This window comes from Alosa sapidissima, chromosome 13 (genome assembly GCF_018492685.1).
Source record: "Alosa sapidissima isolate fAloSap1 chromosome 13, fAloSap1.pri, whole genome shotgun sequence".
In the NCBI taxonomy this organism is placed as follows: domain Eukaryota; kingdom Metazoa; phylum Chordata; class Actinopteri; order Clupeiformes; family Clupeidae; genus Alosa; species Alosa sapidissima.
Window position 1 is genome coordinate 36,211,553 of NC_055969.1, and position 72,089 is coordinate 36,283,641.

The 72,089-nt window shown below is 44.3% G+C and overlaps 1 protein-coding gene across 1 annotated transcript; it reads right to left on the bottom strand.

The window, feature by feature from the left end:
- Window positions 1–5,087: 5,087 nt before the first annotated feature.
- znf618 (zinc finger protein 618) lies at window positions 5,088–53,758 on the bottom strand. The gene is made up of 15 exons (XM_042059507.1): window positions 53,421–53,758; window positions 50,110–50,216; window positions 35,543–35,831; window positions 25,409–25,486; window positions 23,692–23,736; window positions 22,601–22,690; window positions 21,818–21,889; window positions 21,314–21,451; window positions 21,103–21,192; window positions 20,092–20,166; window positions 17,480–17,524; window positions 14,079–14,156; window positions 8,345–8,458; window positions 6,479–7,702; window positions 5,088–6,376 (listed from the first exon to the last, which is right to left on the bottom strand). Exons 3-15 carry the CDS (start codon window positions 35,784–35,786, stop codon window positions 6,033–6,035), a joined length of 2,637 nt encoding a protein of 878 aa, XP_041915441.1. The 5' UTR covers window positions 35,787–35,831; window positions 50,110–50,216; window positions 53,421–53,758; the 3' UTR covers window positions 5,088–6,032.
- Between the last annotated feature and the right edge of the window lie 18,331 nt (window positions 53,759–72,089).

Here is a 72,089-nt window from a genome sequence, read left to right on the forward strand (position 1 = left end):
AAACGGTTCTCATAACGTCCTTTTGCCAGCTGTTGCTCACAAAGGATCAGGCTGATCTAGCCTTTTTTTTGCGCCACATTGACAGCACAAAATTAAGTTATTACAAGGAGTCTTCATTGTTAGGAAATGGAAACATGTAATGAGTTGTTGCTAGTGTGACATTTCTGTTTGCAGTTTGCCATTAAAAGTGCAGGATGAGCATGGTAGCCACCTAGCTATCTGAATGGAATAGGCTATGTTTCAATCGGCATATGCTTAGCAGACGCTAGTTAGTCACATGAATAGGTAAGATGAATAACATGAACATGAAACGTGTGCCTCCAAGCACAGACGTCACACTTTAAATCCTACCTGTTGCTTTTCACCATCCACTTATTTAACTACTGTCACATCCCTTGACATGCCATCTCATTTTCCCTCTTTCTTTTTCTATTTTAGCCCCCCGACAGCTTTTTTTTGCTGTATCCATCTTTTTCCAGACGGCAACTCACTACTCGTACCTGCTCACTCAGCGCTCATGGCGCCCCCACTCCCTCTTCTATGTCAACATTCTATGATGGAATCTTATGAGATAGGGCGCCTACTCTAGCCTGTTAGTCCTCTAAAATGTTATTTAACATTGAGGAAATGCAGACATGATTTAGAAACATACAACAGTAGCTACATACAGAATATACCAAATATATTATTATTATTATTATTATTATTATTTTTGTTTTTTTTACCATTGCTTTGGCGCCCCCATGGTGCTGCGCCGCATATAGCGCATACCCACTTTTTGTGCCACCGCACACACACACACACACACACACACACACACACACACACACACACACACACACAGTGTCCATTTCAGCAAGTGATTTATTGTTCTCACACAGCACGTACTACAAGGGTAAATAGATTCTAAGGATGTTGGCCGGCGCTGTGCTCTTCAGAAATGTTATCAGCGAATATATAAAAATAGTGTTGCTAAAAAAGTATAAATTAGGTCTACTGCTTATACCAACTCAAACACACAGAAGCATGAGAAACACCTGCCCAAGCTGGTAAGGAATTGGTGAGAAAAGTGGAAAAAGATTTTAAAATAAAGAAAATAAAACTTTCAAGAAAACGAATCATTTTAGTGACCATATACATAAACAAACATAATATGGTTCAAACACATGTTCATTTACAGCACAGTACTAATGAGTCATGTACTGACAAAAGCCAACATGGTGAAACATAAGGGCCATCCACCAAAACTATCAAACAAAAACCTGTCACCACAGTTCAGTCCCAGAATCACAAACTCTGGACTTCAAACTCAGCCAGCATGTCCTTGAAATACTCCTTTAGCCAAGAGTTCAGTCAGAATACATCTCTGTACCTCAGAAATGAGCTCAATTAGCCCATATTGAAACGTTTCAAATAGTCCGGTATAAAAAGAGGTATGGTGTCCAGACACTCCCTGTGGCGTCCTTCCGCCTCCACATCTCTGCACATTGCTACTCCACTCTGCCCCCTGGTGGCCACCGACAGACACAGCAGGCTGTCTTCACCCTTCCCATTCCTCACATGTTGAGCAGCTCTGTCCAGCCGTTAGCCAGGCGGCCAGTTGTGGCCTACTGCTTAGTGTGTGTGTGTGTGTAGCCGTGGCCTACTGCTTAGTGTGTGTGTGTGTGTGTGTAGCCGTGGCCTACTGCTTAGTGTGTGTGCGTGTGTGTGCAGCCGTGGCCTACTGCTTAGGGTGTGTGTGTGTGTGCAGCCGTGGCCTACTGCTTAGGGTGTGTGTGTGTATGCAGTCGTGGCCAACTGGTTAGGGTGTGTGTGTGTGTGTGCAGCCGTGGCCTACTGGTTAGGGTGTGTGTGTGTGCCATCGTGGCCTACTGGTTAGGGTGGGTGTGTGTGTGTGTGCAGCCGTGGCCTACTGGTTAGGGTTAGGGTGTGTGTGTGTGTGTGTGTGTGTGTGTGCAGTCGTGGCCTACTGGTTAGGGCTTCAGGGTTGTAACCGAAGGGTTGCCTGTTTGATCCCCGAGCAGTAGGAAAAATGTGGGTGGGAGAAGTGGTTGAGCACTGCTGTCCCATGCCCACATCCACGGCTGAAGTGCTTAAGCAAGGCACCTAACCCCTCACCATGCGCCAACTATATGTGTCTCCCTGCAGCAGCCTCAAGTGCTGGCAAATGGAATGAAAACCAATTCTGATGACCGCACAAAATAAATCACTGAAGCACAAATGATCTAGTAAAAGAACGGAAGAGATCTCGTAGTCCTGGGCCTTGTCCTTGTAGAAATGTTCCTGCCTAACTTTGTGGTCACATCCATAGTAATGCGGGAGATTGAGACAAACATGTGGACACAGATGACCACAGAGGGGGGACATCAGGCAGGAGGCATCCTGAAACGATGGAGGGGGATAGACATTTCTTATAGATATATATTTCTTATATAATTACCTATTTTCAAATCTTACAGCCCGGCCCACGCCTGAATTCTGGCAGAGGTGCCTGCTTGTGGGTTCATGTAGCCATGGAGACGGGGGTTTGATTCTAACTCCATCTTCCACGTAAAGTACCCCCCCCCCCCCCTCAAATAAACAACAACAAAAACAGATGTGGTGCTTGCAGACATCCAATCAATTCTGAAATAATGCCTGTAATACTTGACTGCAATCATTTTTTTTGTGATGGATGATGTAGTTTTGATTTCTACTTGCACAATCGCTGGGCTTTTTCACTTGAATTAACCCTCCTGTTGTGTTCGTTTCATGTTTACTAGTTTTGACTAGAAACGGTAACATCGAACTTTCTCAAAACACATCCGAATGACATGATTTGGATGTCAACTCAACGCATGTACTCCCAATCATCCGTAAATCGATCTAAAGTGCATTTTACTCCGGATAATTCCTTTAACAGGCATGAAGCCTCATGGTTGTCAAAATAAGTTAACAATATTTTTGAGAGAGAAGAAGTGTCAATCGGTCACATTTGACCGCGAACACAGCAGGAGGGTTAAAGAGGCATTTAGAGACTTTCCATCCACTGTAATATCAGAAGCATTGTTGACATGACGACACAGACAAAACTTTGAAGAAAAAAAAACTACATCTGCATTTGAAATGGGGAACTGCATCAAGTGAATTGAGCAAAGAGGCTGGCAGTTCCTTTTCTGCTGTAAGTAGGTCATATCGTGCTAAATAACTTGAACCCTTATTCAAGCCCAAACATTTCTGTGTTTACTATGAAAAAATGTAATATATGAAAGCTGCACAACAATAACTCTTTGACAAAGAGGGGTACATTTGAGAGTAGGGTAAGGCTGATGAGATCCCAAAACACACAAGCATAGTTCAGGAAGGACCAAGGCCTGTTACAGTTCAGGTGCATAAATACACGTCACACTGATGTGTGGTTGTGTGAAGCTGGACACTTCGTATAACCAGACAGGTATGCTGAACTCAAAAGTACCATCCCCTGCTTTCAAAACGGCAAAGAGGCCACATTAGTGCAATCCAGTGCATGTGCGTGGGAACACCAGGCCAGCCAACCATTTCAGCCCTCTTCTTTGGGCTACTTGTGTGTGAAAGATTTCACAATGATCAAGTTTCTTTCATTAGAGTACATTAGATTAGTACATTAGATTAGTAGGAGTGTTTTGGTAACACTACATTAGGCCCGGTAACACATGCCAATCAAAGGGAAGCATTTAAAACACTTACGTGAAAACAAAAATAACTTATAAGGCAGTAATGACATCTTATCAGCATTATTCAAGACAATACGTCAGTAAGACAATAGAGGACCATATAGAAATGGAGCCATTTCAAATAAATAGATCGTAATCGCAATGCAATTCTTAGCAGTGACACTTTGTCAATCAAGAGGCAGATCAACACTTGACGGACAAGGAAGACTTTGATTTCAGCTCAGCGATGGTAAACACACACACAAACACACACACACACACACACATATGCACACACTTAACAACTGTGAGGTGAAGGCAAAAACTGAAAGACTACAGTGGACTGAACCCATCCCATCTGAAACCTTCAAGTTGCGATGTAGCTAAAAACAGCATGGCGAAGTGACACCAAACACACAGACAGAGTGAGTGCAGCATGGCGAAGTGACACCAAACACACAGACAGAGTGAGTGGAGTGGAGTGAGACAGACATAACAGACGTCTGTGACCTCAGCAGGACTATGACTGGCTAACAGCACCCTGACCAGTTGATGTCTCTCAGTTTACGTACTGCATCGATAGCACCATCCAGGTCAGGATGCTGTACCCAAAAGGCAGAATAATCAATGAAGGGATGACCAACTGACCAATGAAGGGATGACCGACTGACCCTTCAGACGGACAGAGTATGCAGAGCTAACGGTAGTATCGGTAGGCCAGAGGGGACTTCAGTACGTTGTGACAAGCTCGTCGTAATGTGGAATCAGGGGGGGGGGTCTCCTTCCTTCCTGCCCCTTTTTCCTGCCCCCTCCCTTCATCAGAACACTTGGCATGGCCCCTCCCTTCATCAGAACACTTGGCATTGCCCCTCCCTTCATCAGAACGTTCGGCATTGCCCCTCCCTTCATCAGAACGTTCTCAGGAGAGAAGACCACCTTTATACCGTAGCTCATGTCAACCACATTTAGGCCACCTTTCAGAGTTGGACCACATCATTGACCGTCTGATGAGTTGCTAGCACCAAAGGCAGCTAAACCCACTGAAAACTGAGCCATTTCCCACAAAAGCTACGCTTTCTGTTGTCCATAGTGTTGAAACCAGGGACTTCAGTGTGATGTTGCCACTGGAACAATACAACTGTTTTATCGCTCATACGTGGCCGAAGATATAAGAACTAGGACTCATAGCCTACATACAGATACAGATATATTTATATAAATAAATATCATGCGACATTTATGTATAGTTCCTGATCTCTTCCCCCCACCATGTCCTGCTTTGCTTTGTGGTTTCAGTAGGTGCTAAATAATAGCCAAAAGGCTTCCATGTCCTGTACGGCTCTACCACTTATACAACTTGGCTTTGTTTTTCTTTTTGTTTCTTTTTAAATGTTCAAAACAAAAACACAACTCATCTACGTTCATAAGTGTATTTACAAGATTACAAACTCATAGATCATAGACCAGAAACAAGTTAAAGCTGTGAGGTATAGTTTAGTCATCCTCCTGAAACTACAGTGAGTGCCCCATAGAGAGGGCCCTGCCTGGAGAGCTCAGTGCCCCATAGAGAGGGCCCTGCCTGGAGAGCTCAGTGCCCCATAGAGGGCCCTGCCTGTAGAGCTCAGTGTTTGGGGCCTCTGTTGGGGACGCCCCAGGGCAAAGAGCTGGGGAACGTCTGCGGAGAGCCAGAAACACAAAACAACAAGCCCAGCGCGGGTTCTGCTCATAATAGTACACACATCATTTTTAAATTTAAACACTTAAACAGAGGATTCAAAAGGCTGGTCAAAGATAATAAGAGATTATGATACTCTAAGGGAACCAAAAAAGAGTTTTAAAAAGCATGTTTCATCTGTCAAAAGTGACTTAGGTCATGTACCATGAAGGGGCCCCTGTAGACAAGTCTTTAGGAAAACAGAGTTTGTGGAAATTTGGTGTTTGGTCAGCGGGCCCTGGGCTGATCCGAGACGACGGGTCTCTAGAGGTCTGGACCCCTCCTGGGCTGATCCAAGAGGTCTCTAGAGGTCTGGACCCCTCCTGGGCTGATCCAAGAGGTCTCTAGAGGTCTCTCAGCTCCTTCACTGAGTCTGGACCCTTCAGTTGTCACCCGTCTGGCACTGGAACAGTCGTGATTCCGAAAGACAGAGAGAGAGAAAGAGAGGGAGGGAAAGAGAAAGGAGGAGGAGTACAGAGAGAGACAGACAGACAAACAGAGAGAGAGAGTAGAGGAGGAGATGTTGTGCCATGCTATGTTGTGTTGCGTCGTGTGAGGTGCTTCAGGCCGTGTTGGCCTTGAGGAACACCAGCTTGTTCATCTCCTCAGGCCTGTTGACCTTGAGGAACACCAGCTTGTTCATCTCCTCAGGCCGTGTTGACCTTGAGGAACACCAGCTTGTTCATCTCCTCGGCCGTCACCTGCTTCTTCCTCTTAAGCGCCAGGCTCTGTTGGCACATGCTGACACACTCGCTGCGCACCCCGACCGCGGGCACAGCCAAGAGCCAGAGGGCCAAGCGCGCCAGGCGCGGGAACTTGTCCACGGCGGAGTTCCAGTACTGGAACAGGTCAGGTGTGGCGTGGAACAGCGGCTCGGCCAGGTACTGGAACAGCTCCTTCCTCACCTGGGCCTCCTCCGCACTGTCCGGTCCCGACCCGTCCACACGCCCGCGCTTCGCCAGCAGAGAGCCATCGCAGTCCCGGTCCTCACCTCCCCCACCTCCTCCTACACCAACACCTCCACCACCTCCTGGTGCTCCACCACCTCCTGGTCCTCCAGCTCCTCCACCACCACCTCCTCCTGCACCACCACCACCTCCTCCTCCTCCTCCTCCACCCCCGGACTCCTTCATGCCCAGAGCCATCTCGCAGACGCGCCCCATGATGTCGTCGTGCTGGTAGGCGAGCGCGGGGCGCAGCTTGAGCTGAGGGTCGAGCACCATGGCAACCTGGTGGGCACGCTCCACCTTGAACTGCTCCTTCAGCGCCTCCAGGAAGTAGTGGCACAGCTTGCTGCCGCCGGCACCCGCCTCGCCCGCCTTGGCAGTGAACAGCTTCTCCAGCCGCAGGTAGACGGGCAGCACCTGCTGCAGCGTGGGCCGGCGCTCGGAGCCCAGCTCCAGGGCCGCCTGGCGTAAGGGTGCCAGCAGGCATGCCAGCGTCCCCAGCATGTGCTTGTTCAGGCCCTGCAGCAGCGGCGCCGTCCACTTGGAGCGGCCGTACGCCTCGCAGATGGCCTCGAAGTGCTCGTGCACCTTCAGCAGCGCTTCGGCCGTGGGGTCCCAGCAGGGCGGGCTAGGGGCCGGCTCGTCGGCCGCTTTCCCCTCGCCCGCTCCGCCGCCGCTGCCGCTGAGGAAGTTGGTGGTGCTGGCGATGTCCCTGCAGGTGGCCAGCAGCTCGCCCAGTTCGTGGAGGCCGCGCGCTTGCAGGCTTCTCCTGCCCAACACCGCCTGGACCACGGCGCCCAGCGAGCAGCCCGCGCAGCGCAGACTGACCCCTCCCCCTCCACGGCCGCAGAAGGCCTGCGCCGACGCCCACACCCGGCCCTCCGTCACGTACACCGTGCGCATCTCCGACATGACGAACTCCGACAGCACGTTCTGCGCCCAGTGGTGCACCTGCTCTGGCCCCTCCCTCAGCCCCGCCTCCCGGATGCCCAGCACGTAGCGCCGCGGCCGCCCGCCCTCCACCTGGTAGGCCGTCAGCACGTAGCAGGCGTCTGGCCCCGCCGCCTGCGAGTGGCACGTCACGGCGATGCCGTGGGACGCGCTAGACCCCAGCGCACACGTGACCTTGACCTTCACCTGGTTGTACATGCGGGGCAGCTGGCGCAGCGCCAGCAGGCTGAGGTCCGAGCCCAGCGCCTCGCGCAGGTTGTAGGCACCGTGCCGCGAGCCCGTGTCCACCAGCGTCTGAGCCAGCTTCAGGAAGTCCTTGCTGTTGAGCGCGCTCAGTAGGCCCAGGTCAGCACACATCAGACGCAGCAGCCGCTCAGACACCTGCTGACGCTCTTTCTCAGGGAGCAGCCTGTTCTCCTCTGGAGAGAGAGAGGGGGAGAGAGGGGGGGAGAGAGGGAGGGAGAGAGAGAGGGAGGGGGAGAGAGAGAGGGGGGGAGAGAGAGAGAAAGACACAGAGAGGGGGAGAGAGGGAGGGGGGGGAGAGAAAGAGGGAGAGAGAGAGAGAGGGAGGGAGAGAGAGAGAGGGAGAGAGAGAGGGAGAGAGAGAGGGAGGGGGGGGGAGAAAGAGGGAGAGAGGGAGGGAGAGAGAGGGAGAGAGAGAGGGAGGGAGAGAGAGGGAGAGAGAGGGGGAGGGGGGGAGAGAAAGAGGGAGAGAGAGAGAGAGGGAGGGAGAGAGAGAGGGAGAGGGAGGGGGAGAGAGGGAGAGAGAGAGGGAGGGGGAGGGAGAGAGAGAGGGAGGGGGGGGGGAGAGAGAGAGAAAGAGAAAGAGAGAGACACAGACAGAGAGAGAGGGAGGGAGAGGGAGGAAGAGGAAGAGAGAGACAGACACAGAGAGAGAGGGAGGGAGAGAGGGAGAGAGAGAGAGAGAGAAAGAGAAAGGACAAAGGGAGAATGAAAGTTACCAAAGCTCAAATATCAATTATTCAATCAATTATCATATTTTTTTCAGTGATCTGAAGGGTGATGGGGGCGTGTGTGTGTGTGTGCGCGTGGACACTCACGATAGGTTGTGTGGTTACGCTGTGCAGGCTGAGGTGATTTCCACACCTGGTCCTGAGCCACTGCAGCAACGCAGCTTTTAGAAGACTCCACCTTAGAGTGGTTCTCATTGTCCGCTGTGTAGGGACGACAGAATAAGGAAACACACACATGAGAAACACACACACACACACACACACACACACACACACACACACACACAGCATGTGTAACGTAATGACAGAAACATAAAGAGAGACTTTTGAAATTTGAAGACAGAAAACAATAAAGGCAAATCATTTTATGAAAAAATAAAGCTGTTTTAACTTAAGATTTTTGTGCAAGATGTGAAAAATGACGCCAATCCCCTGTACACAGCAAGTACCTACACACTTCACAACTGACACAACAACAGACATTTCCAGAAATATCCAGAGACAGGATGCATGTGGAGTTTTGGGGTTTGCTAACTCGTGCTCACAGGGTGTGTCAGTGCCTACAGGGTATGTCAGTGCTCACAGGGTGTGTCAGTATGACAGAGCCTACAGGGTGCGTCACTGCCTACAGGGAATGCCAGTGCTTACAGGGTGTGTCAGTGCCTACAGGGTGTGTCAGTGCTCACAGGGTGTCAGTGCCTACTAGGGCTGTCACTTTTGTGAAAAAATCCTGTTCGATTTGAGACATAAGTGTTCATTAAATCGATTGTAACATCGATTTTTTAAAGACGTTTAAAGACCTTTTTCTAAACGTTTCCATTTTCAACGCTAAATATAGGCCAATCCACAAACAACTAACAGGCATTAGGACGAACGTAAGAGGGCGCTTGTAGACGCAAGCCAGCAATATTTCTGATGATTTATTGGCGTGAAGTTTCGTGCACAATGACAAACAGGAGTGCAACATTCTTGAAAACCAATAAGCAGAGTGGACTGCCATTACATCAGTGACAAACATGACTGCAGGCTTCAACGTAGCTGTGTCTGTGTTTACGATTAGAAATGTCAAACAAATTTCACCTACGTAGAACTCGATTGCAGTTTGCATAGCCTACCGCTTTGTTCTTCTCCATAGTTTTGTATACCAAAAATCCGAAGTACTTCCACATCGAACTCCTCAAGTTATTAGGGCCCATCACTCGTCTCTCTACACGTCGCACAGGTTGATCGCGTTGTCCATTTTTTGGCAAAACACGAGCAGCACAACAGCTGATTGAAACAGCTGTTGCCGGTGCGTAAAATTGGTGGGAATTTTCTTTTTAACTTTCGCAATACTTACTGCACTTTGGAATTCTTTTATATTCTTATGTGCTTGTTTGTGAATTTTGTTACATCTATCTTTTTTATTTGTTTAATTCGTTTAAAATTAATAGTGTACATATTTGGTTAAAATCGATTCCCTATTTTAGTTTTCGAAACTTGTTTGGTCCAATCGATTGTGCAATCGATTTTCGAACGTAAAGTGACAGCCATAGTGCCTACAGGGTGTGTCACTGCCTACAGGGTGTGTCAGTGTTCACAAGGTGCATCAGTGCTCACAAGGTGTGTCAGTGTTTCCCTGAAGTCTGAACAGCATTCTGTCTGATGTTTATGCAGCAATGAGGCTTTATGCAAACCGCAGAGAGTAGCATTCAGGCTTTATGCAAACCGCAGAGAGTAGCATTCAGGTTAAAACAAAACGTGTTCTCCAAGGTCACGCACACACACACACACACTAGCAGAGTAACTAGCAGAGAGAGGATAGCCCCCGGGTCAAACATACTAGACAGTTAAGAATGCCCTGACCTGGACAGGCCTCCACGGCATATAAGTGTCTATGAGCGTGTGTGTGTGTGTCTGCGTGCGTGCGTGTGTGAGTGCGTGTGCATTTGTCATTGTGCACCGTCATAGCCTACATCAGTGTTTCTCAACTGGGGTGCCGTCTGGCATCCTCAGGGGGGCTGCAGAAACGTGGCTAATAAATGACACTGGGCTAATAAATGAATGCATAAGTTTGGAATCTTTCGTCTAGCTTTATAGTTAGTATAGATAGTTTTATAGTTAGAATAGATAGCTTTATGCTTTATAGTTAGTATAGATTAGCATAGATAGCTTTATAGTTAGCATAGATAACTTTATAGTTAGCATAGATAGCTTTAAAGTTAGCATAGATAACTTTATAGTTAGCATAGATAGCTTTATAGTGAGTATAGATAGCTTTATATGAGTAAAGTATTTTTTGAGGAACGGCAACTTTCCATATTCTTTTTTCAAAACTGTTCTACTCGCACTCAAGTTCATTTTTTGGCAAGTAATCTACTCTTTACTCAATTGCCTTTCGTTATGAGTACAAGTTTATTATCGGAGGAGAAAGTATCTCGAGGGAGAAAAGCGCACCCCTCCGTCGGTGCACAATGGCCTGGCCTGGGAGAAAAGAAACAGGGCTTCAGAATGCTTCGTTATGTTGCCCCGCGTTTATAAAAGTAAATGACTGGCCTGACCATGTTGAAGCAGCCTACTAATCCACTACTTGTGTGTCCTTGAATAAAAAACAAACATTTCACAGGCTGTTGATTACAGTGCATGAAAATGCACTGTTCTGTTATCCGAAGTCGTCGTCGTCTTATTATTATTCTTCCCACCAAATTTCTGCATCTAATTCAGCTTTAACCGTTTAACGTAGAAACTTCATTCAAACTTTGTAACGTAGGTCTTGATAAGGACACATAGGGAATGTATTTTTCACTTTTCACTGCAAAAAATGAATTCTATAATCTTATTGTTCTTATATTAACCCTCTAGGCGCCACAGTCGACTATAGTCGACAAGATGCGGTACTGAATAAAACGGCCGATTTAGTCAAATAGGGGGTCATATTTCGTTCGACCTCCACTCCACTAGAAGGCAGACATGTCATACGTCATTCCCGAGTCGGAAAAGAGTCATGCTTTAAACAAAACTTTTGCGCTACAGCTGCAGTGAATCAGTGCGTGCAATACCGGAGCTAGTGTGAGCCACTTTGTCAGAGCGATATTGTCAACGTCAGCGAGTATTTGCATTAGATTATCATCTAATGGCATCAAAAAAGTTTACCCGAAATGAAGTGTTGGGTCTTCTATTCGCGGACCCTGATTCTGAAGGGGAATATCTGCCTTCAGAAAATGACGGTGATTCGTTTAGTGAGGCTTCAGATGAGTCCCTGCCTTGCAATGATGCAGCTGGACAAAGTGAGAGTTTACTCCATAGTTTAGCTTACACCAAGCACAAACGTTGAATCGTTTGCCCAATGTCACTGGTGGGAATAATGTTTCACGGGTTCGGAGTGTTCATCGGGAAGTTAGCAGGGTGTTAGTGGTGTGGCGAACGAGGCTGGAGGTAGCCTAATGTCCATAGCGCTAGCTTCTGTCTTCTGAACGTGTGCCTCTCCACAATCGCGGCGACAGTAACGTGGTGGAGCCTTTGTCTAATGCCACTGGGTATGTTAGACGAGGTCGAAGTGCTCATAGGACAGTTAGGGGGGAACGTAGTGGCAGTGTGGGGAGTCGCAATGAGAATGACAGTAGGCCTAGTCCGAGCTGCGCAAATTCTCTCCACTCGGCGCGCGCGAGGCAGATCTGGCTATGCTGCTCGCATGGTGGAGGTGGTGACGCTCTCTCTCTCTCCCTCTCCCACACACACACACACACACACACACACACACACTAGGTCATGCAAAGTCTATCACAAGATGATGGGAATGCCGGCCCTGTATGGATAGGGATAGGAAGTCGTTATCTCTACAGCAAAAGGCCTGCTACATAAAAAAAAAAAAAATGTCAGCCATTTATTAGTAATGATTTACACTGTTGATTTGCTATCTATTTCCCTGATCATTTAGGACATACACTATGTGTTCCTTTTTGTGTGTTCATGTCCTTGTGATGTGTGTGTCTTTGTCAGCTAAGAAAAAAAAAAAACATCAACAAAAACAACAAAAAGAAAAAAAACATTGTCTCTTGTCTTGTCTCGTCATCTCACTCCTGATCTGTGCCTTGCCGTGGCAAATTAGCTTTTGAACTAAACAGGTCTTGTCTACTTGTGTTTGTGTGTCATCTGAATAATATATATGTGCCCCATACATGGAATCAGAGTGCCTACTGTATGTAGTAAATGGAAAATCTCTACAGCAAAAGGCCAGTCTACCGCTACATGCATTTGGTTTGTTTCTGCCATTTATTAGTAATGATTTACACAGTTTGTTCACTACTTACTATTTACCTGAGCATTCAGTATTGTGCAATATAGCATACAGAAGGGACATTTTGGGGGGAAAGAAGTGGTGCATTTTATCATTCAAACATAATCCAAGATGGCCGCCAACATATGACGTCATAATATGCAAATAACATTTAATCTCTACATAAACTTTGGGTCATCCTTAATATTTCTCTAATTTACAGAAAGTCTTTTATCACTTTTAAGATATAGCCTTTTGAAATGAAGATGTCAAAATTGATCGTTTCGGAAAAAAACCTCTGGCGCCTAAAGGGTTAAGATTAAAAAATCTATTTGGTATTGTTTTTAGTATGAAAGACTTACCTAGCGCCCTCTCAAAAGATCATTTTGACTTAATTTAAGAAGACTTTAACTTATTTTAAGGAGTCTTATCAAGACAAAGTTGCTCAATGCACTGGCAGACAAATTTGCTTGTTTTTAGGACAAATTTGCTTAACGCACTGGCAGACAAATTTGCTTGTTTTCAGGATGAGAATTTTTTTTAATTAAGTCAAATGATTTCACAAGAAAGCGCTAGGTAAGTCTCTTTATACTGAAAACAATACCAACTAGTTTTTTTTTATCTTGATATAAGATTAATAACACTTGGTTAGCTTTTGTTAGATAAGCAGTTTTTGCAGTGTAAACTTTATAGCTTATTTTTCCCCATAGACTTAACATGGGCTGATGACATCACAATGGACTAATTAACTTGATTTGCACTTGTATCAACTTCCAGCTGCTCACTACTAGGGCCCATCAAAGGGCCAGTTAAACTGATTGCACTTGTATCAACTGCTTTCTGCTTAACTAGGCCAACTCTCTGTGTCTCTCCATTCTACAAGGATATAAGGCACATTCCATCCAACTTTCTATCCATTCATCCTCTTCAAACATTCACTCATCCACCCATTAAACTATACATCAACATCCATTAAACAATCTGCCTATCAACATCCATTCAACTTTCTGTCCATCAACATCCATTACACACTCTATATATTTAACTTTTAAACTATATACGCTGTCTCAGGCTTTAAACATACAATCTGGCTCTACAGATCCTGTTCAACTATTTCCTCTGCCCACAACTGTTTCAAAATAAATGTCCTCACTACAATAATTCACTATTAAAATTTTTAACTATTTAAACTACTCAACTATTTAACTGTTCAGCCATTTCAACTGTCAGTTGTTATCAACTATGACTTCTGCCAACTGTTATCAAATAAAAGTTTGTTTTGCATTTTATGTTAATATACAGTATGTTTATATTTTCATGCACTGGTAATTTCCTCGAAATTACATTTTCTAGTATTTAAGTTGTCGTGGTACCATATTGTAAATGTTGGCATGTTTAATATGTTAGTAAATCATTTAGCATATTTTCCACCGGACATTCTGTCTGTTTATATATATTTTTCTGTCGGACAACTACACATGGAACCGGCCAATTTAGGTCTGTAACTGTCTAATGTAAACCCTGGTGTGTGTGTGTGTGTATTTGGTTATCTCTGTCTAAACTCACCAGCGTGGGACTGCATGTGCTCCATCAGGTTGTTGTAGAACTGGAACTGGATTCCACAGGCTCCACATGTGTACGGTTCTAGACAAGAACACGTTCTCGCTCAGAACAGAACACAGCAACTCAAACACACAACAGCTATGCAGTAGCATCAGTCTAGCAGGCTAACAGGCTAGGCTAACAAGCTAGGCCATCTCTCTTGCTTCACTGTGAACCAAAAGCAAATGTAGGGCACTGTGACAGGCCATGTTTTCCCCTCCTATCCACTCAAAGCTTTTAAAGCAGATCAGAAGTCTCACAGGAAATAAAAGGGGGCGGCAGTCTGTCACAGAGACATGGAGTCGGGCTACGGCGTGTTTCCTTCCGCTTGTGTAGCACAGCTAAATGGTTCACGTGTTATCGCACAGCTAAATGGTTTGTTTAATTGAGCGGCAAAGCGGCTGCTATGGCTGACGTGTTCAGGAGTCCTTCAGCTCGTCTTAATCACATGGACTGTCCTCAGGTCTCCAGATATTAGTCCAACAGCACCACCCCACACTACCTAACCCCCTCCAACCGCACCACAGCACACTACCTAACCCCCTCCCCACACTACTTAACCCCCTCCACACACACACAGCATCACCCCACACTACCTAACCCCGTCCCCACACACACCCCACACTACCTAACCCCCTCCCCACACACACCCCACACTACCTAACCCCCTCCCCTCAATACCTAACCCCCTCCAACAGCACCACCCCACACTACCTAACCCCCTCCCCACACTACCTAACCCCCTCCCCACACACAGCATCACCCCACACTACCTAACCCCCTCCCTACACACAGCATCACCCCACACTACCTAACCCCCTCCCCTCACTACCTAACCCCCTCCAACAGCACCACCCACACTACCTAACCCCCTCCCCACACTACCTAACCCCCTCCCCACACACAGCATCACCCCACACTACCTAACCCCCTCCCCTCACTACCTAACCCCCTCCAACAGCACCACCCACACTACCTAACCCCCTCCCCACACACAGCATCACCCCACACTACCTAACCCCCTCCCTACACACAGAGTCACCCCACACTACCTAACCCCCTCCCCACACTACCTAAGCCCCTCCAACATCACCACCCCACATTACCTAACCCCCTCCCCACACACACCCCAAACTACCTAACCCCCTCCCCACACACACCCCACACTACCTAACCCCCTCCCCACACTACCTAACCCCCTCCCCACACACACAGCACCACCCCACATTACCTAACCCCCTCCCCACACACACCCCACACTACCTAACCCCCTCCCCACACACACACCCCACACTACCTAACCCCCTCCCCACATTACCTAACCCCCTCCCCACACACACCCCAACCTACCTAACCACCTCCCCACACACACCCCACACTACCTAACCACCTCCCCACACTACCTCACCCCCTCCCCACACACAGCATCACCCCACACTACCTAACCCCCTCCCTACACACAGCGTCACCCCACACTACCTAACCCCCTCCCTACACACAGCGTCACCCCACACTACCTAACCCCCTCCCCACACACACCCCACACTACCTAAACCCCTCCCCACACTACCTAACCCCCTCCCCACACACACACACACACACACACAGCACCACCCCACACTACCTAACCCCCTCCCCACACACACCCCCACACTACACACTACCTAACCCCCTCCCCACACACACCCCACACTACCTAACCCCCTCCCCACACACACCCCACACTACCTAATCCCCTCCCCACACACCCCCTCTCATTTAAGTCACAATGCAGCGAATGAAGACGTTACAAAAAGTAGAAATTAGCAAATTATTTGAATAATATGGAAAACAAGAGCAAACAATAAACATCAATGAATGGAGAGATAGAGTGTGTGTGTGTGCGTGTACAGTATGTGTATGTGTGTGTACAGTATGTGTATATGTGTGTGTGTGTGTGTGTACAGTATGTGTATATGTGTGTGCGTGTATGTGCGTGTGTGTCTATATACATAAGTTAAGACATCCATGCTAAAGTTGACTAAAAAGAGGAATACAAAATCATCTTTTGGAAATTGATCTTAATGTCTTAAAAATTAAAAAAATGAGGAAAAGTCCAACCTTTAAGGACACCAATTTTCTTTGTGAATGAATCATGTATCGTAAATAAATAAATGTTATTCCTTAAAGGAATTATCCGGAGTAAAATGCACTTTAGATCAATTTACGGATGATTGGGAGTACATACGTTGAGTTGACATCAAAATCATGTAATTCGGATGTGTTTTGAGAAAGTTCGATTTTACCGTTTTTAGTCAAAACTCGTTAGCCTGGAAGTGACCAGGGCATATAATTTCGCCGCTACAAAATGCTATTTACCTTTCCGGAAATGTTGCTGCTGCAGCTGGCATCTTTAGGGGAAAGTCCGTAGGAGTCGACATTTCCGGAAAGGTACTGGCTTGATGAAATTCATTATGGACTCTCTATCTGACCACATAAAGACCTCGGGATACTTCGGTTTGGCTTTAGGGACCCTCTACTCACTACCACGTAAGTGTAATGTTGTTTGGAACTGTAGAAGAGGTATAAAAATAGGGTTTTGTAGCGGCGAAATGACATGCCCTGGTCACTTCCAGGCTAACGAGTTTTGACTAAAAACGGTAAAATCGAACTTTCTCAAAACACATCCGAATGACATGATTTTGATGTCAACTCAACGCATGTACTCCTTTTTATTTTTATTTTATTTATTTAATTTTTTATTTTTAAAGCCCAGTTATTTCATGGATCCAGGATACAATGCATGCAAAGTTCCCTTGGCCTTTGGAATTAAAATAGCCCCACATCATCACATACCCTTCACCATACATAGAGATGGGCATGGTGTCATTTCAGTTAGCCTATTAGCTGGTTTGATTTGGAATTAAAATAGACCCACATCACATACCCTTCACCATACATAGAGATGGGCATGGTGTCATCTCAGTTAGCCTATTAGCTGGTTTGATTTGGAATTAAAATAGCCCCACATCATCACATACCCTTCACCATACATAGAGATGGGCATGGTGTCATTTCAGTTAGCCTATTAGCTGGTTTGATTTGGAATTAAAATAGCCCCACATCACATACCCTTCACCATACATAGAGATGGGCATGGTGTCATTTCAGTTAGCCTATTAGCAGTTAGCCTATTAGCAGTTAGCCTATTAGCTGGTTTGATTTGCATTGAGAGATGACCTTACGGAAAGTACCCCATGCCAATATCTAGATATGGTGAAGGGTATGTGATGACTATTTTAATTCCAAAGGCCAACTTATGCACAGCACTGGATGTGTGTGTGTGTGTTTGTGTGTGTGTGTTCAGGAGGGAGGGTCCTACTCACTCGGAGTTGTGCCAAAGGACCCGGTCATCAGTGGACTGCCAGCACCTGCGAGGACAGAGGATCGTTCCGCTTCAGAATCTTCTCTTACAGACATTTCATTTCATTTTATTTCTATTCCACAAGAAACTAACAACACAGGCAGCCTCTCCCCTGGGGGATATGAGCTATAAACACAGTTATTTCTGGATCACTACAGAGAGAGCATCGGAGTCCAACCGAAGGCCTTTTATTTGCCTGACCTGTGGTAGAGGCTGGTACCAGTCACTAGTGGCTCTGATCCGGCCAGTGGCCAAGATCCATGCAAGTCATGTCCAAACAATACTGGTTTGCCACCAAACAATACTGCCCATATATGCTTCAAATGGTTTTAAAAATGTGTCTTGGGGAATCTGATTACAAACACACAGCACTAAATAGAAAATAGGCACCAAGATACATTGGGATTCCATCAGTCAAATCACTTGCCGAGCTGGTCAGAGATGCATCTGAGCACAAATCTCTGGTAACATGTGTTAATGCATCATGAGGTAACGTATGTTAATGCATCATGAGGTAACGTGTGTTAATGCATCATGAGGTAACGTATGTTAATGCATCATGATGCGTCTCCAATAACGAGAGTTCTGATGGATGTTCTAATGTGATGGAGGCGGTAATGAAAAGAACTCACAAATATAAGTAGCACTGCATGTTGTAGCACTGCATGTTGTAGCACTGCATGTTGTAGCACTGCATGTTGTAGCACTGCATGTTGTTGTCTCTGCATGTTGTAGCACTGCATGTTGTGGCACTGCATGTTGTGGCACTGCATGTTGTTGTCACTGCATGTTGTTGTCACTGCATGTTGTAGCACTGCATGTTGTAGCACTGCATGTTGTTGGCACTGCATGTTGTTGGCACTGCATGTTGTGGCACTGCATGTTGTTGTCTCTGCATGTTGTTGTCTCTGCATGTTGTTGTCTCTGCATGTTGTTGTCACTGCATGTTGTAGCACTGCATGTTGTAGCACTGCATGTTGTCACTGCATGGTTCTCACAATGCCAAAGCTTGTTTGTGGTGTGCGCTGCGGATCCACATTAGAACCCTAGAGGCCTTGGAACATTCCAACTGCTGGAATTCTCCTGTACAAGGCCTGTTCTCACCTCCACATTTCATTTGCACTGACTACTGGTCTTATGACGCTTCATTTCTTTATAAAAACCTGGAGGAATAAATCCTTCAACTAGGGCCTTGTGTTTTCCTGTCAAGTAGAGCTGGAGTGAGTAGCAGAGGCCAAGTGGCAAACGTGTTGGAAACTGACCATTTCAGTCCACATCATTGGAAACTGACTATTTCAGTCCACATCATTGGAAACGCAAAAAGCACCAGCTCCTGTGATAAAGTGAAGTTGGTATGCATCTGTTTTACTCAACAGAGAGAAGTGGACACAAATAGATATATCCCTAGAAATAGATATATCCTCTCAGAGCCACTCAGAATATCCACCCAGAGCTGAAGTTCACCTCCAACAATAATTTTAGAATGTGAAATATTCTTCACTGGTGACACCACATCCATTACCAGTGCTGGAAAAATATGCTCCACACCACCACACATCATCGACCACAAATTATCCAACACATGGAGGAATATGCTCCACACCACCACACATCATCGACCACAAATTATCTAACACATGGAGGAATTTACAAAATGCTATTTGGACTCAAAATATGACCACCGCCCAGTCCAGCACATTTTTTCCACAAAAATAAATCACGCTGAAAGGCCTATATGATTCTAACTGTATCACTAAATTGCATTATCCACACTCAATTCTCACTGGTATCTGCTAGACAAAAAGTACCAAAACATGATTAGTTCATAGACTTCACATGTAAAATGCATTTTATACAACCCCACCCCCATCTTGCCTGTTCATAATTCTGAGAAATTCTTGAATTGTGTGCATGTGTGCGTGTACATGTTTATGTTTATGTGTGTGTGGGTGGGTGTGCGTGCTTGTGTGTTTGCCTGCGTATGTGTGTTTGTGCATGTGCATGCATGCGTACATATGTCTACTGTGTGAGTATGTGTCATACGTAGGGTTACTGTGAATGTATGTGTGTGCGTGTGTATCTGTTTATGCACATGTGTGCACATGGAATGGGTTAACATGACCCCTGGAGGCAAACATACGGAAAAAAATTGGTCATCCTAGGCCCTACGGTTCTGAAGATATTCACAGAAAACTGTGTCTGCCCTACCCTCCTTTCGGGGGGGTCCAGTACAGCGGGGGGGCTACAGATCAAAACAAAAAACGATGGTTCCATGCTATCCATGTTGGGTTACATGCCCACCAAGTTTCGTCTACCCCGGTCTTTCAGTGTCCCGGGAATCCTTGACGGAAATTTGGACATGCGAAAAAAAAAAAAAAAAAAAAAAAAGAATCTGACTAAACCTATATGCTTCGCTGCGCGGCGGTCATAAATAGTGAAACCAGAATAAAAAATAAAAAAACATATAAGAGCGATATGCAAGACAATATGAGAGACAGACTCAATCTGATAGACCTTTTTTTATAAACGGTAAACCTTCACTGTATCAAACTGAAGAGCTGAATAACAACTCACCAGTTGAGCTCTGGGAGTTGCCATCCACCGCCGAGGGATGCATTTTTCCCTCCATTTTTAGAACGAAGGAACTTTCTGGAACAGAGCGAGATTGAGGCAAAAGTGAGATGATTGGTCTCCAACAGACCCCAACAGACATTAACGGGTGTGAACCGATCAGAGATTGACACAACAGAAGGGTTATATAAGTGAGCTAGAAATATGAGGTAGTCTTTGGGCCGCGACAGAGACATGCGCCACTATGACCTACTTCAGTTCTGTCCCAATTTTATGAAGCTTGACATGTCGAACAGCAGCCAGAGAATTCTGAAACAACTGCATTTTAGCAGTTTAGCATTTCTCAGGAATGCTACCACAGCTGACGTCTGACTACCCATAACGTTAGCACTGGATTTAAACAATGAAAAATGCTTTTAACAGTGCAAAATACACATTTTGTGAAGGGTGCCAAGACTTTTCACCGTGCCAGTTTGACAGTATTCACTTCCCGCAGCATTTTGGTGGTATTTTGTGTTGAATTTGGGGAAACCAATTGTTGTTTCAGTTGTGTTGAGCTATTGAAATGGTCCTGCTTTGTTTGTTTTCTCAAAAAAAAACAAAAAAAAACAACAAAAAAAAAACTCCAAAAGTACTTAATTTTTTTTGCTTAAAAAACTAAATTTCTAAAGGGGTGACAAGACTTTTGTCAATGACTGAGCCCAGAAGACGTCTCTGGTCTTATACAGAGTTGTACCAGGAAATGTCCTCTATAAGACCACAGGAAATGTCCTCTATAAGACCACAGGAAATGTCCTCTATAACACCAGAGGCATCTTCTGTCCCCAGAGTTGTACCCGAAATTAGAGAAATTCTGAAACTGTTATCTATCTCTCTCTATATACAGTTTATGGAAAAGGAGTGGAAAAGCAGTATATAAATGCACTCCATCTACAATTTAACATATACACACACACACACACACACACACACACTGTATATACTGAAATACACCTGTACAGTACCATGCCTTACCTGAAGGTCCCCGATCAGACCGGCTTGAGGTGTATTTGTTGACATTCTTTTTCTGTTGTGAACGAGGTGACTGCATGTCAAAGGAATGACCTGTGAGAGGACAAACATTTCACACGATCCAATCAGACAGATGCAATATTCACACCAACCATTCAGAGAGAGAATAGAGATTCACATCAACCAATCAGAGAGAACAAAGATTCACACCAACCAATCTGAAGTGGCCATTTTGTCACAGGCGGTGGATTAGACCACCTACCTAGGGGCGTGTGCAGGGCCACATGCTCCTGGTAAGGGTTGAAGTACTTGTACTGCTTCCCACAAAACTCACAGGTGTAACTTCCTGTTTCTGCAAGAAAAGAGCAGAGAAGGCAGATGAGGCTTTAGTGTTACGAGCGACAAACCACTGCACCTCTTCTGGAGCAAAATAATGGATCAACCTGAGATCAGTGCAGTGAGAACATACAAACCACTGCACCTCTTCTGGAGCAAAATAATGGATCAACCTGAGATCAGTGCAGTGAGGACATTAGAGAGTGACATGGGACTTGGGCTGAGGCAAAGGACAGGCTATTTATATTGGGACAGGCTATTTCTTGATGAGAGTTGATGGAAATTGAGAAACACAAGAAAACAAACTCAAAAAATGAACTCAAATTGTATGTTGTCTATATTGGATAATGGTACAGTATGTAAACACAAAACATCAACATACTAGGTCCGATCTTCTGGTAGCCCTCGACCTCTTCCTTTGGCTCCTCCACTGGAATCACATGGTCGTACGGGTCTGATGAAACGCCAAAACAAGAGGAGGAGAGTCACCAAAGACACATGCTGTAATATCAATATCATAACAATCCCATGCTATAATATCAATATCATAACCATCCCATGCTGCAAGAGTGGTGCAAGACGCATTTTCTTTTGCTCAGACAGGATTCCGTTCAAACACTACGTTGCTCTGGTTTTCATCATTTAAACATGTAAGGTATGTCATTAGTCCAAACTGGATTTCCCCTGGGGATCAATAAAGTATCTATCTATCTATCTATCTATCTATCTATCTATCTATCTATTTGAAATAGCTGACGTCCTCTAAAGCAAAAGACAACGACAGCACCCAGTGTCATTATATCCTTGTTGGTTTGTTTGTTTATCTGTAATGTGTAAACTGTTGGTTTATCTGAAATGTGTAAACTGTTGCCAAATACAAATGTAATTGATTAAAATAAAATTTTATGAAACTTAAGGGAGTGACAGAACTGTATTTCAAATGGGTTTGCAATTAATTGGCAAACTGATATACACCCATGAATAAACAAACTGATATACACCCATGAATAAAGATGTAAGCAGTGGGCCACGTCCAGGTACACCACGACATCCTACCATGAACTGGTTTGTTTTCCAAGTGCACGGGGAAAGAGTGCCCTCATCATCCACCGTACACCATGGCATCCCAACATGAACTGGCTGGTTTGGGACAAGGTGTCCTTACCATCTACTGCATGCAGGTCGCGGTGCTCCTGGAAGCAGCTGTAGTACTTGTATTTTTTTCCACAGACATCACAAGTGTAGCGGAAGGAGTCTGTAAACAGACCAACAACATACTACATAACACACCTGTAAACAGACCAACGACTAACGAACAACACTCCACTCTTTAATAAAGACATGGTGCTCGTGCTGATGGCATACTAACCAGAGCCATATAAAATGGAGTTGTCGCAACTCTACCCTTATATGGCTCTGATACTAACTACGCTCCACTCTTTAATAAAGACATGGTACAAAATGTCCCCAATGTCTCATCTGCCAAATAGCAATCAATAACGCTCATTCATATTCCAATATGCAATAAGATTGTTCAGTAATATTCACAGGTAAAAGCAAGAGTGAATAGAATTCAGCAGACCGTTTTATCTAGTGTCGGTGACAGGCAATGTTCACCACACCCCGATATGTCGTTTATATCGCAAACTACAGACATATTCTAATTTGTACAGTCAGGTTAAACTGCTGAGGAATGCTGGGCCAGACTAATGCAACAACACTGGAATACAAACCACTCGGACTTCAAGGTGAATTCACTGTAGCTTTTTATAATTCCCAGCTACAACAGTTTTAGTCTCCTTTAAAAAAATAATAATTTCAAAGGCCCTAAATGGGCCATTTTAATGACATGTTTGAAGAAGGTTTCCTAGGAATACTAGATTAGAGATAAAAATAATTACTATATTTATATCTCTATAAATCTGGCGAGGGACAAATCTTAAACAAAGAAATTGACAAGGCAAGCATGAAGGTAACACACCAGCATAGGTTAACACACCAGGATAGGTTAACCCAGTGTGAAGGTATCACACCAGAATAGGTTAACCCAGTGTAAGGGGTATATAAGTAACTAACAGTGTAAGGGGTATATAAGTAACTAATAATGGAGACTTTTATGCCTTTGTTTTCTGAGGGAAATGAAGCCCTACAACTCTTCTATTAAGTTATTAATTAGAGTGGTACTGTGTGTTATTAATTAGGGCGGTACTGTGTGTCATTAAATAGAGCGGTACTGTGTGTGTGTCATATACTCACTGTTTACTACCGGGGAGGCACCGTCTCCTGAGACACCCTCAGACTCTACAAGGACAGAAATGGAGTTTATCATCATCATCATCATCATCATCATCATAACCTACAAGACATCATCATAATCTACATGACATCCTCATAACCTACATGACATCATCATATCATCATAACCTACAGAAAATAACCTACATGACGTCGTCATAACCTACATGACGTCATAACCTACATGACAAGCTACATGACAGAAAAGGAGTTTATTCATCATAACCTACATGACAAAGTGCATCTTCAGCAGTAACAGCAGTGGTAACATGGAAGATCACGGTCATATTGGCTTATAACTGATATTTAAATCACTGTATGAAATCTGACTAATGTATTTACAATAGAACATAACATACGATCAAATGTATAGTAGCCTGGGAGAACCCAGACAAACCAAATTTGAATTTGCTCTGCAGGTCAGTCTGGCAAAGAGGCCATTGACACCCATTTCCAAAGTTCCAAAACCCCAGGTACCGATCACAATCTTTTATCTGGCATGGGGCAGGCTTTACATGGTGACAAATAGAGCAGTGCAAAACCGGTGGTAGGTTTAAACAGTTATGGATGTGTAAAACAGGGTTAGAGTTATGGATGTGTAAAACAGATTTAGAGTTATGGATGTGTAAACCAGGGTTAGAGATATGGATGTGTATTTTCTTTGGAACGGAGTCAACAACTGCATTTAAAACCTTTGTTTACAAGAAAGATTTAATATGCACTTCTTCATAGCAGCACTCCCATTCAAATCCTAGCAGCACTCCCATTCAAATCATAGCAGCACAGCACTCCCATTCAAATCCTAGCAGCGCTCCCATTCAAATCCTAGCAGCACTCCCATTCAAATCCTAGCAGCACTCCCATTCAAATCCTAGCAGCACTCCCATTCAAATCATAGCAGCACTCCCATTCAAATCCTAGCAGCACTCGCATTCAAATCATAGCAGCACTCCCATTCAAAAGGCTATTTGGCCCGAAAGCGGAAATACGGTCAATCTTAAAGGGGAACATGATGTTATCTCTATTTAAAGGGGAACTTGATGTTATCTCTATTTAAATGGGAACATGATGTTATCTCTATTTAAAGGAGAACTTGATGTTATCTCTATTTAAAGGTGAACTTGGCAACTATTTCAAAGTAATAAACCCGTTTAGAAATCATTTGGATGGTTAAATGACCTGTTCTGGTGAAAATGGTGACTTTCCCCACTGCGCCTAGCGTCCCCAGGCGGAAAACCAACCTTGCAACATTGAGACTACCGTCCCGGAAAGAGAAGTGAGAAACAAGAAACTAGTTTTAAATCGTGTTTCTTACCTTGTAACATCCACATAGTTCTGCCAAACTTATGCTAACCGTTCGCTAGCTTGTAAACAAATCCATGTGCTTTATCGTTACCTTTTCCCACAGTTTGAAATAGCATAATGCACAATTTCTCCAGCAGAGGGGGAAATCCTGCCAAGTTGCCCTTTAAGTGGCGCTTACGTCGTAATTATGCTTTTAAACGAAAGTTTGACTCTGCGGCATTCACAAAAGACCCTAGGCCGCATTTTGGCGACAGTTACGCTTTAAGCACCTGCTGCAGCAGCTTGTGCAGGTTGTGAACACCTGTTCTTCCCTGTGGAAGGTGAACATGCCTCTGACAGATACTATGAGTGATGGTGTGTGTGTGTGTCTCACCTCTGTGTGCCCGAACATGAGTTTGAAAGCAGTTGTAGTACTTGTACTTCTTCCCACAAATTCCACACACATAAGAACCTGCAGAAGAGAACACACACATTCCACACACACATAAGAACCTGCAAAAGAGAACACACACATTCCACACACATAAGAACCTGCAGAAGAGAACACACACATTCCACACACGAGAACCTGCAGAAGAGAACACACACATTCCACACACACATAAGAACCAGCAGAAGAGAACACACACATTCCACACACACATAAGAACCTGCAGAAGAGAACACATTCCACACACAAGCAAGCCATAGTTTCTCTACAGGATTGTATGCTAGACGTATGTTTTTCAGACCACATAACTCCCTAAAAACCTTCACCATAAAACCTAGACTACATGCACCTCAACGTTTGCAGTTCTGCGCTACTTTACCTGAAGTTTCTCAGTTGCCAGTTATCAAATACAAGGGCTGTAGCCTAAAAGGTGGAGAAAGGTGGACACACACACACATATACTGTATATCTATATATATCTATATCTCTATATATCTATATCTCTATATATATATATATATATCTATATCTCTATATATCTATATATATATATATATATATATATATATATATATATATATATATATATATATATATATATACACACACACACACACACACTGTATATCTATATCTCATATGCTGAAGTATGGTATTTCTGAAGTATTAAAGATAAAAAAGGAAACATAACAACAAGAACTGTACAAAACCGAAAACCGTGATATGAACCGAACCTACCAATCACAGACATATGAGGAATGTGTACTTCCCCCAAATGGGAAAACCATCACCACCATCACCACCACCAGCATTTACACTGCAAAAACTGCTCATCTAACAAAATCTAACCAAGTGTTATTAATCTTATAGCAATATAAAAAAAACTAGTTGGTATTGTTTTCAGTATAAAAAGAGACTTACCTAGCGCTTTCTTGTGAAATCATTTGACTTAATTTAAAAAAAAAAAATTGACTTATTTTAAGACCTCTCATCTTGAAAACAAGCAAATTTGTCTGCCAGTGCGTTAAGCAAATTTGTCCTAAAAACAAGCAAATTTGTCTGCCAGTGCGTTGAGCAAATTTGTCTTGATAAGGCTCTTTAAAATAAGTTAAAGTCTTCTTAAATTAAGTCAAAATGATCTTTTGGGAGTGTGCTAGGTAAGTCTTTTCATACTAAAAACAATACCAAATAGATTTTTTTATCTTAATATAAGATCAATAACACTTGGTTAGAATTCATTTTTTGCAGTGTACACAATTCAGCTCGCCTGGGAATATCGTTTATAACTTCTGCAGCTGCAACTATAAGTCCAACTCTGTGAGAAACAGACGCAAAACCAAGACAGGAAGCCAGCGCAGATATTTTGGTTAAGTTCACTAAGGGGACTTTCTGTTTTACTGTACAATGATGTCATTTGCAAAAGCACTTCCTGTCGGCCATTTAAGGCCAGATCCTGCCCAGTGAAGCTGGCATACCGTTTAGCACTTCCTCTCCCTGCGTTGGCCAGCGTGCTGTTTCACCACCAGGCTACCCGCCCTCACGCTGGGTACTGTGAGTCTGCAAGCACCCGGTAGCAGGGTTCAGGATGCATTAATACACACGTACGCTGGGTAGCAGGGTTCAGGATGCATTAATACACACGTACGCTGGGTAGCAGGGTTCAGGATGCATTAATACACACGTACGCTGGGTAGCAGGGTTCAGGATGCATTAATGGACATGTCAACTGAAGTGATCCAATAAGGAAGAATATAGACAGACTACTTTCGCCATTTTCCCCTTCAGCAGTTTGTGTGTGAAATCGGCGCTTGGCAGGTAAATATTTAGGCGTCACAATTCAGCCAAAGAATTTAACATATGGCAGTTTTATCTTTCCTCATTTCAACATCAGTGACTTTCTTTCTGCAAGGTCTTGTTGAACTCTGGTAGCATACTGCATGCGCGAGCGCGCACACACACACACACACACACACACACACACACACAAATATGCCTGGAGATATGACTAAATACTAAATGGGGAAACAAATACAAATGATCTAGTTTGGTTTGTGAAGTAGTTGTTTTGTCAACAGTCCTGTGAAGTGTAAAATCTTTCATTTCAGGGATTTTAAAACACATTTGTTTATGATTGCATGACCCAGAAAAACATGTTAAGCCAACCCAAACCAATAAACAGCACATTTGGAAAAACTAAAATATGAACCGATAAACTAAATGCTAATTGACAGCAGTGCTACATGCTACACCTTTCAGTGCCATGCAGAGGTGAAGAGCTCTCCATCCATCGCTAATGTGCCAGGGCGACTCAAGCACAACAACCCCCGACAAGTAGGCTGCCCACTGAGCTACCTCACAACCACTACATTACACTCTATTACAGGCTCCAGAACAAAATCAAATATGCAGCTCCTACATGTGTGTGTAGGAGCAACTCCCATTTCCACAAATTCTTAATCGTTCACTATGAGCATCATCATTAAACTAGCACTACATGCTAATGTCTGCAGGTTCATCCCTTTAAACTAGCACTACATGCTAATGTCTGCAGGTTCATCCCTTTAAACTAGCACTATATGCTAATGTCTGCTAGCCTGGCGGGCCATCCTATATCATTGAAATGTATAGTCTGGAATCTACCCATTCACCTCGCTTAATCCAACGGGCGGGCAGAGAATTGTCTTTCAAACTGCCTAGGCATGCAATAGGCCAGTGCTACGACCAATCAGAACTGGCCTATTGCTTTCAAAGAAAAGTACAAGTCCACCTCCTCCAAAGTTGACGCCAACGCCGATTCAAACAACCGCTCTTCATTCGCCATGGCAACCTTCCTTGTTGTTCACCGTCGCAGGAGTTAAGCCCACTTTAAGACTATCTAACAAAATAGAGCGCTGTGATTGGATGACGTCCACGGCGTCAGCCAATAGAAATCCCTATGGTGTGCTACTAGACGTACAGGCTGAGCAAATTAATTTGCCGCCGCTAGGGTGCGTCTAGATTTCTAGGCTAAATGTCTGCAGGTTCATCCCTTTAAACTAGCACTACATGCTAATGTCTGCAGGTTCACCCCTTTAAACTAGCACTACAAGCTAATGTCTGCAGGTTCATCCCTTTTATGAATACATCTACACGCACGCACGCGCACACACATAGAAAGAGACACACAATTGCCAGTTTCTTAAGGAGTCCTGATTGGTTGAAAGTGTCACATGATGAGGAAAGTGTAGTAGCGGATAGCAGGAGGCCCAGAGGGATGCCATGCCAGTACATATCTGCTCATTAACACACACACACAGTAGCGGATAACAGTAGGCGCAGAGGGACATTTTCATGCCAGTACATATCTGCTCATTAACACACACACACACAGTAGCGGATAACAGTAGGCGCAGAGGGACATTTTCATGCCAGTACATATCTGCTCATTAAAGAATATGGCTTCAGCATACTCATTAAAGTACAAGAGAATCCTAGTAATAGACCCATGTAAAATTGTTTATCTAGATAAGTGGCATTTACTGCTAATTACGACCATCATGACAGTCAAAACCTCCCAATATGAGCATTACATTAAAGTTTCAGTCCAATATATCGGCCAATCAACCGCACCACTCTCTGGATCAGTCCAAAATATCGGCCAATCAACCACACCGCTCTCTGACTGTAGTGCTCTGGAGCAACAAAGTTGATTGTACGGTCCAAGACACTATCTCTGTTTTCTATTTACTGAGCCTGGGCTATGCAGGAACAATGGAGTCATTTGTGTGTGTGTGTGTGTGTGTAGACAGCAAGAGGAGAATTTCTGACCTCCATGGAAACTGGACTATGATCAGGGACTGCCGCTTCTATTCGGAGTAGACCAGTCAGCTAAAACAGTATATTTTGCATAGTTCAGACATCACGGCACATGGTAAGGAGCCTACAGTAAATATTTAGTCATCTCAACATGAGCCTTTTGTGTGTGCATGTGTGTGTGTGCGTGTGTGTCTGTAATCTCATCTGTGTGTATCTACTGTAGTGTAGGGCAGCAACAATTAATTGATTCATTGTTAATAGTTAACAATTTAATCAATTAATCACTACTTGATTAATCAGCTTGAGTAATTTCTGAGGAACCAAAGGCTCAGATTCCTGCTCCTCACAGCTTACGCTCCTCACAGCTTACGCTCCTCACACCTCACGCTCCTCACACCTTACGCTCCTCACAGCTTACGCTCCTCACAGCTTACGCTCCTCACACCTCACGCTCCTCACACCTTACGCTCCTCACAGCTTACGCTCCTCACACCTCACGCTCCTCACACCTTACGCTCCTCACAGCTTACGCTCCTCACACCTCACGCTCCTCACACCTTACGCTCCTCACGCCTCAAAGGTTACGCTCCTCACAGCTTACGCTCCTCACAGCTTACGCTCCTCACAGCTTACGCTCCTCACAACTCACACCTTACGCTCCTCACACCTCACGCTCCTCACAACTCACACCTTACGCTCCTCACAACTCACACCTTACGCTCCTCACAACTCACACCTTACGCTCCTCACACCTCACACTCCTCACACCTTACGCACCTCACACCTTACGCTCCTCACAACTCACACCTTACGCTCCTCACACCTTACACCTTACGCTCCTCACAACTCACACCTTACGCTCCTCACACCTTACGCTCCTCACACCTCACACTCCTCACACCTTACGCACCTCACACCTTACGCTCCTCACAACTCACACCTTACGCTCCTCACACCTTACACCTTACGCTCCTCACAACTCACACCTTACGCTCCTCACACCTTACGCACCTCACACCTTACGCTCCTCACAACTCACACCTTACGCTCCTCACACCTTACACCTTACGCTCCTCACAACTCACACCTTACGCTCCTCACACCTCACGCTCCTCACAACTCACACCTTACGCTCCTCACAACTCACACCTTACGCTCCTCACAACTCACACCTTACGCTCCTCACAACTCACACCTTACGCTCCTCACACCTCACACTCCTCACACCTTACGCACCTCACACCTTACGCTCCTCACAACTCACACCTTACGCTCCTCACACCTTACACCTTACGCTCCTCACAACTCACACCTTACGCTCCTCACATCTTACGCTCCTCACACCTCACACTCCTCACACCTTACGCACCTCACACCTTACGCTCCTCACAACTCACACCTTACGCTCCTCACACCTCACACCTTACGCTCCTCACACCTCACACCTTACGCTCCTCACAACTTACGCTCCTCACACCTTACGCTCCTCATACCTCACACCTTACGCTCCTCACACCTCACGCTCCTCACACCTTACGCTCCTCACACCTTACGCTCCTCACACCTTACGCTCCTCACGCTCCTCACACCTCACAGTTTACGCTCCTCACACCTTACGCTCCTCACACCTCACACCTCACGCTCCTCACACCTCACACCTCACGCTCCTCACAACTCACACCTTACGCTCCTCACAACTCACACCTTACGCTCCTCACAACTCACACCTTACGCTCCTCACACCTCACACTCCTCACACCTTACGCTCCTCACACCTTACGCTCCTCACACCTCACACCTTACGCTCCTCACACCTTACGCTCCTCACACCTCACACCTTACGCTCCTCACACCTCACACCTTACGCTCCTCACAACTTACGCTCCTCACACCTTACGCTCCTCATACCTCACACCTTACGCTCCTCACACCTCACGCTCCTCACACCTTACGCTCCTCACACCTTACGCTCCTCACACCTTACGCTCCTCACGCTCCTCACACCTCACAGTTTACGCTCCTCACACCTTACGCTCCTCACACCTCACACCTTACGCTCCTCACACCTCACACCTCACGCTCCTCACAACTCACACCTTACGCTCCTCACAACTCACACCTTACGCTCCTCACACCTCACACTCCTCACACCTTACGCTCCTCACACCTTACGCTCCTCACACCTCACAGTTTACGCTCCTCACACCTCACGCTCCTCACACCTTACGCTCCTCACACCTCACGCTCCTCACACCTTACGCTCCTCACACCTCACACCTTACGCTCCTCACACCTCACACCTTACGCTCCTCACACCTTACGCTCCTCACACCTCACGCTCCTCACACCTCACAGTTTACGCTCCTCACAGCTTACGCTCCTCACACCTTACGCTCCTCACATCTTACGCTCCTCACACCTTACGCTCCTCACAACTCACACCTTACGCTCCTCACACCTCACACCTTACGCTCCTCACACCTCACACCTTACGCTCCTCACAGCTTCCGCTCCTCACAGCTTACGCTCCTCATACCTCACACCTTACGCTCCTCACACCTTACGCTCCTCACGCTCCTCACACCTCACAGTTTACGCTCCTCACACCTTACGCTCCTCACACCTCACACCTCACACCTCACGCTCCTCACACCTTACGCTTCTCACACCTTACGCTCCTCACACCTCACGCTCCTCACACCTCACATCTTACGCTCCTCACACCTCACGCTCCTCACACCTTACGCTCCTCACACCTTACGCTCCTCACACCTCACACCTTACGCTCCTCACACCTCACACCTTACGCTCCTCACACCTCACGCTCCTCACACCTTACGCTCCTCACGCTCCTCACAGTTTACGCTCCTCACAGCTTACGCTCCTCACACCTCACGCTCCTCACACCTCACGCTCCTCACACCTTACGCTCCTCACACCTTACGCTCCTCACACCTTACGCTCCTCACGCTCCTCACAGTTTACGCTCCTCACACCTCACGCTCCTCACACCTTACGCTCCTCACACCTCACACCTTACGCTCCTCACACTCCTCACAGCTTACGCTCCTCACACCTTACGCTCCTCACACCTTACGCTCCTCACACCTCACACCTTACGCTCCTCACACCTTACGCTCCTCACGCTCCTCACACCTCACACCTTACGCTCCTCACACCTCACGCTCCTCACACCTTACGCTCCTCACACCTCACACCTTACGCTCCTCACACCTTACGCTCCTCACACCTCACGCTCCTCACAACTCACACCTTACGCTCCTCACACCTCACACCTTACGCTCCTCACACTCCTCACAGCTTACGCTCCTCACACCTTACGCTCCTCATACCTCACACCTTACGCTCCTCACACCTTACGCTCCTCACACCTCACGCTCCTCACACCTTACGCTCCTCACGCTCCTCACACCTCACAGTTTACGCTCCTCACACCTTACGCTCCTCACACCTCACACCTTACGCTCCTCACACCTCACACTCCTCACACCTCACTCTCCTCACACCTCACGCTCCTCACACCTCACACCTTACGCTCCTCACACCTCACGCTCCTCACACCTCACAGTTTACGCTCCTCACAGCTTACGCTCCTCACACCTTACGCTCCTCACATCTTACGCTCCTCACACCTCACACCTTACGCTCCTCACAACTCACACCTTACGCTCCTCACACCTCACACCTTACGCTCCTCACACCTCACGCTCCTCACACCTCACACTCCTCACAGCTTACGCTCCTCACACCTTACGCTCCTCACGCTCCTCACACCTCACAGTTTACGCTCCTCACACCTTACGCTCCTCACACCTCACGCTCCTCACACCTCACGCTCCTCACACCTTACGCTCCTCACACCTCACGCTCCTCACACCTCACGCTCCTCACACCTTACGCTCCTCACAACTCACACCTTACGCTCCTCACACCTCACGCTCCTCACAACTCACATCTTACGCTCCTCACACCTCACGCTCCTCACACCTTACGCTCCTCACACCTTACGCTCCTCACACCTCACACCTTACGCTCCTCACACCTCACGCTCCTCACACCTCACACCTTACGCTCCTCACACCTTACGCTCCTCACACCTCACGCTCCTCACACCTTACGCTCCTCACGCTCCTCACAGTTTACGCTCCTCACACCTCACGCTCCTCACACCTCACGCTCCTCACACCTCACGCTCCTCACAGCTCACGCTCCTCACAGCTTACGCTCCTCACAGCTTACGCTCCTCACACCTCACGCTCCTCACACCTCACACCTTACGCTCCTCACACTCCTCACAGCTTACGCTCCTCACACCTTACGCTCCTCATACCTCACACCTTACGCTCCTCACACCTTACGCTCCTCACACCTCACACCTTACGCTCCTCACGCTCCTCACACCTCACAGTTTACGCTCCTCACACCTTACGCTCCTCACACCTTACGCTCCTCACGCTCCTCACACCTCACAGTTTACGCTCCTCACACCTTACGCTCCTCACACCTCACGCTCCTCACAACTCACACCTTACGCTCCTCACACCTCACACCTTACGCTCCTCACACCTCACACCTTACGCTCCTCACACCTCACGCTCCTCACACCTCACGCTCCTCACACCTTACGCTCCTCACGCTCCTCACAGTTTACGCTCCTCACACCTCACGCTCCTCACACCTCACGCTCCTCACACCTCACGCTCCTCACAGCTCACGCTCCTCACAGCTTACGCTCCTCACAGCTTACGCTCCTCACACCTCACGCTCCTCACACCTCACACCTTACGCTCCTCACACTCCTCACAGCTTACGCTCCTCACACCTTACGCTCCTCATACCTCACACCTTATGCTCCTCACACCTTACGCTCCTCACACCTCACACCTTACGCTCCTCACACCTTACGCTCCTCACGCTCCTCACACCTCACAGTTTACGCTCCTCACACCTTACGCTCCTCACACCTTACGCTCCTCACGCTCCTCACACCTCACAGTTTACGCTCCTCACACCTTACGCTCCTCACACCTCACGCTCCTCACACCTCACGCTCCTCACACCTTACGCTCCTCACACCTCACGCTCCTCACAACTCACACCTTACGCTCCTCACACCTCACACCTTACGCTCCTCACACCTCACGCTCCTCACACCTCACGCTCCTCACGCTCCTCACACCTCACGCTCCTCACAACTCACGCTCCTCACAACTCACGCTCCTCACAACTCACACCTTACGCTCCTCACACCTTACGCTCCTCACACCTCACGCTCCTCACAACTCACACCTTACGCTCCTCACACCTCACACCTTACGCTCCTCACACCTCACGCTCCTCACAGCTTACGCTCCTCACACCCCTCACACCTCACGCTCCTCACACCTCACGCTCCTCACAGCTTACGCTCCTCACAGCTTATGCTCCTCACACCTCACACTCCTCACAGCTTACGCTCCTCACACCTCACGCTCCTCACACCTTACGCTCCTCACACCTTACAGCTTACGTTCCTCACACCTTACGCTCCTCACACCTCACGCTCCTCACACCTCACGCTCCTCACACCTTACGCTCCTCACACCTTACAGTTTACGTTCCTCACACCTCACGCTCCTCACACCTCACGCTCCTCACACCTCACGCTCCTCACACCTCACGCTCCTCACACCTTACGCTCCTCACACCTCACGCTCCTCACAGCTTACGCTCCTCACACCTCACGCTCCTCACACCTTACGCTCCTCATACCTCACAGCTTACGCTCCTCACACCTCACGCTCCTCACAGCTTACGCTCCTCACACCTTACGCTCCTCACACCTTACGCTCCTCACACCTCACGCTCCTCACACCTCACGCTCCTCACACCTTACGCTCCTCACACCTCACGCTCCTCACACCTCACGCTCCTCACAGCTTACGCTCCTCACACCTCACGCTCCTCACAGCTCACACCTCACGCTCCTCACACCTCACGCTCCTCACACCTCACGCTCCTCACACCTCACGCTCCTCACACTACGTGTTGCTCTGCTCAGCTGCATGACCTGCAGATCTCTGCCGTGTGGACAAAACCAGACATTTGAAGACGCCATCTCAACGTTTAGGAGACACTAGTCCACATTTGTTCACTATTTTATAGCCTTTTTGTGAAGTCGTATGGAGTATTTTATAGCCTTTTTGTGAAGTCGTGTGCAGTATTTTATAGCGTTTTTGTGAAGTCGTGTGGAGTATGTTATAGCGTTGACGCACGGCATACCCTGAGCCTGGGCGCTCCGCGAGCCGCCGATGACCACGCAGATCTCGGCCGGCGGGCCACTCTCGCTAGCCTTGCCGTTGCTGGCGGGCGTGGGCGTTGCCGTGGGAACAGGTGTGGGCGTGGCGGGGGTGGTGACCGGCTCAGTCTTGATGGCGGATGGGGACGGCGAGGGAGTGGGCGTGTCCTGTGTGCTGGCCGCCTCCCCCTGGTCCAGGCCCGGGTTGGGGACCTCCTGAGCACTCATGCTGCCCCCTCCACCACACTCACACAAGAGCCACTACTGGGCCAGCTGGAGGAGAGAGGGAGAGAGAGAGAGAGAGAGAAAGGCAAAAGACACAATATTCTGATCAAACCTTTGATGTGGGGACTGGACCCAGATGACCCAGCCAAATCAACACACATATCTGAAGAGGGGGGGGGGGGGGGGGGGGGGGGCACCAACACACATATTTGATGGGGGGGGGGGGGGGGCAAAGAACATTTACAACAAACTCATTATTCCAGTTTCTGAAAAGAATTTTGGAGAATTTGAAGGTTAGAGCAGGAGATGTGAACAGAGGGGGGAGAACACAGTACATACACAGTGCTGTGAGAACAGGATGGACACACACACACACACACACACACACACACACACAGTGCTTCAGGAAAGGTTTGATTTGAGGTCCTGCATGCACCATTTTGTTTGCAATATGGCTTCTCACACACACACACACCACACACAGACTGTGCATAGCCTACTGCAATATGGCGTCTCTTCATCATTCCACAGACTGTGTATAGTCTACTATTACAAGACTAAGGAAGAGGAGTTTGTATGTCAGGACCACCAATCATATCCAGACACCACACCAGAGCATGTGAGACTTTGAGTAATACCGCTCAACTCTCCTATAAAACCTACCAATCAGAGGATGAGGCAACACTCCTAAATATGGAGCAAGAGAACATGAACAAAAATGATACTGAGCTTTGGAAAAAGACCCATGGCAGTGACTAGGATTACTAAAACAAGACTCTATACCAGAGACCCCTGGCAGTGACTAGTATCACTAAAACAATAAAAGTTTAAAGCAGCTATATGCAATCGTGACTAGCTATTAGCAATGAGCCCATGCTCCAGACTGGGGGCAGATGAGACTGGGGACAGTGCATCACTACTAGAGATGAGACTGGGGGCAGTGCATCACTATTAGAAATGAGACTGGGGGCAGTGCATCACTACTAGAGATGAGACTGGGGGCAGTGCATTACTAGAGATAATAGATAGATAGATAAGATACTTTATTGATCCCTAGGGGAAATTCAAGATGAGACTGGGGGCAGTGTATCACTACTAGAGATGAGACTGGGGGCAGTGTATCACTACTAGAGATGCGTGTATCACTACTAGAGATGCATCACTGAGTGTAGCCGACGTCCATAATCACATAGTGGCAGTTGACTAATAGCTGCTCCTGTGCATTTAGGCTAACTGAAATAAAACCATGCCAATCTCTAGGTATGGTGAAGGGTATGTGATGATGTGGGGCTGTTTTAATTCCTAAGGCAAAGGGAACTTTATCAGGATGCATAGTATCATGGATCCATGAAATAACTGGCTTTTAAAAATAAAAATGTACCTGCCTCTATGGGAATTTAACAATACAAACAAACAATACTTACAACATGTATTTATTTATGATACATTATTCATTCACAAAGAAAACTGGTGGATATGTCCTCATTTATTTTACTTAAGGCATTGAGATCAATTTCCAAAAGATGATTTCATATTCCTCTTTTTAGTCAACTTTAGCAGAGGTGCCGATACTGTTGGAGGGTACTGTATAACGAATGTAAAATATATGAGTTTTGGGCCGAGTCCACGATATTCAAATTTTTTCAGATGCAAATTATTTTTTTATGTGAGTGTAGCATACAATAAAAAAGTTACTGTAATAGCAAAATAATAACAGTTTGTATAAATAACTGCATTGCATCAAAGGCTTGACTATTTTCTGACCAAAGCACTTTTTTGAAGTTCTGTCAAAAAAAGCAACAAAAAAGCAAAGCCTAGCCTAAAGCCCAAAGCTGTCTACAACAACCAGCATGAGTACAGCGTATTGAAACAACACGTTCTAATAGATCATCTACAACAACCAGCATGAGTACAGAGTACTGAAACAACACATTCTAATATACCATCTACAACAACCACCATGAGTATTGAGTACTGAAACACACGTTCTAATAGATCATCTACAACAACCAGCATGAGTACAGAGTACTGAAACAACACATTCTAATATACCATCTACAACAACCACCATGAGTATTGAGTACTGAAACACACGTTCTAATATACCATCTACAACAACCATCCATTTCAACCATTTCAAGTAGTACGTGTTGGCAACAATATCTCAAGCAGCATCACACTGAGCACAGGGGCCCCCCAAGGCTGCATGCTCAGTCCGCTGCTCTTCACCCTGCTGACGCATGACTGCACGGCAACCTACAGCAACAACCACATAGTGAAATTTGCTGACCACACAACTCTGGTGGGTCTCATCACCAAGGCCGACGAGACTCAATACAGGTTGGAGGTCGACCTTCTGACCACGTGGTGCAGGGACAACAACCTCCTGCTGAACGTCAGCAAGACCAAGGAGATTGTTGTTGACTTCCGTAGAGGTCACACCCAACACCTGCCACTGACCATCGACGGTGCTGTGGTGGAGAGAGTGAGCAGCACCAAATTCCTGGGGGTGCACATCAGTGAAAACCTCTCCTGGACCACCAACACTGCATCACTGGCGAAGAAAGCTCAGCGCCGCCTGTACTTCCTGCAGAAACTCAGGCGAGCAAGTGCTCCACCAGCCATCATGACCACATTCTACCGAGGCACCATTGAGAGCATCCTCTCCAGCTGTATCGCTGTGTGGGGCGGAAGCTGCACTGAACAGGAAAGCCCTGCAGCACATAGTGAACATAGCTGGAAGGATTATTGGTGCTTCACTACCCTCCCTGAAGGACATTTACACCTCCCACTTCACCCGCAAGGCGACCACAATTGTGAGTGATGCAAGTCACCCCGCTTACAATTTGTTTGATCTACTGCCCTCTGGGAAGAGGTACAGAAGCCTGCACTCCCGCACCACCAGACTCACCAACAGCTTCATACACCAGGCTGTTAGGATCCTGAACTCTCTCCCCCTCCACCCTCAGCTACATAACATCCTGGACTTTTAGACCCACAATGGCTGCCTTGCACTACTCCACTTGTACACTTGCAACTTGTTGTTGTTGTCCTGAACACTTCTGAACACACTTCTGCTGCTCTTACATAACTTGCACCACTATGCCACTTGCATACTTAGGTCAAACAAAACTACCTCAGCCATTTATTGGCCTGACTTTTGCACTATTATATTGACTGTCTACTGTATGCACAATTTCTACCAAATTTTGCAGCTCTTATTTCTTCATTGTATGTGCCTTCTTATTTTTACTTTTTATATTGTTTGCTTGAATGTTATGTTTGTCTGTGGACCTAATTGGCAAAATATGTCGTCTCTACCGTGGGATAGTAGGAAACGCAATTTCGATCTCTTTGTATGTCTTGACATGTGAAGAAATTGACAATAAAGCAGACTTTGACTTTGACTTTGAATCATCATGAGTACAGAGTACTGAAACAACACGTTCTGATAGATCATCTCTACTGTCCGATGGCAGGTTTGGTTTGGGGATCAGGGTTGCTCTGAAACAGACATGGGCTTGGTTTGGTCAGTGCTCCTCTTACTCAAGCTCTCTCTCTAACGCAGTTAGAGTATGTATCTATGTATGTATGCATGCATGTATGTATGTACAGTGGGTCCCCGTTAAGTTTGGACGGGTTCCTTCATGAATCACGCACCCCATTTTCTCAGCAGAAATGGCACAAAATGCACTTGGGTGCCACTACTATTTTTGATGCGACTGACTTACTGCTTCCATGACGCAGCGGGGGCACGGGAACTTAAATTGATCACGGTAGTTTAAGCTTACACTTGACAAAACATTCTAATATGAAAATGTAGATGCAATTGTTGTAAAATGGTGCAGCTCCTTTAAGAAAGCACCGTGTGCAGGGATGGAGAGAGAGAAAGCGAGAGGGGATAGGCCTACAGTAGGCTATGTGTGTTAGAACTTAGCGTGTGGAAAAAGTACGTGCTGTTGAGACTGGAGCGAGTCATATTCAAAATAATGCAAAAAAAAGCAATTATCCTCATTCATTGCAACCAATGCCTGCTTGCCGACGTTCAAACGAAAAATATATCAAAGCACCTTTTGCGTTTGAATGTAGCACAAAAAAATGTTTAAACAGCTGGACAAATGATTTAGCTAATTGATGATATAACCTGTACACCAGCAATTGTTGAACATTTACCTGTACAAGTACATTGACAGTAGCCCAGCCTAACAGCATGTTGTAGGCCTACTGTAGAAATTTCACTTAAATTGCAACCGCAACATGCCTGCTTGCCAACGTTCAAACGACAACGAAAAAGATAATAAAACAACAAGAGGGTTGAGTCTGAATGACACTGAGTTTTTAGACACTGAGTTTTTGTAGTTAAGAAATATTTTCGTATAAAAAAAATGGTCAATGGTCTCCTTCACTGACGCCTATGGAAAAGGCTTAACGTCCCAAAACAACGATCAATGATCATCAAATTTCTCTCTCACATTGCTCCTCATAACCATCTACAAAAAAGTGTTTTTTCTTTTCTTTTTGAGCACATCCGAATCCCAGGACATAACACACTGGACCTTATAATAGGCTCGAGATATAATTCCAAAGGGGGCAGATAGGGGCCACTGCACTTAAAACTTAAAAAGATGAAGCTTTCCGAACTTTGAAATTGCGATCAGTGACTGGCATCGGGTGAACGAAGCTTTTCGAAGTTGAACAGGCTATTAAAAACTATTTGCGCACCTCCATGTCACAGGAGAGACTGGGCTCTCCCTTCTATGAAAAAGACGTTAGGCCAGTTTGCAGGTAGCCTATGATTTCATTGCTGAGTTTGCGGCAAAGCAAGAAATGTTTTTTTTTCCTGAGTCAGGATATGGCGAGTCAGTGTCATTTATTTGTCCAATGTTAGCCTATAGATACAGACCAGTACATCTTATCAATAGTTTGAATGTCGTGTGTGTTTCTGCTCATTGACAAATACCGTTCAGCACAATGATTCATGCCCAATTAATTCCCCCTGTTAAAGTGTTCGCCTTTGTTACACTATTTGGTTTCGTGATGTAGCCTATGATAAACACCATATGGCAAAATATGTGACTCAGCTAATGTTATAGGCTATACAATTGAATTTCCCCTCTTAAAGGCAAGCTGGTGTAGCTTATTAGACTAGGCTACTATTAAAATACACCGACGGTAGCCTTGGCTATGTGTAAAGTAAGCTATCGCATGATTTCATGCACGTAAGTGAAAAGGGCCTTGCATCTGTCAAGTTCGCACAGGGCCTCGCATCCCCTTGCGACGGCCCTGCAGCTCCTCCTAAGACAGTGAGGAAAAAGTAAAAATACGCGATAAACCCGGGAAAAGTTGACAGGTTTGTTTCGGTCCCGGTGATGCATCAATAAATTGTTGGGACTGGGGAGGGTCATGCGTTTTTTCTCAATCACTTTGGAGGGTCATAGAAAAAATTCTTGCTGGCGAGGGAGGGTCACGTCTTTTTTGACTAACGCTCCCAAAACTCCTCCGGTAGCCCCTTAATTAAATAAATAACGAACAGTCCCTAATTGATTAATAGCCTAGGCCTACACCAGCAATTGTTGAACATTGACCTGTACAGGACATTGACAGTAGCCCAGCCTAACAAGCAAATGTTGCAAAATACATCAAAAGACGCAATTAATCAGAAATAAATAATGTAATCTGCATCGCTTTATTTAACAAACTGCAAGCAACAAGAGCATTGAGTTCGCTGTAAGGCCAAACCCAAGAGCAAAGCCTATCTGTTAAGGCAGTCGATAGGCTATATAACGAGCTGTGTGCCTGGAAAGACGATAGATGACGGCTCTGGTCATCCCATACCCTCCCCCCACTTCCTGTAGCCTACCATTATGAAGGCCTGTAGCCTAAAACGACTCGTTGCCGTTTTGTGACATTAAGCTTTTTCACGTTAAGCCCCCCTCCCCCATCCCCTTCTTTCACAAGCAGTGGGGGAGCGCGGGGCACAAAGTAACACTTTTTGGTAGACAAAGGAGGGTTCTCCGCGCTTCTGTCATTTGGCCACAATCCGTTGCAACCAGGCCAGGACAGATATTTTAGAGAGGAGAGACGCCGGTGCAGCTCAGATGTCTTCTTAATTTTCTTTATTCTTTAGTAAAAGGTGCAGAACATTATTAAACTTTGACTAACATTTCGATGTGTCGATGTTTTTGACTAACGAACATCGAAACGTTAGTCAAAGTTAAATAATGTTCTGCACCTTTTACTAAAGAATAAAGAAAATTAAGAAGACATCTGAGCTGCACCGGCGTTTTGGCTTTGGCTAAATATTTCTAAAATCATTTGAGTTTCACTAGTCACATGTTTTAACAAGCAACACTTGTTATTGAACAAATAACAGACGTGTGTCGAAAATTGACTTTATTTTCCATATGGAGAAATAACATATGCAGAGTCTAACCAAGGTCAATCTTGCCAAAAAAGCCCTCAAACCTGAAAACACGAGGCAAAAGTGCAAAACATCACAAAACTAACTAAACTAACACGCGCATATTTTTGTATTGCAATCATTGTAGCCTACAGTTGTAACAGCACGTAACAGTCGTTTTACTCCCCGGATGCGCTCATTATAAAGAACGTTTAACGTGTCCCAAAAACAGCTATCAATTAAATCACCAAACGTCTTATAAACAAGTATTGCCAGGAGCAACACCTTGCAAAAAATGATAACAATAGGCCTAGGCCTTTATATGGCTCTGCTCCTGCCTAGATTCGAACTCAGAACTGCCTGAAAGTTGCAGACCTGTTCTGGAAATACGTGCATTAACCCAGTGTTTCTCAAAGTGTGGTCCGGGGACCACTGGTGGTCCGCAAGCTATCCCAAGTGGTCCGCGAGCAGACGTGGTAAAATATGATATAGATGAGCTGTTTGCAATATTGAACCAACTTGTATGTAAATCCAAACAGTTCTGCAACACTGTCTATGTAAGATATGCCAGTTTAAATCATATGAATCCTCTGACACATTAAGCAAGGTGAAAATACAATAAGCAAGGGGGTTCAGTGAGTAGGCCTATTGTGCTGATATACTGTTGAAGTAGGTCTAATCTATTTTTTTAGCTAGGTGGTCCGTGCATTTTTTATTGGTTAAGTGGTCCTCCATCTGAAAAAGTTTGAGAAACACTGCATTAACCCACTCGACCGTCAGACAACGCTATCTGCTTCGAGTAGGCCTATTGGGTAGGACTGTAGCCTACACTGGTTGCTGTGGCATAGTCTTGAGTGACCGAATTCGTTTTTCTTTGTCATATGAATGCTGTCATTTTGTTAACATTACTGTTAAGGAGATGCTGTAGGCAAAGTCTATATTTCAACCTCGTTAGTGTAGTAAAAGAAATCAGAACTATTCACAAGGTTTCTGGGCAGCATATTTATGTTCTGTTAGCAAGCGAACTTCTCATGACTACCGACAAAGTAGCCTACTGCCAGCTGACGAAGCTCTCATTTTAAAACATTACTGAGAGACAGACACTGTACAATCAAGAAATCTTGCCACTGAATCCAAAACTAACCCTAGGACAAATACCGTTCAGCACAATGATTCATGCCCAATTAATTCCCCCTGTTAAAGTGTTCGCCTTTGTTACACTATTTGGTTTCGTGATGTAGCCTATGATAAACACCATATGGCAAAATATGTGACTCAGCTAATGTTATAGGCTATACAATTGAATTTCCCCTCTTAAAGGCAAGCTGGTGTAGCTTATTAGACTAGGCTACTATTAAAATACACCGACGGTAGCCTTGGCTATGTGTAAAGTAAGCTATCGCATGATTTCATGCACGTAAGTGAAAAGGGCCTTGCATCTGTCAAGTTCGCACAGGGCCTCGCATCCCCTTGCGACGGCCCTGCAGCTCCTCCTAAGACAGTGAGGAAAAAGTAAAAATACGCGATAAACCCGGGAAAAGTTGACAGGTTTGTTTCGGTCCCGGTGATGCATCAATAAATTGTTGGGACTGGGGAGGGTCATGCGTTTTTTCTCAATCACTTTGGAGGGTCATAGAAAAAATTCTTGCTGGCGAGGGAGGGTCACGTCTTTTTTGACTAACGCTCCCAAAACTCCTCCGGTAGCCCCTTAATTAAATAAATAACGAACAGTCCCTAATTGATTAATAGCCTAGGCCTACACCAGCAATTGTTGAACATTGACCTGTACAGGACATTGACAGTAGCCCAGCCTAACAAGCAAATGTTGCAAAATACATCAAAAGACGCAATTAATCAGAAATAAATAATGTAATCTGCATCGCTTTATTTAACAAACTGCAAGCAACAAGAGCATTGAGTTCGCTGTAAGGCCAAACCCAAGAGCAAAGCCTATCTGTTAAGGCAGTCGATAGGCTATATAACGAGCTGTGTGCCTGGAAAGACGATAGATGACGGCTCTGGTCATCCCATACCCTCCCCCCACTTCCTGTAGCCTACCATTATGAAGGCCTGTAGCCTAAAACGACTCGTTGCCGTTTTGTGACATTAAGCTTTTTCACGTTAAGCCCCCCTCCCCCATCCCCTTCTTTCACAAGCAGTGGGGGAGCGCGGGGCACAAAGTAACACTTTTTGGTAGACAAAGGAGGGTTCTCCGCGCTTCTGTCATTTGGCCACAATCCGTTGCAACCAGGCCAGGACAGATATTTTAGAGAGGAGAGACGCCGGTGCAGCTCAGATGTCTTCTTAATTTTCTTTATTCTTTAGTAAAAGGTGCAGAACATTATTAAACTTTGACTAACATTTCGATGTGTCGATGTTTTTGACTAACGAACATCGAAACGTTAGTCAAAGTTAAATAATGTTCTGCACCTTTTACTAAAGAATAAAGAAAATTAAGAAGACATCTGAGCTGCACCGGCGTTTTGGCTTTGGCTAAATATTTCTAAAATCATTTGAGTTTCACTAGTCACATGTTTTAACAAGCAACACTTGTTATTGAACAAATAACAGACGTGTGTCGAAAATTGACTTTATTTTCCATATGGAGAAATAACATATGCAGAGTCTAACCAAGGTCAATCTTGCCAAAAAAGCCCTCAAACCTGAAAACACGAGGCAAAAGTGCAAAACATCACAAAACTAACTAAACTAACACGCGCATATTTTTGTATTGCAATCATTGTAGCCTACAGTTGTAACAGCACGTAACAGTCGTTTTACTCCCCGGATGCGCTCATTATAAAGAACGTTTAACGTGTCCCAAAAACAGCTATCAATTAAATCACCAAACGTCTTATAAACAAGTATTGCCAGGAGCAACACCTTGCAAAAAATGATAACAATAGGCCTAGGCCTTTATATGGCTCTGCTCCTGCCTAGATTCGAACTCAGAACTGCCTGAAAGTTGCAGACCTGTTCTGGAAATACGTGCATTAACCCAGTGTTTCTCAAAGTGTGGTCCGGGGACCACTGGTGGTCCGCAAGCTATCCCAAGTGGTCCGCGAGCAGACGTGGTAAAATATGATATAGATGAGCTGTTTGCAATATTGAACCAACTTGTATGTAAATCCAAACAGTTCTGCAACACTGTCTATGTAAGATATGCCAGTTTAAATCATATGAATCCTCTGACACATTAAGCAAGGTGAAAATACAATAAGCAAGGGGGTTCAGTGAGTAGGCCTATTGTGCTGATATACTGTTGAAGTAGGTCTAATCTATTTTTTTAGCTAGGTGGTCCGTGCATTTTTTATTGGTTAAGTGGTCCTCCATCTGAAAAAGTTTGAGAAACACTGCATTAACCCACTCGACCGTCAGACAACGCTATCTGCTTCGAGTAGGCCTATTGGGTAGGACTGTAGCCTACACTGGTTGCTGTGGCATAGTCTTGAGTGACCGAATTCGTTTTTCTTTGTCATATGAATGCTGTCATTTTGTTAACATTACTGTTAAGGAGATGCTGTAGGCAAAGTCTATATTTCAACCTCGTTAGTGTAGTAAAAGAAATCAGAACTATTCACAAGGTTTCTGGGCAGCATATTTATGTTCTGTTAGCAAGCGAACTTCTCATGACTACCGACAAAGTAGCCTACTGCCAGCTGACGAAGCTCTCATTTTAAAACATTACTGAGAGACAGACACTGTACAATCAAGAAATCTTGCCACTGAATCCAAAACTATGTTTAACATTATGTACAAGGCTTAGGCTACAGTGGACTAGCATGTTGCAGGGGCTGCTAAAAACACAGAGAAACGCACTGAAAACTCAGCCAATCACAGCCCTTGCTGTCGAATGCGCCGTCTGGTTCGACCGTGGAACTCCACAGCGGACTATGCTGCCCCCAAGCGGCTGCAGTTGTACTTACATTTCACCATTCACCATGATCGTGAATGAAGTGTCAATTTTTAACTGGGACCCACTGTATCTCTCTCAAATTAACAAGATTCAAGGTGAAACAATTCCATAGTGCTACAAATCACACACAACAAATAGGCTAAAGAAGGTTCTGTGTGTGTGATTTAAATGCACAAAAAAGACCTCTTAAGTTTTGCAGCAAGGCAATGTGTTCTCTTATGTCGGTATGGTCAAACCAAACAAACTTCAACTGGCAAGCAGAAGGTTCTGTGTGTGTGTGTTTTAAATGCACAAAAAAGCTGAGCTGACATTACCCATGTAAATCCTAACCATGCAAAACAGTTTTCCATAAAGAACCAAGCGATATTTAATAGGAGCAGGGTAGGTGTTCTTTAGACTTTTGGGACTGGTTGCACAATCTCTCCTAAAGACTTGTTTTACTAACACTTAAAACACTGGTCATGAAAACACTTCCATTGATGTCAACACTACAGGCAATATGAACGTAGATGCCTAACACTGACAGGATTTAGTGTTAATGTTAGGCATAAGTATAAAGTTTATGCTATATCTTAAACCAATTAATATCAATAAATATATTATCATATCTAATGAAGAAACTGCCACCTCATGTTAGGACTCAGAATTACAAACCTTCATTCAGGTCACACTTTCTGAATTCACTGTATTTTGCAACATACTTGATGACAGAATTAACAAATCTACCCAATTACTCTCTCACAAGGATGGTGCTGAAACCAGCAAACATATCTTTTCACTACTGACTCCATGAAGTCATACTCACATATGGGATCACAATGGGCTGCATAGTGCTGCATATGGGATCAAAATCACCAAGCATATGTCTATGAACTGCAATAGTGCGCTGCTTGGGCTAGGCCTTTTAACATGGCTAATCTAATGTATATTGTGGCATTACAGCAGTGGGTGTGTGCAGTGCTGAAATAAAGCACCAATGTAGTGGCATAAGGCAATTTGTAAAGAAATTCACTTTAACAGAATGCATTAGACCATTGTCCAATCAATATGTTAATTAATATTTATCAATAAAGGCAACATACAAAACAGAGCATTGTAGCGTAGCTTCCAGTTGCCTAGCAACACAACCACAAAAGTCAGCAGTTCCTGCTGCATTAAATCGAATTGATATGTGGTCAAGTGTGTGACTTCATTACGAGGGTATTTGACGAGAAAGGCTTCAAATATGACTCAGACAATCATATTTCAGAAGTGGAAATATCCGTTTTATAATTCAATTTTCAACATTTGCACAGGTTGGATGCCAATAAAAGAGAGAATTGCCAAGGCCTCCCTTTCTCCTTCTGCAATTTCAACAGAGATGAAAGAAATCAATCAATAGCAAAAGAGGAATTTATTGAACCCACTGATTGGGCTTCATACTGGTCCAATATAAAGAAGCAAATCGAGGAGTACAACCTTTTTCCAGCAGTGGAATAAGACGAGCGGAGGAAGGGTCATTCTGCTAGATGGACACACGAAGAGTGGGCCACTGCTACCTCTGGTGAAAAAGAACGTCGTCAAGGCTGCACGTATTGCATGAGCCGAAAAGGGTGTTAGCAGGCTTTATTACACGGCTCTTCACAAGACAAGTAGAACGCTTTTGCGATTGACTTGAATGGGATTTCCCAACGTTCTACGGTAAAATAAATTAATGTAATTACCGCTGCAAACATATAATTACCGCTGTCAATGGCAACGGGTTTTGTGCTGCTGATCATATCAAGTATTCCGGTCACTTCTTGCATTGGAACTTCATTCAAAAGTGAAAGCAGATGGTTGATCAGCTGTGTTCTAAAGAATGTTTGATTCAAGTTCAGCGTGTGTTGCGAACTATTTGTTTCTCAGCAAAAGCCACGACGAAACGGTAACAAATAAGTGTAAAGAGACATATCGTGGAGTTTATTTTTTCATTTTGGCAAGTAGCCGTATAATAAGCGGGATAATGTATAGAACGCCGGTCATTATGGGAAAATAAGTCCCTTCAGGGAGAAACAAGACCCCTCCGCTGGTGCGTCAGGGTCCGGTTCGCCCTGTCGGGACTTATTTTCCCATAATGACCGGCGTTCTATACATGATCCCTTATGGAACGTCGTCAAGGCTGCACGTATCGCTACACATGAGCCGAAAAGGGTTTTAGATGTTAGCAGGCTGGAACGTCGTCAAGGCTGCACGAATCGCTACACATTGGATCCTTGCCACCACAAAGAATGTTTCAGCAACACAAAGACAAGACATTGAAAAATGAGAATAGCTCCATTCTGCATCATTGAACACAGGCATAATTCTGTTTTATCGTGGATACAGTATTTATAATAGAGAACTAACTGCTTTACTTGCCCTTCTACACACAGAGGTAAAGCATTCACTATGTGCTAGGCACTTTTGCACCGTGTGCTAACCATGTGCTTCACTCCATATCTATATGGCAACTGGACACATGATATGACAATTTGTATGGATGCACCAAAAACTGCATGACTATACAATGTATTTGAAACATAGGCCAAGTAAGGAAATTACTTTTGCAAATAATATTTCAATACAAAATGGGGTTCTATTATTATCACATACTGAGACTTAAAGTGATTACCGTCTCCCTCATTCTCAATAACAGCCTCCACATTACTTTCCCCTGCATCTCCATGATTGCTTTTGGAATTTGTCATCCGCAATAATGCAAAAATATACATCCCAGAGAAAAATATACATCCCAGAGAGAAAAAAAAAAACTCTTTTTCCCCTTGGCCTCCATTATCTAGACTGGTTTGAAAACAGAAAAAAATGTCATGTCTTAAAAATTCCAATCCAAATGGCACAGCAATCTCCATAAAACCTTTTTCAATTTATATGCAAATGTGAATTAAATTTTAATAAAGGGGGGGATATTGAAACGAAACTCAGACTTGAATTATACAAATATAAATCCTGAAAGAACAGACTAAAATTAGAAATTCAAGGCAGTATCCGGCCTGCCGCTAAGCCCTTGAACACAGCCAGATTAAATTTTTGATGAAAATCAAAATGGCTATGCAGGAACTGACAAGCAGACCTGCCCTATTGTGATGTATAGATCCCTTAAACTAAAGGGCAATTCATGTGCCTAACAACACCCCCACAAACACACACACACAATTTTCATATAAATTACCTTCGGCTGCACATTTTCATTTTTAGAAAGCCTGAACTTTTAGAGACTGCTCTAAAAACCAAGGATATTGGGTAGTTGTGAGGTAGGGTGGAGGGTGTTTTAGCATCTCTGTGTGTGTGTGTGTGTGTGTGTGTGTGTGTGTGTGTGTGTATAGTTGCGAGGAGGGGGTGGAGGGTGTTTAAGCATCTGTTTTCAGCAGCAATTATTTCAGTTCATACATAAATTCATGAAACCAACAAAGGTTTAATTTCATATCACCAGAGAAAAATACAGAGCAAAAAGGCCTATATTTACAACCAGTCCAGCACAGCAGAAACACAGGGCAGGGGAAGCATGCCAAGGCACTGCATACTCACATCTTTAATATCACAGCTCTAAGGCCCTATCGCCACATGAAGAGCACGTCATGAACCATCTACCGTGGTCTCAAAGAGGGGGGGGGGGGGGGGGGGGGGGGGGGGGTCAGAAGAAAACACAGAACAGCAAGGGTCCTCTAAGCCAACACACTCACACAAATTAATGCAATACTAGGAAAAAACACAGAGCAGCAAGGGTCATGTGCGCGCACACACACACACACACACACAGGAGGTGACTCGAGACGGAAGTTAATTTCAACAAAGCTCGAGACAAGAGAGTTGTGGTTTCCTATTAAAACACAACAGACATTAAGTAGCTGCACGCGATGACGTCATGTTCTCTTCTCTCCTCTCCCTCCTCTTTGCCCGTTAATAGAAAAGGAAATGAAAACTAGGCCTGACTCAAGGCTTGCGTCTGAGTGTTCGTCTGAGTGATGCGAGAGGGCGGCGAGGAGGCCTACCTCTCTGCCGCCGCAGCCTGAGGGGTCGGGGGTCTGGTCAGAGCTCCTCTCAGTCCAATGCCACCGTCTTCCCGGAGAGCCGGAGAGAGAGAGACAGAGAGTGAGTCCTGAAAGGAGGAGTGTGACGGGTTAAAATTAGCCATTCGACCTCATGCTACGCTAGCCCAAGGTCTGGGAGCGGGGGAAGTTCACAGTAGAAATTTACACTCGCTGCTCTGTGGAAAGTTTCAAGAATTTATGCAGAAGGTGGTGGTGTAGTGTGTGTGTGTGTGGGGTGGAAGCTAAGTGCTTTTCGCTCATGTGAGGAGAGAGAGGCAGAGACACTGACAACACCTCCAGTGGACATCGCAGACCGAGAAAGAATACACCATCTCCGCTTGCCTTCGCCACAGAAAAGGCCAAGTGAGGGTACAGCAGAAACATGGTGTATCTTGTGTAAACAGTGTCCTTAGAACATTAGAACAATCCTGGTCAAAATCTGAAGTAAAAATGTTTTTTTGTTTGACTTGGATAGCACTGAGAAGATGAAGGCAGTATTTTTAGCCAGTCTTTTCTGCAGCACGTTTCCCTAGGGAACAGTCCTACAACTTCAGGAGCCGTTTCTTTTAGCTTAGGCTTACACCATTCGGTCAATGTCAAGCTTTCGAAATTGGTGCCAATTTCACTTTTCACTGTCTAATTTTCTACACAGAGGACACAATTCAAACTGCTCAGAACTGAAATAAACAACAAAAATTACACAATTTTGCCTTTGTTTTTTTTTTCATTCCCCCAAAGATGTGGCAATTCACAAGTGAGGCCTAATTTTGTAACCACATTACAACAATGACTCTTCCTCTTCTGGAACAGCCGAGGATGCCTCGCACAGACGGCCATCTATTTACAGAACAGCACACTCTGAATTCCTCACTTTGTCACCAACTCCACCATTTTGTGTTCTCTCATTTAAGGCGGAAACATTTTTCCAGACCAGAAGTCATAAATTTACATTAATATGTAAAAAAAAAAAAAAAGGCAGAGGCAATTTTGTAAGTCACTGTGGGCAAAAAATTAAACGTCAACAGGAGTCTAAATTCAGCAGAGTGTTTATTAAAACTGGAGCCTTCCTGCCTCCCTCGTTTCGACAGAAACAATTTTAACTGAAATGGCTCCTTTCCGAGTGCAGGCAATTCCAGTTAGTCATTTACTAGGAAAACAAAATGGCGGTAACTTTATGCTACATCATACCTGAGCCTAGACTTCTCTTATTCCTTCTTGCACGAAAAGGTTGCTCACAGCCATGAATGATTCGGGCCAATATACCTTTATCTCTCATGACAATTTTCAAAATGCCAAGCTGCAGAAATAAACAGTCACAGGCAATATAAATATGTCCTATAAAATAACATCACAAGGCGCAATCTTCCCCACATCTGCTGTCTGCTACCGACATTTATGCTGTTTTTCCCCCCTCAGTCATTTCCCTCCACATTGCCTACAGTACATACAAATCATTCTGCTTTGATTTAATTTCCCAATATCTGGAGCATGTTTGCCAGCCAGGAGAGTCAAAGTTCAAATTCATATTCCACTGCAGCGGAGACAAATTTGAAACCAACCTCTGAAATCTGAGCCGCAGTAAAAGGTCAGTGAAATGACAACAGGCTTTGCCAGATCGGATTGCTGACTGAAAACAAAAATGCAGCCTCCCCCCAACGGCAGCGGCAAATTGTTTTGTGTGACTACAAGATTAATGTAAACAACAGAATGAAATCACCTAGGATTGTTGTTATTTCCCCCCATCCCTTCACATAATCTGCTGATGAACACAAAAAGGCTCTCCACTGTATATGTGGGTAAGCTTTTATATTGTGTTTGGTCAGTGCATTTCATTTTTTGTTTGGAGATTCCGCACAAAAGAGGTTTTCCAGCATCTCATTTTGGAGAATGTAGCATCTGCACATTGTCCTCACTTCCTCAAAACTGAAAACACAGACGTAAAACAGATGAAGGAACAAAAATAAACCTGAAGCTCATTGTTGAAATTGGGAACTCAATTTGGTCACACACCCTGATTCTATGTGCGTCTAAATTGTGAAAGACTGTTTGAAAATGTCCCAAGACTCCTTAAGAAAACTGGATGAAATCTAGGATTAGGTCAATAACAGGATCCCAGCAAATTTGGAGGTAAAAACAGCCTGATTAGGCCTATGTGCAGTAACAACAAAAAGGTTTAAAATGGTCGCTTTCCTAGCTTCACAGAAGCTGGGGTTCAGAATGCAGCAAAGCTTGGATTGATCATTTCTCAGGTAGAGGAGTTGGGGGTGGGGGGGGCTCCACAAAAGGATAGGCTACCAATAAAGTTGTCCTCCAGAGAGAATAGAATTCACCACGACACGGATCTCCATAATGAACTGCACATGACTTCATCAATTAATTCACACTGCTTAAAACCTGACAATATTTATACAAATATTTGTATAAAAATGTAAACAATCATCATCAACAACAAATCAACCATTTCTTACTGTGGTTCTCTTTACCTCATTCAAACATAGTTTATGGAGAGAAAGAAAGGGAGAACGAGAACATTTCAACTGGCGAGTCAATCATGAGAAGCTCACAACGCAAACTGGCATATTTCAGATTCATTGCGGGCTAGATTGTGAAATTTAAATTAAATGCACAATCAAATTAATTGTAATTCTTTCATTTTGAAAAAATATCCACCGACAGGTGGCGCCAAGTTCAAAACTAAAACGAACTAAGAGACGTTCTGTCAACATTTTCTCCAAAAAATATGGACCGTGTCAGACAAATGTCCAAACAGTAACAGCACTTTAAACAAATAAACACAATTCTGTGGTAATACGCCACGACTTAACACATGGCAGCGCAAAATGCGGAATTAGTCAGAAATTCTGTGAAAATTCTCCAAACATGGCTGCGTGTGTGTAGGTTTTGTGTTTTCAGATTCTTTCCCTACCCTTCATGTTTTTCCGTCCCGGAACATTTCTCTCAACATTCAACTTCATTTCTCAGGCAGCATAAAACAGCACCGAGGAATTCACTGCGCACTCGGTAACATGCAAAACAAACTACAATTGCGAACTGAAACTTAAACTAAACAGTCTTTTAAAAATTCAACAGATTAGCTTTCAGCACAGGTTATAACATTTCCCTCGTTGCCAACGAAACATGCTGAATTAGCTTGGTGCAAGCGTACATGAATTCGTTTCGATACAAACCTTTCGACTAATTACGTGAGCAAGTGGCCATTGGAAATTTCTAAATTTGAGATTTCTAAAAATCAGTCAAACCCAAGTAAGTACCGTGTGTCGTTCCCTCCCAAAATGATGCGGCTCATTCGGGTTGTGTCGCTGGATCCCTCGAAACCTCCTCCTTAAACCTTAGGGTGACGGCGCTGTCGGCAGTAAAGGAACATTTGGATTTCAAAATTCTCTCAATGAATTTGCCCGCAACCTTGTGTTCTTCCGGAACGTCTCCGGGTGCTTCACTTCAAGCGGGATACACACAACACGCCTCTCTGGGCACCGTTTCCCTTCTCGCAGGGTGTGTGTGGTGGTCTGTCCTGTAAAATCGTTCATCCGCCATCATGCAAGGGCAGGTTCCCAATTCGCAGCGCCTGACTCTAGCTAGCTACAATGCATCAAATAATACACGGAATCTGTTCCGCGGAGGCACGACCGTAAAGTTGCCCAGGAAATAATGTTATTTGGTGCCCTGCACATTGCTGGCTCCAGCCAAAGACCATATTGAGTAGTTCTGTGGAAAGAAAGAATGAACGTTACCCTGTTTTGTGTCCAAATATAACAGCGTTTTCATCCATAAATGTTAGACTGTAGCCTAATTGCGAGCCAAAATTGTGGAAATGACTAGCTAAGGCAAACATACATTTTGACAGCCTGTAAAACATTCTTGAAGTTATTATCAATCAAGCAGCATTTCTACCAGTTATTCATCAATGACAACTTTTACCAAATAGCCTAAAAGGATAGGCCTGTCGACCTATAACTTTATCCAAGCACAGGTTCAGATTTATTCACTAGCCTAGACTCTGCACTTGGTGTCTTTCATGAAGAATTACTTTTCCAAAATCTGACTTTTTCACCCAGTGGTTCAGTGGGACTGATTCTGTACAGTGGCACTCTCTAATGGAGATAGTTGGCCAACAAATTTACATTTATTTATTTATTTTATATTTTTTCCCAATTCGAAATACAAATTTACAAGTTCATGCAATGTTTTGTAAATTACATTTTTCACCAATAATGTTAAAAAAAAACAGGAGCCTACATGAGCACTGCCAGACAAGTGGATTGTGATATTTGTGCAATGAGCATGTAAGCCATGCATTCACAAAAGTAGCCTATGCTAAGGCCTACTCAAAAAAGGCTTCATTGGTTATGCAAGATTTAGATCAGATTCAAAGTTCTAGTGGTTTATTGGTGTTTACAGGACTTATCTTACCAAATTTAGTATGAAACATATATTAGATTAAGGTTTGTTTGACTAGGAAAGAAAGAAAGAAATTATATGAAATTTGTTTTGCTTTATAGGCTAGATGTTTGCCGAGCACAGTCCACAGTTTGGATTGGATTTTCCTAAAGGTTGTTGATATTTCAGTTTTAATCAAATTACAGTCATCCATTTGTGCTTCTGAAACACTGTGTTGATTGGCTTGATTAAAGTTTTAAGGCTATAGAGGACAGTGTGGAACAATTAAAGTTCTATAGGACAGTGTGGAACAATTCAAATTCTACATGTAAAGTTCAAAATTTAGTGTAATATATAAAAGTGTACCACCCAAACTACACTACACTACCTACTTAATATACTGCCTATAATTATAATTAAGCATTCATAATATATAGGCATATATATATATATATATATATATATATATATATATATATATATATATATGTATAGCCTATATATGTATATATCTATATAAAAAGTGTTTGCCCCCCTGTTAAAACATAACTTAATGGTGGTTTTTCACACCTGAGTAAATTTAGCCATACCCAGGCCTGATTACTGCCACACCTGTTCTTAATCAAGAAATCACTTAAATAGGACCTGCCTGACAAAGGCCAAAAGATACCTCAGTCCAGCAGATGGCGGTAATACATTTGATTGTAAACTGCCATAAAACTCTACAGAAGAAGAAGAAGATAGAGATAGATAGATAGATAGATAGATACTTTATTGATCCCCGAGGAGAAATTCAGGGGGGTCTCAGTAGCATACAGACATCACACACAACATGCACTTACAGCAGAAATGGTAAATATAAGTATAAGTATAAACATATAACCAAACTCCACTGTACAATAGAGACAGTAGGAGATAAGAAAAACTAAATATTAAAATATAAATAACTATATAATAAAAACTATACTAAATATACTATATAAATAAATGTAAAAAATCCAGTGTGCTTGAGGGTGATCAAGCATGAGACGCTTGTAGTGACAGGGCCTGTAGTTCTGTGTGCATGGTGAGAGAAGGCCAAAAGATCCTCAAAAGCTAAACATCATGGCAAGATTCAATGAAATTTAGGAACAAATGAGATCTATCAGTCTGGAAAAGGTTCTAAGGCCAAAGGTTCTAAAGCTTTGGGACCCCAGCAAACCACAGTGAGAGCCATTATCCACAAATGCCAAAAACATGGAACAGTGGTGAACCTTTCCAGGAGTGGCCAGCCAACTAAAATTGCCCCAAGAGCGCAGTGATGACTCCAAGAGGTCACAAATGACCCCACAACAACATCCACAGAACTGCAGGCCCCACTTGCCTCAGCTAAGGTCAGAGTTCATGACTCCACCATAAGAGCAGTGCTGGAGGAAGTACTGAAGCTCAGTACTTAAGTAAAAGTACAAATAAGCAGAGAAATATTTACTTGTAAAAGTACCACAATGACAACCCTACTTAAGTAAAAAGTACCTGCTTTTAAATGTACTTTAAGTATTGAAAGTAAAAGTATTTGCATTATAATTTATTCTCTTAATATCTATATTCTAAGAATAAAAAAACATTATGGGCTGTGGCATTTTAATTAACCTAGTTTTAGGTTATACTAGACTAGATAGTTTTAAGCTAATTGTGCTTACCATCTGTGGCCCAGTTTACATTCTGACTTAAAATTCTAGAGACCGTAATTCTGGTTATCTACTAGTGTGATCTGCTGAGTAGAATATCATTCAGCAAAACACGAGAGCCTGAAGTTTAACGGGGTAGACAAGGGAAACGTCCGCTGGATCATAATGCCAATTCTGCTGCTCCAGATTGAACAGAGAAGTTGTTGAGAAGGTGTCTTTATGATAAGGTTCAGTTTCACTTGCGCAGACGCGCATAGACATTGAATGAGTGCTCACATTAGGCCTACTACCCCCCGTAGGCTATGCCTCTTTATTTGATCACACAATTAAGAAATATTTCCTAATCTGGAAAATGTTTAGTTTTTTTCGGCCAGCGGTTCTATAATACAATTCTTTTGTGCCGCAAATAATCTGACGTGTGACAAGCATGGACATAGCTTGTAACTTCGTTGATCCGCGGATTAGCAATCTCATCGGAGAGGTGGCCCTAACGCTGCAGATAAGACACAGAGAAAGGCACAGAACACAGTTGCATGTCCAGTGTAGCCATGGGTCTGGTGAATATAGCCTACCGAATGTAGATGGCTACAAGCTCACGCTTTGCCTGGTCTAGACTAGAAATTATGTTTCAAAGATTTAGAAGCTGGGCACGTAGTGCTCCAGAATCTTTGGTGGCAACCCCGCCCCCTGGTAAAACAAACGTGTTTGTCAGAGAGAAAAAAAAACTGATCATAAAATGTAATGTAAAAAGGAACGATGGTGTAGAAATGTAGCGGAGTAAACGTACAGGTAATTGCTGCAAAATGTAACAAAGTAAAAGTCAGAAGTATGCACTATAGATTCTACTTAAGTAAACTACAAATATGTGGAAAAATTACTTAAGTACAGTAACAAAGTATTTGTACTTCGCTTACATTCCAGCACTGCATAAGAGACTGGGCAAAAGTGGCCTGCATGGCAGAGTTCCAAGACGAAAACCACTGCTGAGCAAAAAGAACATTAAGGCTCGTCTCATTTTAGCCAGAAAACATCTAGATAATCCCCAAGACATTTGGGGAAATACTCTGTGGACTGACGAGACAAAAATTAACGTAAAATTAACACCGCATTTCAGAAAAAGAATATCATACCATAGTAAAATGTGGTGGTGGTGGCAGTGTGATGGTCTGGAAGACTTGCTGTGATATGATATTGCTTGAATTTCCCCTTGGGGGATCAATAAAGTATCTATCTGTCTATCTATCGAAAATTTCCGGGCCATGTAGGTTTGGATTTTGTCTTCCCTTAATAACAACCTTCATTTAAAAACTGCATTTTGTGTTTACTTGGGTTCTCTTTGACTAATATTTAAATTTTTTAAAGGTGCTCAAGAGAGTGAGTGTCATGGTGAAGGTACAAAAAGTAGTCCAACAGTAGTCCTTTAGTTATGTGTGCATGGTAAGGTGCTCAAGAGAGTGAGTGTCATGGTGAAGGTGCAAAAAGTAGTCCGTTAGTCCTACAGTGCAACAGTGCAATAATAAGCTCTAGAGACCAGCATAAATAATATGGACAAATAGGAGAGTAAAGTATAATGTAGACAAGGTAATATAAAAAACTATAAAAAAAACTATGTCGGTGCAAGAACAGGTTGAGGTAATAGGGTTACAGCCATTCAGTATTGTAGCAGAAGCCATTGATCATGTGTGCTAATATACAGTAGCATGAAAAACAGTAGTAAAAACATTAGGCTGTGGACATTAGTAAAACAGTAGTTACTGTAAGTAGAAAAGTAGTTACTTTTACTAAGTCTGGCATATTTACATGGTGTTTTTTAAACAATGTTCATTAATATGCATGGTCCCTATTAAATAAACCAATAAAAAAATAAAATAAAATAGAAAATACATCCTCTGCTGGAGCTTAGAAAAAAATCTTTCTATATGACCATGCCATGTGAGTGAGCAGTCCATAAAAACACCAAGGTATTTATATAAAGAGACCTGACGCATGGGAGTATAATTCAATTCAAAATCATCCTTGTCTTCAAAGCACAACATAATCTTGCACCCTCTTATCTTTCAAGCCTCCTGACCCCTTACCAACCAACCCGCACCTTACGCTCCACTGATGCCCACCTCCTATCCACCCCCACTGCACATCTCCGTTCCATGGGTGACAGGGCCTTTAGCGTGGCTAGCCCCAAACTCTGGAACTCCCTCCCACTTGCAATTACGTCAAAGCACTTCACTGTCTACCTTTAAATCCTTAAAATAAATTCTTGAATTTCCCCTTGGGGATCAATAAAGTATCTATCTATCTAAATCCATGTTAAAACTCACCTTTTCACTCTTGCTTTTCCTACTCATAACCAGGCCTCCTCCATCCCACTCGCTCCTCTATTACTGTTTTATTTGTTTTACTTTATTCTACTTTTGTTGGCAATGTTTGTCTCCTGCTGAATGTATAGTGTGTTTTACTAAGTGTACAGTCTACATGTACTGTCCCTGTATATTGCTTTTATGTTACTTTTATGTTCTCTTGTCTTATTGTACAGCAGGGCTATTCAACTTCATTACCAAGTGGGCCAGACAGGACAACCACTGGGTCTTCGCGGGCCACCCAAAACATGGCGTTGCTAAAATGACTAATGTGACTATTGTACATACATATGATGTTCTGAACTAGTAATAAATGAGGAGGACAGAGGTACTCATTTCATGAACTTTACTGAATCGTTCTTCATGCATCTACAACTGGTCACTTGATGGTAATCTGTAGTCTGATTGTCTCTGTAGCGCCACCTAAGGTGTTGGATATGCAACAATACAATCATGAGAACATACCATTTCCCCCTTTCTTAAAAGGTTACTTCTCCTTTGCACAATGGGGTAACATCCAAAATGTATCAAAAGAAAATCCTGTAAGAAAAGTAATACTTAAACAGTTCTATTTAGAATTGTGTTTCTTCTTTTTCAGTGCTGTAACAAAAAAACATACATATTAACAACAATGCATTCTTTTGAACACTGTTACAGCAACAACCCTTTAATTCTCTATTCTATGGGGCATAATCACTGAGCCAAGTAGGTTGTCTTCTCACACGCTGGCTCCTGTTCTCTCCACTCTCACTAGCAGGCTCTGCAGGCCTCTCCTCTACTACTGGGAAAGTGAATGTCTCGGGCAAGACAGACAAATGTGAAGCATCCTAAGTTTTCCCATCATTAAGGGTGTAGCTGTGAGGCCCTTTCTGTTTTGTCACTCTAAGGGGCTCGCTAAACTTTGAATGCCCTATATTAACATGCAACGGGTTTCTCACTCGCACCAGACTTCCTGGTTGCAACTTTGGAGGCTTAGCATGTCTCTTTTCATCTGCGTATGTTTTCATGCGAAGCTGCTTCTTTTCCACCCTATCTCTCATTTCCTGATCCTGAGTAGGTTTGAGTTTTGGCTGAATTGAAAGTTTGGTTCACATCTTTCTCCCATTCAAGAGTTCGAAGAGTGACTTTCCTGTGGTTGCATGCAGTGTGGCTCTGTAGACTTTAAGGAACTCGGTGATGTGAGTGCTTGTGTGCAAGGTGTACCATGTGTGAACGTAAACTAACTGGCACCACAACTCTGTGTGTTCCTCTGATAATAAGTGAATCATGCATGGATAATTCATCTTTTACTCTGTAGTACTGCATCATATCCTCTGGTAAGTCTTTTGGTTTTGCAGGCCAGCCTTTTGTCATGTATGTGCGTACTTTACCTAACTCTGGGCAGGAAGAGCAGGCGGCTGTGAAGTCATTCATAGGAATGGCTGTAAGCAGTGTAAAGACCTCAGCAACAGTCTCTGGTTCGATGTCACTGGGGGCAGGAGCATCACGGATAGCCACAATGTGCTTGTCGTTTGGTAGCAGTCCATCCTTGCTGATGGTGTGGCCCAGGTAAGTGAGCCTGTCCTGGTAGAAAGAGCATTTCTCTGTATTCAGTTGTAGTCTGTAGAGCACCGCTTTCAGACGTTTTTCATGTTCGGCTCGGCTGGAGGCATATACGATGATGTCATCAAGATATGCCTGTACTCCAGATAAATCTTTAAGCACCACCGACATCATCTTTTGGAATGCTGAGGGCGCAGATGCAAGCCCATAGCACACTCTCTTGTATCTGAACAGCCCCTCATGGGTTATGAAGGCCGTCAGGTCCCTGCTATCCTCATGCAGAGGAACCTGGTGGTAAGCATTAGCAAGGTCAATGGTTGAGAACAAGGTCGCTCCTCTGAGCTCAGAAAAGAGCTCATCAATGTGTGGGATGGGGTAGCAATCAGTCACCACGGCCTTGTTAGGCTCCCTGAGGTCAGTACACATCCGGATTCTTGTGGAGTTCTTTCGTTGTGTCACCACGATTGGCGACACCCAGGGGGACGCGTCATCTTCTCGATTACGTCTGCGTCCAACAGGCGTTTCAGTTCCGCAGAAACAGCATCTCTGACGGAGAAAGGCAGTCTCCTTAGTTTCTGCTGCACCGGTTTCACGTCATCTCTCACTTTCACTTTGTGTATAAAGTTCTTTGCACAGCCGATGGTAGCTAGGGGTGGTGCCGTAGTTGTAGCAGGTGTAGGTAGAGGTGTCACTGTCATTTCCCTCACTATCTGGTCTGACTTAAGTTGCACTCTGTTTCCCACTATAACCATTTCTAAAGCCTGAATTAAATCTAACCCAACAAAGCTGAACCTGACTCCACTATGAAAAAGGATGCTGGGGCTGAACACCCATTAAGGTGTGCATTAATATCCAGTGTACCTAAAACTGGAATCCTCTCCCTTGAATATGTCACTAAGGGAATCTCTGTATGTTTCAGTTCCATGTCACTAAATGACTTCTCATAAATCCCTACTGGAAGCAATGAAACAGAAGATCCTGTATCTACTATCATCTGAACTGACACAATGTTAGGAGATGTGCCTAATTCTACAGTGCACCTTATTTTTCTCTCTACTTGGGCAGCATCATTAATAAGAAGAGTGGTTAATTATGGAATCACTACTTCCCTCACATGTTCTTTTCTCTCTCCTGAACGGCACACTTTTGCAAAGTGCCCAGTCTTTGAACAAGATTTGCATGTTTTATTTGCAGCAGGACATTTTGGAGAATTTGCCATCAAATCTGCTGATCTAAACCCCCTTTGCCCCCTGGGTATATGCTGATCTAAACCCCCTTTGCCCCCTGGGTATATGCTGATCTAAACTGGGTATCTGCTAAACTGGGTATATGCTGATCTAAACTGGGTATCTGCTAAACTGGGTATCTGCTGATCTAAACCCCCTTTGCCCCCTGGGTAACTGGGTATATGCTGATCTTTGCCCCCTGGGTAACTGGGTATCTGCTGATCTAAACCCCCTTTGCCCCCTGGGTATATGCTGATCTGAGTCACATACTGTACGCTTTCTCCACCAGTTGGTCGTGCAGCATATCTTGCTCTGCAGCACCATATTCACAAAATGGAAGCTTTTCCCGTAGCGCAGAAACATACTGTGCAATAGTTTCATCCTGCCTCTGAGCTCGTTGACGAAACTTATGTCTTTCAGCAATGACGTTTACTTTAGGCATAAAATGAGCAGTAAGGGCAGTAACAGCCTGTTTATATGTACTACCGGTATCTTAGAAGGTGTAGAAAATCCTCTGTCCTTCAGTTCCTATGCAGTGTAGCAATGTAGCACGCACGCGGGCATCAGGCCATTTCGCTCCCTCAGCGTCTATCACGAGTAGGTAGTTTTCGAACATTTTCAGCCATGTTCCAAACGGAATTGCAGGTTCTCCCAGACATTGTAAGAAAGTGGGAGGTAATGGAGTTGTAGACACAGCCATCCTCGTCGCCAATTTGTGATGTTCTGAACTAGTAATAAATGAGGAGGACAGAGGTACTCATTTCATGAACTTTACTGAATCGTTCTTCATGCATCTACAACTGGTCACTTGATGGTAATCTGTAGACTGATTGTCTCTGTAGCGCTACCTAAGGTGTTGGATATGCAACAATACAATCATGAGAACATAACAGCCACAATAGTCATTTCATATACATGCATTCATACATGTATTCATAAGTATCCAGCGGTTACATGCTGCTACGCTACTTAGACATTGGCGTCTAATTGTCGAAGTGGCGGCATTAACATTAATTTTCAAGCGTCCCACTACTGCGACAATTTTTTTTTCCATTGTCGGAGTAGCGACACTTGATCTTTTTTTCAAACGTCCTGCCATTCCGACACGAGGTCAATAACAGTGGCGTAGCCCTCTATTACGACATACCGTTATTACGACATCCCGTTATTACGACATGCCTCTATTTAGACATGCCCCTACTCAGATTTTTTTTAGTACCGCTATTCCGACATTACCAATCCTCATTTTCAATTTCTCTCTGCAATTCCTGTATCCTATCAAATTCCAACATCCTAGATGCATGGATGAGCTGTAGTCATGTCATCGGCACCTGCAGACATCAACAATCCACCCACCATCCACTCCAAACAATGTTTTTCCCAATAATTGATATCGGCACACATTTCAGTCAAAACCTTAGGTGATTTTGAACTGGCCATGTGAATAAATGTTACACATTATGTAAAACACAGGTAGCTCTCCTCCATTTTATTCTCTAAGCTCTCAGGGGAAAACGGTCAGAAACTCCATGCATCAAACAAACTCTTTGTGTGCAGGCCACCTATATTAATTAATTAATGGCCGTCAATCAATGGCCAATTGCGCAAAGACGGGCGGAATTCTTACGCTCCAGTAGCCTAAACCATTTCATTGAACGTTCAAATAACTCCCAGAGTTCAGTGTCCATCAGGGTGTTCAAACTGGGTGTGCGATATATTCAAGTTGCTTATAGGCTATTGCATTTTAGAGGACAATGATAAAGCCATATGCAACGCATTTTGGCTTGCCAGCAGGTTGGTTAAACTCAATTTACTACACAATAATGTAGGCTAGGCCTATATTTTTTACATGTCATGCGTGCAGTTGTTGAATTGCACATAACATGTCTGCATATTTATTTAGTCTTCTTTCTCTCAACTCTAGGCTAGCGCATGCATTATCATGGCCCTATAATTGTGCAAAGACAGACGCGATATCCGATGCTCCTTTTACAGTAAACCACCTCACAACGAACGTTCAAATAACCCCCAGAGTTCAGTGTCCATCAGTCCCAACATTTAGAAACATAATCGAAAAGTCCTAGCGTGAATTGGGTGTGTTTTGATTTTGAGAGAGACTGGAGAAGGGCCGAATGTCTCACAGCAACTGCGATAACCTTGTTTCTTGAAGGCTATCCTTGCCTCCAAATATCCACATCGAATGAAGGTTGGCGACTATCCCCATTGACTAATGTCAGTGTACAACACTAAAGCGCACGTAACTAGGACATAATCACATTCATTGATTTAAGTACAATGATAATTGTACTGGCATTTATATTAACACAGTAATTTCCCGCATACGCTGCATCATGCATAATCTGCACCAATAAAGGCCGCACAAGTTTCCTATGGGCTAATTATGTAGGCCTAATGAATAGTCATATTATACTCTTCAGCCGTGGTCATTGCAAATTGATTGAATTTTGTTCGTGTGTCGTGTGTTGTTTAAAGTTGGGACGATTACTGTAGACCTATGCTGCCCATATTGGAATAAAAAAATAAAGGCCCACCCTAGGCCTATACTTCGCAAAAGTCCACTCTGTTGAAAAATCCTGGCTACGACACTGTTAATGACCTCGTGTCGGAATGGCAGGACGTTTGAAAGAAAAGGTCAAGTGTCGCTACTCCGACAACGGAAAAAAAAAATGTCGCAATAGTGGGACGTTTGAAAATCAATGTTAATGCCGCCACTTCGACAATTAGACGCCAATGTCTTAAGTAGCGGCATGTCGGAATAGCTGCATGTAACCGTTTTGAAACTTAAAGTAATGCTGTTATTTTTTTTTTTGGTAAAGGCTTTAATAATTATGACCGCCGCGCTGCGAAGCTTTTTCTTTTTCGCATGTCCAAATTTCCGTCAAGGATTCCTGGGACACTGTAAGACCGGGGTACACGAAACTTGGTGGGCATGTAACCCCACATGGATAGCATGGAACCATAATTTTTCGTTTTGATCTGTAGCCCCCCCGCTGGACTGGACCCCCCGAAAGGAGGGTAGGGCAGACACAGTTTTCTGTGGATATCTCGAGAACCGTAGGGTTTAGGAGGACCATTTTTTTGTATGTTGATCTCAAGGGGCTATGTCAACCCATTCCATAACCAATCATTTCATGTATAGCGCCACCTAGTTAAACAGAAAAAAGTAAAAATGAGGTGTTGTAATCGCAAGTATCTGTGACCTAACATAGTCAAAACTGCACGAAATTGGAAGTGTAGGATCATTATGACACCCTCTGAATGCATGCCAAGTTTCGTGGAATTCCGCTCATGGGGGGCCACACAATAAATTAATTTATGTTACTATACACCAACTGGCTTGTAGGTGGCCAGACAGTTTTCTGTGAATATCTCGAGAACCATAGGGCCTAGGAGGTCCAACTTTTTTTTTGTATCTTGGTCTTTAGGGGACATGTCAACCCATCCCATTACCACTTATTTCATGTATAGTGCCACCTAGTTAAAAATTAAAAAGCAAAAAATTAGGCGTTTTCATCACAATATCTCTGGCTGACATGGTCAAAACTGCACGAAATTGAACGTGTAAGATCATTATGACACCCTCCGAATGCATGCCAAGTTGTGTGAACTTTCGTTCATTGGGGGCCTTACAATAAAATAATTTATCTGTACATTTAGTTACCGTACACCAACAAGGATTCCCGGGACACTGAAAGACCGGGGTACATGAAACTTGGTGGGCATGAAACCCCACATGGATAGCATGGAACCATCGCTTTTCGTTTTGATCTGTGCCCCCCCCCCGAAAGGAGGGTAGGGCAGACACAGTTTTCTGTGAATATCTTGAGAACCGTAGAGCCTAGGATGACCAGTTTTTTTCGTATTGCCTCCAGGGGTCATCTTAACCCATTCCATGTGCACACATGTGCATAAACAGATACACACGCACACATACATTCACAGTAATCATACGTATGACACATACTCACACACATATGTACGCATGCATGAACAAACGCAGGCACACACACAAGCACGCACACACACACACCCACACACATAAACATGTACACGTACACATGAATTTCTCAGAATTATGAACAGGCAAGATGGGGATGGGGTTGTATAAAATGAATTTTACATGTGAAATCTATGAACTAATCATGTTTTGGTACTTGTTGTCTAGCAGATACCAGTGAGACTTGAGTGTGGATAATGCAATTTAGTGAGACAGTTAGAATCATGTAGGCCTTTCAGCGTGATTTATTTTTGTGGAAAAAATGTGCTGGACTGGGAGGCGGTTATATTTTGTACCGCTCTGCGGTATTTCTAGTGATGTCTGGCGTAGGCGATAGGTGAGGTAGCCTAACCTATCACACGGGAGTGTGTGTGTGTGTGCGCACGTGTGAGAGACGAGATGAGTGTGTGTGATGAGTGTTTAGTGTATTTCTCACTTGCAATGCTCACTTACGTGCATTAGTTTACTACTTAAAATGTTGAAAACAAACATTATTTCGACTCACGACATAAGGCTACAGCCGCTGCTAATACCGTAGGCTACGTTCTAACTAGCTAATACATTAAATTAGCCAACATCAGTGTTTACATTGCCTTGTTTCGGCAGCTACGCTTGGTTAGCTGGTGTTAAAAACTGGATGCTTTCGGTTTAGATGTTGAATCATCGTTGTGGTACGCTAGTTCTGCTTAGCAGTGGACATATTGCACCTTGTCTTCTTTTCTAAGTTTGAAATGATTCCAAAACTTTGGACATTCTCTGCCTTTTACGGACGATTTCAGTCATTCGCCCACTTAATTTTGGGGGTGCGCGTCAGTAATAACAGTCCGTGTGAAACAATAATCCCTGAGCTGAGCAGGCCACGTAACGCAAGTTTTAGGTATTAACCCTTTAGGCGCCAGAGGTTTTTTTCCGAAACGATCAATTTTGACATCTTAATTTCAAAAGGCTATATCTTAAAAGTGATAAGAGATAGAGACTTTCTGTAAATTAGAGAAATATTAAGGATGACCCAAAGTTTATGTAGAGATTAAATGTTTATATCTAATTTGCATATTATGACGTCATATGGTGGCGGCCATCTTGGATTATAGAATTTTCATGAAAAGTCGCATGTTTGAATGATAAAATGCACCACTTCTTTCCCCCCAAAATGTCCCTCACCTTCTGTATGCTATATTGCACAATACTGAATGCTCAGGTAAATAGTAAGTAGTGAACAAACTGTGTAAATCATTACTAATAAATGGCAGAAACAAACCAAATGCATGTAGCGGTAGACTGGCCTTTTGCTGTAGAGATTTTCCATTTACTACATACAGTAGGCACTCTGATTCCATGTATGGGCCACATATATATTATTCAGATGACACACAAACACAAGTAGACAAGACCTGTTTAGTTCAAAAGCTCATTTGCCACGGCAAGGCACAGATCAGGAGTGAGATGACGAGACAAGACAAGAGACAATGTTAGTATTTTTTTTCTTTTTGTTGATGTTTTTTTGTTTTTTTTTTCTTAGCTGACAAAGACACACACATCACAAGGACATGAACACACAAAAAGGAACACATAGTGTACTGTATGTCCTAAATGATCAGGGAAGTAGATAGCAAATCAACAGTGTAAATCATTACTTTTTTTTTTATGTAGCAGGCCTTTTGCTGTAGAGATAATGACTCCCTATCCCTATCCATACAGGGCCGGCATTCCCATCATCTTGTGATAGACTATGCATGACCTAATGTGTGTGTGTGTGTGGGAGAGGGAGAGAGCGTGTCACCACCTCCACCATGCGAGCAGCATGGCCAGATCTGCCTCGCGCGCGCCGAGTGGAGAGAATTTGCGCAGCTCGGACTAGGCCTACTGTCATTCTCATTGCGACTCCCCACACTGCCACTACGTTCCCCCCTAACTGTCCTATGAGCACTTCGACCTCGTCTAACATACCCAGTGGCATTAGACAAAGGCTCCACCACGTTACTGTCGCCGCGATTGTGGAGAGGCACACGTTCAGAAGACAGAAGCTAGCGCTATGGATATTAGGCTACCTCCAGCCTCGTTCGCCACACCACTAACACCCTGCTAACTTCCCGATGAACACTCCGAACCCGTGAAACATTATTCCCACCAGTGACATTGGGCAAACGATTCAACGTTTGTGCTTGGTGTAACCTAAACTATGGAGTAAACTCTCACTTTGTCCAGCTGCATCATTGCAAGGCAGGGACGCATCTGAAGCCTCACTAAACGAATCACCGTCATTTTCTGAAGGCAGATATTCCCCTTCAGAATCAGGGTCCGCGAATAGAAGACCCAACACTTCATTTCAGGTAAACTTTTTTGATGCCATTAGACGATAATCTAATGCAAATACTCGCTGACGTTGACAATATCGCTCTGACAAAGTGGCTCACACGCACACTAGCTCCGGTATTTCATGCACTGATTCAATGAGCTGTAGCTAGAAAGTTTTGTTTAAAGCGTGTCCTTTTTTCGACTCGGGGATGACGTATGACATGTCTGCCATCTAGTGGAGTGGAAGTCGAACGAAATATGACACCCTATTTGACTAAATCGGCCGTTTTACTCAGTGCCGCATCTTGTCGACTATAGTCGCCTGTGGCGCCTAGAGGGTTAAACGAAGCTTCGAGGCAGAGAATTTTCCTCGATCATTTTTTTTAATTGAATTATTCGAATTACTCGAGTAATCGTTACTGATTACACGCTAGTGAAATAGAAACTGATTTTGTCACTTATTGCCACTGAGCATTAGCCTGGAAACCAGACTCTCTGACTTCGCAGAGAGTCTGGCCTAGATCCATAGGCGTTCGTTTATTTCCGGGTGGGAGGGCACAGTTTGAGGTTTAAAATCATTGGAGTTCCTTAGAACCGCTTTGAACCAATCACTAACAACCGGCGTTTCTTCATACAGAGAAGTTTCTCTGCAGCAGGCCCATAACAAGCACGGGGGCATCTTTTCAGCAAACAATCACACGTTTCATCTGCGTAACTCTCGCCAAAATGCATCATATAGTGTTTTGTGAATGTACCCAAGTCAAACTTTCATATAAATGCATAAGTACGTCCAAAGCGCCACTTTTAAGCTTGTGTTGTGGAAAAAATCACTAACTTTTAACTCTAACTTTAGCACTCTGAACAAAAACCAGCGGAGAATGGTCTGAGATGAGAAGTGGCCGTTGTGGCCTTTTATTCACAAGTCCTCCTGGTACAGCTCTGAAAAAAATGCACAGAGACTAAGTGTAGCCAGGCAGGAGTTGCGAATGATGGATGTCCTCTGCAGCGGAGACTCCATGACCCAGACCTTGGGGAGAAGGTGCGCACGTTCTGAGGATTTTCCTCTTGGGGAAAGTTTTTGTATGTTATCAAAACACCTCCTTTTTTCGTATGGCCAACCCTGGCCGGGTGTCTGCCCCCTATGTAAATGGCAGACCCCCTTGTAGCCAATCAGTATACACTCAATAAATTATATTGGTGGATGAGCTCACCAAGCTGCCACAAAAATTATTAAATAATCCCCAGTAGGCCTGTGTCACGTTCGCGCACATGCATGACATCCTCCCCCAGCTTCTGCCTGGCCACCTGGCTGCACATGAACTCTTCATGAACTTTACTACATATATCTCTCGGCTGCTGCCTGGCAACACATGACATCTTCAAAAAAAATCTGCCACACTTGTATGCGTTGTCGTTTTCGGGTGAAATGACCTTTTGAATGGGATTCCTATAGGGCTACTACTTTTTTGATACAATCGCGTCAAAATCGCTATTTTTCAAATACTATGAAGGCTTGGCACAACATGAAACTTTGATCGAAGTATCATCAGTGTCTCTACACATGAACTCGAGCATTGAGAACATTGTTGGTGTACACAGAATTTACTAAAAGAGAGGTTTTGAACAACTTGTTTTTTCTGCTTGCTGCCATCTTGCAAGGAGTGAGTTGTCCAAAATCTTTCTTTTTAGTAAACTATGTGTACACGAACAATGTTCTTAATGCTCGAGTTCATATGTAGAGACACTGATGATGCTTTGATCAAAGTTTCAAGTTATGTCGAGCCTTCTTAGTGTTTGAAAAATAGCGATTTTGACCCGACCATGTAGCCTACTAAACTACAGTTTGACTCGGGTACGTTCGTAGCCTATTTCAAGTGACAAAATCTATGACTAAAGTTTAGCTGACGATATAACATCCTACTCCACTGTGACTTTGTTCATGACACTCCTGTTAATAGGCTAAACTATTATTTACATTTGCTCAAAGATTTCATAAGTATAAGTCCTTTTCGCTCCCTACGTTGATGTATTCCAAGCGATGTGCTTCAGGGGCGGGGACGTAGTAATTGAAACACCATGCCTGGGTACGTAATCGCTCTCAGGGACGCCCTCTGTTCGCTGGTTGGTCGTCTGCCCAACTGCCGAAGTAAACGAGCGTGAATCAACCTATTCCAGACGGAGTACTGTAGGGAAAAGAAATCGACCGGAAGTACATAGACAGGCCAAGGCCAGGCTAACTGAGCATTACTGATTACAAGCTGGTGAAATAGAAACTGGTATTGCCACTTAGCATTACTGATTATAAGCTGGTGAAATAGAAACTGATATTGCCACTTAGCATTATTGATTACACGCTAGTGAAATAGAAACTGATTGTCCATATGATTTGTCACTTGTCACTTAGCATGTGAAATAGAAACTGATTGTCCACTTATTGTCATTTATAAGTGTCCACCAAGTTAACACCCCCTGCTGACAAGATGTTCAAACTCAACTGTGAAACTAGAAGACTAGCCTACTGATAGAATGCAAATTACAGACTGCATTTGTAACCTGAAGTAGGCTAGGTGAAGCTGTGCTTGCATACGGTGTGTGCAGATGTCCTGTAGCCAAACTCACAGGTGATCTGTGCATGCCATGACTAATTTTTGTATTTTTCGCCAGTCGCAAATAATTTCTTAAGGGGGGCAGGGTAAGGGAAATTATGGCAGCAATTAAGTAAGGGATAATATCCAACGAGGTGTCCATTATCTGAAATAAATGGACGACGCGGAGGCGTGTGTGGGTCGTTCGGATCATTATGGTTCTTTGTATGAGGATTATGGGCTAGGCTGACATATTCCACGCTATCCTCGTCTCTTTGGATGATGAAGGATGTCATGGTCAGCTCACGGCTCCCCTCCCTGCCACGCCGAGCAAAACACAGTATTACAGGGGCCTGTATTACGAAGGGAGCTTAACCTACCCAGATGTAACCCAGGGTGTTATATTCTACATAACTTTAAAATGGTAATAAGGCTCAGGAGGCAGGAGTATGCTCAAACGTGTCTCTTTACTTAACTTCTCGCATAATCAAACAATGCATCCGGGTTACCCATCATGCCCAGATTAAACTACGGGGTGCATGGGGGACATTCATAACAAAACATGACATCTCCTCCCCCTTAGAATAGAAGTCCCCATAACCCAATTGCCACTAATCAAAATCATATATCACAAAATAATAAAATAACAGTGACATGGGGAGCATAAACGAATAAAAACTTTAACTTTTATAACAGACACCCAGACGTGCACACACACACACAAACAGAACCTACGGGTGAGGGTAGACTGCCTCACCCGTGACGGCACCCCTGGGTATTATTCTGCCCCAGATGACTGGGTGTGCCGTGCTAAAGAGCTCACAAGTCCATACGTTTGGGAGCCCGTCGCTCCCTTTCTGGATACCGCCGCTCACGGGAAGGCCCCGGTACACTGCCTCTGGGGGACGCAGATAGTGGCACCGGGTGTGGGGTTGGCAACCCCATCGGCGCCTCTGGCAGAGGATCAAGTACAGCTTCCTCCGAAACAAGGGCACCACCAGGAGCTGCCACGGTGTCCACACCATCGTCTTCCTGGACCTCCCCACTGTCAACCATGGGAGGCGGTGTGGATGCTGGCGCTGCACTCTGTAGGAGTTGGTCGACATGCCTCCTCCACATGCGACCATCAGCAGTCTGGAGGGTGTATGAGACAGGACCAGTCTGCGCCACAATGGTCGCTGGCACCCATTGTGGACCAGCACTGTAGTTTCTAGCTAGCACGTGGTCACCAGAAGAGAACTTCCTCTCCTTGGTCTGTTTGCGTTGCTGTACCTGCTTCTCTTGTTGTTTCTGAACAGTGTCTGCAGCGGGCTTTAGCAGGTCAAAGTGAGTCCGTAGGTCCCTCTTGAACATCAGGGATGCCGGAGAGGCCCTGGTGGTAGAATGGGGAGTATTTCTGTAATTTAACAGAAATCGATGCAGCCTCTGAAATGACCCCTGCCCCTCAAAGGTCTTCAGCGCGTGTTTTACGGTTTGGACAAACCTTTCGGCTAAGCCATTGGTAGCCGGATGAAAAGGTGCCGATTTGATGTGCTGCACACCATTCACTTGCAAGAAAGCAGACATTAATTCTGACACCAGCTGGGGCCCATTGTCAGAGACCAACTGCATAGGGCATCCGAAACGGCTGAACATTTCACCAATCTTCTCAATTGTTTTGACTGCTGTGGTGGATTTCATGACTGCCACCTCTGGCCATTTGCTATGGGCATCCACGACAACCAGTAGCATCTGCCCTTCCACCGGTCCCGCAAAGTCCACGTGTACCCGCTGCCATGGTTCTTCTGGGAACTCCCAGGGGTGCAGTGGCGCTAAGTGGGGAATGTTCCGGGCCCTCTGGCATGCGTGGCAAC

What these genes read in the sequence shown, in the direction of transcription:
- znf618 (XM_042059507.1), bottom strand. Translation starts at nt 35,786, where the DNA reads ATGAGTGCTCAGGAGGTCCCCAACCCGGGCCTGGACCAGGGGGAGGCG. An exon ending in CTACCAGAAGATCGGACCTA is followed by an intron (nt 21,452 to 21,817) that starts GTATGTTGATGT and finishes CTTTTCTTGCAG; the next exon opens with AAACAGGAAGTTACACCTGT. An exon ending in GTCTGATCGGGGACCTTCAG is followed by an intron (nt 20,167 to 21,102) that starts GTAAGGCATGGT and finishes GCTCTGTTCCAG; the next exon opens with AAAGTTCCTTCGTTCTAAAA.